The 72089-nt window shown below is 37.7% G+C and overlaps 1 protein-coding gene and 4 pseudogenes across 1 annotated transcript; 3 read left to right on the forward strand and 2 right to left on the reverse strand.

Moving 5' to 3' along the window:
• Positions 1-10366: 10366 nt before the first annotated feature.
• Positions 10367-12220, forward strand: Gm34779 (annotated as a pseudogene).
• A 13484-nt stretch (positions 12221-25704) lies between these two features.
• Vmn1r75 (vomeronasal 1 receptor 75) lies at positions 25705-26622 on the forward strand. Its single transcript, NM_134207.1, has one exon. The coding sequence runs from the start codon at positions 25705-25707 to the stop codon at positions 26620-26622; it is 918 nt and encodes a 305-aa protein (NP_598968.1).
• Gm18851 (predicted gene, 18851) lies at positions 36085-45861 on the reverse strand (annotated as a pseudogene).
• Positions 56486-57503, reverse strand: Vmn1r-ps56 (vomeronasal 1 receptor, pseudogene 56; annotated as a pseudogene).
• Positions 61191-62054, forward strand: Tpt1-ps4 (tumor protein, translationally-controlled, pseudogene 4; annotated as a pseudogene).

The raw sequence follows: 72089 nt of genomic DNA on the forward strand, positions 1-72089 counted from the left end.
GTGGAGATGGATTTGTGTAGAGAACAACACAAGATAATGTGGCAATATTAAGTTCAATGTCAGGAAGTAGAGATGTTTATTCTTGTGCTCAGTTCTTTGTTCTTTGGCCTTTTTTAATTAAGACTCTACATCAGTGTATGGGATGATATCATGCAGAAATAAAGGGTCTTCTGTACTCATTGAACCTCTCTGAAAGACTCACAGTCATATCCACAATGAAATAAGAGGACCAGAAGTCATAATTCTCATGTTGACACATACACATATTTTTAGTTAAAGAAATATTAGAGGGTATTTTTGTGCCCTGTCTATTGAAATGCTGATGTTTGTGTCCAGAGATTTGCTTGCAAACCAAGTGTTGGAATTGTCATAATCATTGGAGTATCTCCTCTATAAGTGATGTGTGCAGATTGCTTTCCATCACTGATGATTGGTTAATAAAGTTCTGATCAGCCAATAGCTGGGCGGGAGAAGAGAATAAAGTAGGACTTCCAATCTCATTCTGGAAGGGTCCCCAGGAAAAGAAGAGACAGAGGCACAGGAAGAGAATGGACAGAGAGGATTCACCATGAGATACTAATGAAAGAGTAGCCATGAACATACACGTGGACTCGAGTTGGCCGTAGAAGACCAGATGGCATGCATCAGGGCATTTGGCTGAGAATAAGCACCGTAGTTGGATTAAATTAGATCAGAACCTTCTGAGCTTAGTGCCTGCAGCTTTTTAACAAAAATTCCAGGTCTCTGTGTCTTTTTCAGGAGCTAAAACATGGTAGAGGGGGTATAGAAATGCTATGCAATTATTTGGGAACAAAAGATATAATCTCCCACCTCTGCCAAGTATTTTAAATATAAATCAATCCTTTAATTAAAGTTTATATTTAAAAGTTAAATGGCACAGGTTTTTCTAACTATAAAATTCATAATTGACCATGAGGACACAAAGTGATTCTGACCAAATTGACATAAAAATCCTAACACAGAATCAACAAGGATACATATGTTTGTTTACACATACATACACACAAACACATACATACCTACATGTACTGATGCATATATGTTTACATATATGCATGTGTAAACCTGAAACTTATGGTATAAATTTAATCTTTTCAGAAAAATCACTTAACATTACATAAATTAAGGAAATAGATGAGGATGAAAAGAGTAGATAACTAACAGTAAGGAGACTTGAAAAAGACATATGGAAGGTCAGTGTATGTCTATCTGTGTGAATGAACATTGGGGCTTATTCTATACAGACTGTTATGTACATCTTAGAAGCTATAGGATGCCAACTAAAAAGCAATTCTCCTATCCTTGAGTTTTTGGTCTGAGTGTCTGGAGGCTCCCAAATAATATTAACAATTACAATTGTTCTTAGTTACCAACTGCAACACTCTTGCAAGACCAACTTGCTGAAGATACCACACACTTTGGAGATAGGACATGAGAAAAAAAGTTCATATTGACCAATATGATTCCGTGATGTTGGTACATTCTTGATTACTTGAGATACACTCAGAATGTTGAAGGAAAGAAAAGATTAATAATCTTACTCAGTGGTGATCACTGTAAAATACAATGACCATCCTAGTAAGATTCTTAGATGGCTATATTTGCAGCACAACTATTATTGGAGTAAGCAGCCATTTTCTGCTTGGCTTTGGGACTTGGTCTATAGTGGGGATTCCCAACATGTGGTTTATGACCATTAGAAAGCACACATGTTCTATGGTCTTAGGAACTGAGACACTGCTCAATATCAAAATTACCATTGCAAACTGCTCAATATCAAAATTACCATTGCAAAAGCAGGAATAAATTACTGTTGTGGATTTATTTATTTATACTTATTCACTTTACATTCCATTCACTGCCCCTCTTCCTATCATCCACTCCCACAATTCTACCCGATCCCCTCTCCCTTGTCCTCTGAGTAGGTGGGGAGGCCCGGGGTATGCTCCCAATCCTAGATCATCAAGTTTCTGTGAGGTTACATGCTTCCTTTCCCATTGATGCCAGACAACGCAACCCAGCTAGTAAAATAAATCCTATGGACAGGCAATAGCTTTATATATATATCCCTGTTGCAGTTGTTCAGGACCCATATAAAGCTGCATATCTGCTACATATGAGCAGGGAAACCTAAGTCCAACCTATATTTGTTCTTTGTTCAGTGATTCAGAATCTGAGAAACCCAAAGATCCATGTTAGTTGACTCTGCTGGTGGATGGGTTCCTAACTCTGTCACTCCACTGCGGTTCCTGTCTGGCTACAAGAGATGGCCTCTTCAAGTTGTATATGCCCAATGTATTCAAAACCAAGGTCATCCCCACTGGCTCATTTGTGTCTCCCTTATCCCAGGTCTCTGCTTGTCCTGCAGATGCCCCCAACCTCTTCACCACCATCAGTTAAACGATTCTATACATTTTCATGGCCATTTAGCCATCTTTCTTTTCATTCCCCATACCTGATTCTGAATTCCCTACTCCCCTCCCCATATGACTCCATCCCAGTTCCCTCCATCCATCTGCCTCAAGTGACAATTTTATTCCTTTTTCTAAGTGAGATGCAAATTTCTTGCTTGGGCCTTCCTTCTTGTTTAGCTTCTTTGGGTCTGTGGACTGCAACATAGTACTTGTATTTTACAACTAATATCTACTTATAAGTGAGTAAGCTATGCATGTACTTTTGGGACTGGGTTACCTCACTCAGGATGATATTCTCATTTCCTTCATTTGCATACAGAATTCATGATGTAGTGGTTTTTAATAGCTGAATAGCATTCCGTTACCTAGTTGCACCACATTTTTTAAATGCATTCCTCAGTTAAGTGACATCTAGATTGTTTACTGTTCTTGGCTATTATGAATAAAGCTGCTATAAACATAGTGGAGGAAGCATCTTTGTGAGATCTTGGAGCATCTTTTGGGTATTCAGTTGTATAGCTGGATATTGAGGTAGAACTAATCCTAGTTTTCTGAGAAAACACCAAATTGATTTCCAAAGTGTTTGTAAGAGTTTGCACTCCCCCAAGCAATAGACAAGTGTTTCCTTGATCTAAATCCTGGCTAGCATGTGCTATCTTTTGAGTTTTTGGTCTTCTTAACCATTCCAATGGTTGTAAGGAAGAACCTCATAGTTGTTTTGATTTGTATTTCTGTGATAACTAAGGACTTTTAACATTTCTTTAAGTGCTTCTCAACCATTCAGGATTCCTCAGTTGAGAACTATGTTTAGTTTTGTACCCCATTTTAAATTATTTGGGGGGGTTGTCAGTGTCTAATTTCTTGAATTCTTTGTAAATTTTGAATATTTGCCCTCTATCAGATATAGTGTTGTTGAAGATCCCTTCTCAATCTGTGGACTGATGATTTTTCCCATTGACAGTGTCATTTGCCTTATAAAAGTTTTTGCAGTTTCATGAGGTCTCATTTATCAATTGTTGATCTTAGAGCCTGAGCCATTAGTATTCTGTTCAGGAACTTGTCACCTATACCAATCCATTCAAGGGTATTTCGACTTTCTCTTCTATGAGATTTGTATGTCTCATGTTCTGCTAAGAACCTTGATCCACATGGACTTCAGTTTTATGCAGGGTGATAAGTTTAAGTCTATTATCATTTTTTACATGTAGACCTCCACTTACTCCAGTACCATTTGTTGAAGATGCTTTCATTTTTCCATTATATGGTTTTGGATTTTTTTTCTACCAAAAATCAGGTATTCTTACAGATGTGATTTCATTTCTGGGTCCTTGATTCAGTTGCATTGATCAATGTATCTGTTTTTGTACAAATACTATGCAGTTTTTGTCACTTTTGTGTTGTGTGATATATAGAAAAACATCCCATGCTTATGCCAGCTAGGTACCTACTGGCAGTCTGGGTCTGTCTCCAGCCTGGCAGACAGGTCGAGACTGCATTCTTTCATTTTAGTCAGGGCTTGTCTCGCCCATACTGGCTCTGCCCCTCCTGAACTAAGTTGCTCTCTCCACCCAGCTCACAGAGTTCCCATGGCTAGCTATAGCCACACATGCCCTGTGCTTCTAAATTCCTGTACCTGGCTGTGGTGTACTCTTGCACACCCATGTTCTACCACCATACCTTTCTCTGGAACCCAGTTGAGTAGCCACATGAAGGAAAACACGACAGAATCTTAATTTAGAATCAATAGGTGACACAATTGCTGGGCACAGAACCAAGCATCCTAATTTTGTAAACTAATCTATGTTAAATCCTCAAGTGTCCACTCAAACAGACAGCCTCTGGCTTCCTACATTCTGTCTGACTCCCTTGCTCCTGCTGTCCAAAAGGGCCATTCCTTTCTTCTGCCTTCCTTCTTCCTCTTCCTGATCCAGAAGTCCTGCCTACTTGCCCAGTGATTGGCCCCTTATAATCTTTATTCATTAGGGGAAGGTTCTGCCACATTTTTATTCTGTATTACAGTGTGTTTGTTCTCTTAGGGTGTGTATGACATCTGCCCAGGATCTTCTAGCTTTCATAGTCTCTGGTGAGAAATCTGGTGTAATTCTGAAAGGTCTGTCTTTATATGTTACTTGACCTTTTTACCTTACTGTTTTTAGTATTCTTTCTTTGTTTTGTGCATTTGGTGTTTTGATTATTATGTGATAGGAGGAATTTCTTTTCTTGTCCAATCTATTTGGAGTTCTGTAGGCCTTTTGTATGTTTATATGCATCTCTTTTTTTAGGTTAGGGAAGTTTTCTTCTACAATTTTGTTGAAGATATTTACTGGCCCTTTAAGGTGGGAATCTTCTCTCTGTTCTATACCTATTATCATTAGGATTGGTCTTCTCTTTGTGTTATGATTTCCTGAATGTTTCGAATTAGAAGCCTTTGTATTTTGCATTTTTTGACTGTTGTGTCAATGTTTTCTGTGGTATCTTCTGCACCTGAGATTCTCTCTTCTATCTCTTGTATTCTGTTGATGATGTTTGCATCTATGTCTCCTGATCTCTTTCATAGCTTTTCTATCTCCAGGGTTATCTCCCTTTGTAATTTCTTTATTGTTTATATTTCCATTTTTGATCCTGAATGGTTTTGTTTAATTCTTTCACTTGTTATTTGTGTTTTCCAGTAATTCTTTAAGGGATTTTTGTGTTTCTTCTCTAAGGGCTTCTAGCTATTTACCAGTGTTCTCCCGTATTTCCTTAAGGGAGTTATTTATGTCCTTCTTAAAATCCTCTATCATCATCATGAGGTGTGATTTTAATTCGAAGGCTTGCTTTTTCTGGTGTTTTGGGGTATCCAGGGCTCACTATGGTGGGAAATCTGGATTCTGATGGTGCCAGAGAGCCTTGGTTTCTATTGCTTATGTTTTTGCCTTTGATTCTCATCATCTGGTTATCTCTGATGTTAGTTGGTCTTGGTGTATCTGACTGTGGCTTGTAGCACCTGCAAGCCAGTGTGTCAGTACTTCTGGGAGAACAGTTCTCTTTGAGAGGAATTTGGGTATGGAGAGTTGTGGCACAGGGTCAGCTCCAGGGTACAAATGTAAACCAGAAGGATCCTGTCCCTGGCTATCCCTTGTTCCCTGTGTCCTGATGGCTCTTTGTGGGTACCTCTTGGGCAGAATTAGTGATCTTACCTGTGCTCACAGGTGTGTTGGAACTCCTGGGAGACCAGCTTTCTTCCAGGGGTATTTGGGTATGGAGCACTGTGGCACAGGATCTGCTCAGGTTGCTATGGCACAGGATAAGCTCCCAGCACAGATGGAAATTGGAAGGATTATTTCTCAGGCTGCTTCTTGGTTCCTGTGTCCTGAGGGTTCTTGGCAGGTCCTTCTGAGCAGAAATGTTGGTCTTACCTGTGCTCACAGGTGTATCCCCACTCCTGAGAGACAAGCTTTCTCCTGGCAGTATTTGGGTATGGAGTGCTGTGGCATAGGATGATCTTGGGGTACAGATGGGGCAGAATTACAATTATGAAATGGAAACAAAAGTAATTTTATGGTTGGGGGTCATCACAAATAAGGACTACTTTTAAAGTATTGAAGCATTAGAAACATTGATATGCATTGTTCAAGACTTTGAGACAGAAGGATCCAAATGAATCCAATGCTAGTGAGAAATTGTAAGGCCCCCTTTTGGGGACCCCCACTCTAGTCTCGGGAGAGAGGGCGCACCCAAAGAAACACAAGAATCCTTCTTGCTGCAAACACACAAGGCATTTTATTGCGGAGCTCCAGATCGAAATGTATCTCACGCAGGAGACAGTGGATTCGACCCCGAGGCTCGAAAGCTAGGGGTTTTTTATGAGGTAAAGGGCTTAAGGGTGGGGAATTCAGTGTAGTGACACACTATTGGCTTATTCAAACATCAGCAGAAAGATTACATGTCAGCAAAATTATACGTGCAGGTCAGGATGTCAGGGTTCTGTGAGTTGGATCAATGCTAGCAGAGTATCCGGTTAATTTATGACTTTAAACTGCGTCAAAGGGCAATGGGTAGAGGGAGGTGCCAGGCCAGATGGTTGTTGACTCAGTTCAGATAGCCCTGTTATGTCCTCACATTCCTCTTTATCTTTATGGTCAAGCTGTTCCCAGGAATGCTTTAATGACAGGTCATGCCCAGGTTTGTTCTTCTTTGTTTTCAGCCCCAGGCAACCTCTAGGCTCACAAACAACCAGCAATTTCTACGTACTTTATATGACTTACCGGTCTTGAAATTTCATCTTTCTTTCAGAATCATGTCACAATCCTGTCAAAATCAGTAATTAAGTCTGTCAAGATTTACAGGTAGGGACAAGGTGCCAAGCTCAGAAAGGGCTTTTCAAGAGTGTCAAATCAAACTCATATTAACCTGGCCATATTTTTTTTCCAAAATGCCTCTAATTATAAGAACATTTAGAGACCTACATATGTAAAATTTCATGAGGGCAAATCACACTTGAAGTTCTTTGCAACCTATAGGTATCTCAACATATCCACTGAGATTCCACAAACTGAGGCTCAGTAGAAATGTTTACACTTATATTTTGTAAGAAAATGTTAATTCTCAGAGACATGAAATATCAAATATATGCTAAAATTCCACTGAATTTAGGTGTTGTTTATAACTCCAAACTGTTGTTTATTGCTTCTCATATGAGGACAACACAGTTCTTCCAGTGTCATTACTGGCCTGAAAAGTTTGTATAAATATGAACTACTGAGTATAAGAAAAGAACAAGAGAGTAGGAAAGGGGGAGATAGATTTGATAATGGATACATATAATATATGTTCACTACACACAGATATGTAAACTTCACAGTGCAATCTCCTTCTATATACAATTAATATGCTCTTTAAATAAAACTTATTCAAAACCTTTCACTACAGCTCCGTGTCACATTTGGCTCATTTTACTCACTTGACGATCTCCCTGACTCCAGCTACTCCATGCCATGTTCTATAACACCCACTTTCAAGAAGTTCATCAAAATACTTTAGTTGTGTACAATTATGTTTTTTTGCATATATTTATTTCTTCAAAGATACATGTCTGTCTTCCCAGTTTCCTGAGAAGTTATATTACTAACATATTTAATTTATAATAACTTCTCCTAGGAGAATATTCTCTTTTATGCAAAGAAGACATCGGTCTAGGTTGGGCTCCATTGGTCTCTCAGAATATCCACCTAATTGTTCCAGTATAGAGGCTAATAGCTGCAACATCTCAAAGCAGAGAGGAAATAAATGAAACCATGGGAGAAAATGTTCAAATTCTAAATTTAGACCCATACTTTCTGACCTTTTCAAAAAATTCTTTTCTCATATTTTATATTCTGACTTCAGATTCCCCTCCTTCATCTCCCACCCACTCAACATATCTCATGGATCATCCTGTTACCCATATCCACCAGCAAACCTCCCACCTTTCCTTATAAAAATCTGCCCCCTCAGGGACATAAAACACAAAGTGCATAACAAGCTACAATAAGAACAGGCATATTCCATCACATCAAGCCTGAACAAGGCAACCTAGTAGGAGGGGAAGTGTTCAACAAGTAAGCTACACGGTCATGAATAGTCTTTTGAATGGAATAAGACCAAAATTATTCTGAGTAAAGTAACATAGAGCATGAAAAAACAAACTTTATATGCACTCATTTTTAAGTAGAAATATCCTATGGTGCTGCATTCTGTTCAGGAAGTTGTCTCCTCTGCTAAAATGTTCAAGATTGTTTCCCAGGTTCTTTTCTATCAGCCTCACTGTATCTGTTTTATATTGAGGACTTTGACCTACTTGGACCTGATTTTTGTCCAGGGTGGTAAATATAGGTCTATTTACATTCTTCTACATGCTCATATCTATTTAGACCAGTACCATTTGTTAAAGATTCTTTTTACCCCATTGTATATTTTCTAAAATCTCAGCTATCCTTAGGTTTGTAGATTTAAGTCAGGGACTTAAGTTCAACTACATTGCTAGTCATTCCTATTTTTATTTCAAAGACATGCAATTTTTATTATTACAGTTCTGTGGTACACTTCACCATTCTTTTTCTTTCTTTTATGTTTATTTGTGACTTTTCATGATAGAGTCTGTGTGTGTATCTGGACTATCCTTGAAGTCATTCTGTAAGTAGACTGGTGTTTAACTTCCTGCCTCAGTCTCCAAAGTACTAGGATTAAAGAAGGCACATTCCAACATCACTCCAACTTGCCATTCTTAAGAAGAATTGACATTTTATTTGCTAAATATGTGTGAAACCACTAAGCCATGAGCAGCAGCCTCAACTCTGTTTCTTAGGTCTGTATCCACACTTTTAAGATTGTTTTGTTCAGATACCTCATTTTCAGTTTTACTTTCATTTGCCCATTTCATGAAAGAAGGAAAATTTATATATGTTTATTTTTATGAAGCTTAACACTATTTTAAATATTCTCTGATTTAATTTTAACCTGTTATCCAATACAGTATCTGTGATCTTTCTCTACATATTACAAGTTACAAAGAAAGAAGCTTGAAAATTGCTACATTTATACTGGCTTATATTTTTCTTGAAAATGCTATGTGTCTTTTGTCATAAAAGCTACCATTGTGACTATTGGAGAAAATGTGATAGGTGCTAAGAAATGAGATAATATTGCTATATGGAGATAAATAATCTAGGTGTCCCCACACAACTGGTGTATATAGACAGCAGAAAATGGATGTTGTTGGTTAAGAAAAAATAGAAGACATGAAACTGTAAGTGATTGAGAATGTAAGGTGGATCTATCAGACTTGAAAGGACAAGTAATGGGGTGAAAATTATCAAAGTACATTTATGCATATATGACATCCTCAATGAATTAATAATAATACTAATTTTCAAAACTCCACCAATAATCATAAGGCTGTCTTCAGTCTGCACGGGTAAACATGTCATGTGTGCACCATACTTAGTTGAAAAATTTCAGAGGAAATGCTCTTAAATAAGAGGTCAAAAATTAACTATCCATATAAATTACTTTATGTTTGCAATGGAGTAAAGTGTAATTCAAAAAGAATGAATGACAATTGCAGAGTAAAATTAATCTATCTTTTAGGAAATATGGCCTGAACAAAGGAAGACAAAGGCCATTCACTGTAATTAGTTCCTTCAGGCTTATTAATTTTATTTCTATTCAGAGTCTAAACATTTTTTCTGAAAATGTCTAGACATTGGGAATAGGTCTCAACTTGCTCTGTATTCATGAACTTCACGTTGGCTCTTTGTGCTTTCTGCATCCCTCCTTGTAACACTGTGGGATCACACAGCTCTTTACTTCCTAATTATTCCTAATTGCTCCATTGCATTTTTTCCTGTGATGTGGACACCTTTGCACTGACATATAATTGTTAGAAAGACATTTAAAAGTTCTCACGGCCCTTTATGTAGATGGTGTTGTGGATCTCGAGTTGAGTTGAAAATCACTTCTATAGTAGAAAAGAGGACCTGTGAATAAAAAAACCTACACATCAAGAGCCAGAGTCTCATGTCAACACAGAACAGACTCAGCCTTTCAGCTCATCACTTGTTCTTGTGGCAATACACAATATGCAGGTGAGAACTGCCTTCATGTCAAGAGATAGATAATTATAAACTTGAAACTCATTTAGGTGCAGGGATATTGACCATGATGCTGTGACTGGAATTGAGAATTGAAATGATTTTAACAGAAATTGGAAGATTCTTATTGCTAGGTGCCAAAATGTTTTGATATGCCAAAGGCTATCCTTGGTACCTTCCTCCTTTAAGTGGAATTCTTCTCTTAATTTCTCAACCTTACTTCTTTCCATGCATTCCTTCCTCCCCACCTCCTTGAACTTACATTTTAATTTTGATGTGAATTTATGAAATTTCCAGCCCTATGTAAGAACTAACTTGTAAATGATAGCTAAAAAGACAGGTAAAATCAATTTTATTCACTAGAGTGACACCAGGAATATCAATGGTATTGAGGTCAGGCCTCATAGTCATGAAGAGTTAGACAACACTTTTCGGACTCATTTTTAGTGTTTTTTTTTTCTCTCTTTTTTTTTTTTTTCATGTCTTTGGAGTTTCCTTTTTTGAGGAATATGGATGGGGTAGGATAGGGGTTTTGCAGAGGGGAAACTGGGAAGAGGGCTAACATTTGAAATGTAAATAAATTAAATAACCAATTTTTAAAAAGGAGAATAAATATAAAGTCCAGTATGTGTGGAGTAAGGCAAGATCTGAGAGGAATTGACCAATGTAAAAGAACCTACTATGATATATTATGTAAAATTGTCAAAGAATACATATATTTTAAAAATTTAAAAATAATATGAAGAAGCATAGATATTATATGCCCTGTCTTAAAATGTCTTCAATAATCCAAAATATTATATAAAACAGATTTTTATTCTTCATCAAAGGCTTCTACAAAGTCAAATTTAAAACACATATGTGATAAATGGAGAATAAATAACAAGTGTATGTCTCTTATTTCTCTTGGACAGCTGCGTGAGATTTTATGTGAGAAAACAAGTTTATGTTGAAGATCTTCCTCAAGTTAGATGAAAACCATTCTGCTGTGTTTGGCCAGCAGATCACAGCCTGGGTTCTAGCCTGGAAAGGCATTTTGGAAACCTGGAAGAGAAGAAGGGCTAGGCGGGCAAGAAAAGGATGTAGCTAAGACAGGCATTCTGATCAAAGCTCAATTTAACTATTCCACACGCAGTTATGAAGCAGGGGAAGGGGGCCGATTCCCGCCAAATAATCTCGCCAGTAGCAGGGTGACCACGTGATGGCTTCGGAACAGGAAACCGCAGGCTCCAGCAGTGGGCGTGGCAGAACGATTGAGCTGCAAGCTCCATCCAGGTGTAAATAGTGGAACCATTAAGGCTGGGGAAGTGGAGGCTACACCATTCTGGCATATTAAGCATTATATTGATTTTGCAGATGAAGACCAATAGAAGAAGTGATTATTATTGTTCTGCACTAGACAATTAGTCACAGCCATAAGGTTTTTATGAATTGTAATTCAAGGTTTAAGACTGAACATTCATTGATTAATATGCTTCAGCTGTGCTGCGAATCCGTGAACCACACGAAACCAGGCTTCTAAAACAAGAGAGGATTGTAGTAGCATTCAGACTATTAATTATTATCCCTCTTGTAAGAACCAGAAGGAAGAATATCCCTTTAAGCGATGTGCCTTGAGTTGCTTCCTTAGATCACATTTAGTCCAAGTAACTCCATGTAGATGATCCTTAAGCACAGATATACCAAGTATATGGGTCCTTCTAATTTGTAGAATCAGGGAAAGCAGATTAGAGAAAAGGAATTTTGTGCAGATGGGTTTAGGCTGGTCGGTGGATTCATTTTCAATTCACTTCTACTGATAAATTATTACTAAAACAGGCAAGGGAGTTCGTGTGGTGGTGGCTAAGCAGTGCAGCTCCTCAGTGACAGATCCTGCGACCCACGAATCTCCCACCCAGCGCTGCCATGAAGCCCAGAGGAAGGTTAGCAGGGATGGAGCTGCAAAGACGGAACCCAAGTGCCTCTGCGAGGCTGTTGACTAAGCCCGCCCTTCGACCGACCTTGGGAAAGGATAAAGCATCAGACAAAAAAGTGCAAATAAAAGGGAAGAGGGGAGTGAAGGGCAAACAGGCTGACGTGGCTGACCAGTAAACCATAGATCTGCCTGCAGAAAATGGAGAGACAGAAAACCAGAGTCTAGCCTCTGAAGAATAGAAAGAAGCCAAGTCCAACTAAGCATCCATCACATCTGTCAGTGGTCCCGCCTCCCTTCTTGTACAATCCAGAGGAATATTTTTATCAACTATTTTGTAAATGAGAGTTTTTTAGTAGCTCTAGAAACATTTTTAAAAGGTGAGGGAATCCCACCTCATCCCATTTTTTTTTTAATGTATTTTTTTTTTTAAAGAGGTTAAATCATTTGCTGGCTGTTTATTTTTTGGTACAACCAGAAAATAGCAGGATACAGAATCAGGAGAGGCTGTGACCATCTCGGGGGGTCACCATAACATTCCGTAGATGGGGCTAGTTTTATATCCTATGATACAAAGCATACTAAATGGCAATTTGGCATCTCATTCATGTATTTGTGTCTGGAATATTTTCAGTTATATCTGGTTCCGTGTTTCTAGTAGAACCATTTTGTAAGAAAGCCAGTCCTTGGCCCTTGCCCTGTCAGAACTGTGATGTCTGTGGTCATGGCAGTCCATTTTCCTAACAGTTGTGATAATGTGCTGTGAAAGATGGAAATCCTGAGTCTGTTCTGTGTGTGGCGTAACATTGTGAATTGGTGGGACTGAGGATTACAGGCATTGGTTGTTATGAGAGGTCTTAGGGGAACTTAGCGAGTCACTGGAACAAGTTCAAAGAAAAACAATACGTAGCTTTTCATTTGTGTACATGAACACAATGTGACTTCAGAGTTTGGTTACGTGAACACAGTATATGGCTCTTTTGGGGTATGTGTGATAAGAATTGGAAGGTCTGTACTCTGCTCCCTGACCAATAAAATCTGTTGTGAAAGAGTAAAAAACAAACTCACACACACACACACACACACACACACACACACACACACACACAAAAAACAGGCAAGGAGGAGGTGTGCGTGAATACCAATCAGAATGGTTAACATTAAAAACTCAAATGATAGCACATACTGACTAGGATGTGGAAAAGGGGAACACTTCTCCATAGCTGGTGGGATTGCAAACGGCTACACCCACTCTGGAAATCAACCTGGCTGATCCTCAGAAAATTGGAAATAGTTCTACCTAAAGACCCAATTATACTGCTCTTAGACATATACCCAAAAAGACCCAATTATACTGCTCTTAGACATATACCCAAAAGATGCTCCACAATATCACAAGGACAAGTGCTCCACTACATTTATAGCAGCCTTCTTAATAATAGCTAGAAACTGGAAGCAACTCAAGTGTCCCTCAACCAAAGAATGGATACAGAATATGTGGTTCATTTCCACAATCGAATGGTATTCAGCTATTAAAAACAAAGACAGCATGGATTTTGCAGGCAAATGGATGGAAATAGAAAATATCCTGAGTGAGGGAGCCCAGACCGAAAGGACATGCATGGTATGTACTCATTGATAAGTGGATAGTAGCCAAAAATTACTCCATAGAATGACCAACTGTGTCAACTAACCTGGGCACCTGGGTGTGGCCAGAGACTAAACCCTCAAGTAAAGAGTATACACGGGCTGGTCCAAGGCCCTTGACCCATGTGTAGCAGAGATTGTCTTGTCTAGCCTCAGAGGCAGAGGATGAGCTTAATCTGTAGACATGATGACCCATGAAGTGGTATTCCTGGGAGGGGTGTACCCTCCTAGAGGTGAAGGGGAGGGGGTATGGAGAAAGAGCTCTGTACATCTACAACCATAAAACTATAAAATATGCTCCTGTGCAGTGGGTAGTCCGTGCAGCCAGGAAAAGCTTGCCTACTTCACACTATATAAAAGCTTCTTGGCAAACAGGAATATTCTTTTCTGGTGGAAACATTTTACAATGTATTGAAATTTGCTTGTTTGTTTGTTTGTTTGTTTGTTTTTGCAGGATATGTTTTGCAGGCATGTAAGCATGCTGTTGTTAATGTGTTGGTTGTTGGGATTTACACATTAAACCACACTTGACAACAAAGTCTTCAATGTCCATGTCATCTCTGTAACATGCTAGGGCATGGCTTAGCATTGAACCTTTCTCTCATCTATGCTTCTTCAAGGAACACATGGAGCACTCTAAGCACTCATGGGAAAGGTTTGCAATACATCATAATTGCTTCTTTGAATTTATTGGTGCTTTATTTATTCTTACTTTTATTTCAAGATAATATTAAGTGAAAGTGACTTAAAAGTAATTTTCAATCCTTCAGGTAGGTGGGATGGTTCTGAAAAGTAACAATTGCTCTGTTTGGAAAGAGTGTAGGAAATCATAAATTTACTTCCAGTGGATGTGAGAAGAAAGAGGAAAGCTGTAACACTACCTGAAATTCAAGGCAGATAGAGCTCAGCAAATCTTGTAGAAGAGTTGAGGGAAGGACTGAAGAACCTGACTTTGTTGCCTGTAGCAGAAGTTTTCCATAATTGATTGATTGGGTAATAAAGATGACAAGAAGCTAATTACTGGGTGAGGAGGAGACAGGCCTTCCGGGTCCAACTGAGGGAGAGGGTACAAGGAGAACGGAATGGGCCCCTTTTGTATGGAGAGGCAGGAGAAAAGCAAACAAGATATAGGCCAGGGACTGTTAGAAATAGTAGAGAAGTATTGCTGGATCCTCCGGTAGTACTATGTCCAGTTTTCTGAGGAACCGCCAGACTGATTTCCAGAGTGGTTGTACAAGCCTGCACTCCCACCAACAATGGAGGAGTGTTCCTCTTTCTCCACATCCTCGCCAGCATCTGCTGTCACCTGAATTTTTGATCTTAGCCATTCTGACTGGTGTGAGGTGGAATCTCAGGGTTGTTTTGATTTGCATTTCCCTGATGATTAAGGATGTTGAACATTTTTTCAAGTGCTTCTCTGCCATTCGGTATTCCTCAGGTGAGAATTCTTTGTTCAGTTCTGAGCCCCATTTTTTAATGGGGTTATTTGATTTTCTGAAGTCCACCTTCTTGAGTTCTTTATATATGTTGGATATTAGTCCCCTATCTGATTTAGGATAGGTAAAGATCCTTTCCCAATCTGTTGGTGGTCTTTTTGTCTTATTGACGGTGTCTTTTGCCTTGCAGAAACTTTGGAGTTTCATTAGGTCCCATTTGTCGATTCTCGATCTTACAGCACAAGCCATTGCTGTTCTGTTCAGGAATTTTTCCCCTGTGCCCATATCTTCAAGGCTTTTCCCCACTTTCTCCTCTATAAGTTTCAGTGTCTCTGGTTTTATGTGAAGTTCCTTGATCCACTTAGATTTGACCTTAGTACAAGGAGATAAGTATGGATCGATTCGCATTCTTCTACACGATAACAACCAGTTGTGCCAGCACCAATTGTTGAAAATGCTGTCTTTCTTCCACTGGATGGTTTTAGCTCCCTTGTCGAAGATCAAGTGACCAAAGGTGTGTGGGTTCATTTCTGGATCTTCAATTCTATTCCATTGGTCTACTTGTCTGTCTCTATACCAGTACCATGCAGTTTTTATCACAATTGCTCTGTAGTAAAGCTTTAGGTCTGGCATGGTGATTCCGCCAGAAGTTCTTTTATCCTTGAGAAGACTTTTTGCTATCCTAGGTTTTTTGTTATTCCAGACAAATTTGCAAATTGCTCCTTCCAATTCGTTGAAGAATTGAGTTGGAATTTTGATGGGGATTGCATTGAATCTGTAGATTGCTTTTGGCAAGATAGCCATTTTTACAATGTTGATCCTGCCAATCCATGAGCATGAGAGATCTTTCCATCTTCTGAGATCTTCTTTAATTTCTTTCTTCAGAGATTTGAAGTTTTTATCATACAGATCTTTCACCTCCTTAGTTAGAGTCACGCCAAGATATTTTATATTATTTGTGACTATTGAGAAGGGTGTTGTTTCCCTAATTTCTTTCTCAGCCTGTTTATTCTTTGTATAGAGAAAGGCCATTGACTTGTTTGAGTTTATTTTATATCCAGCTACTTCACCGAAGCTGTTTATCAGGTTTAGGAGTTCTCTGGTAGAATTTTTAGGGTCACTTATATATACTATCATATCATCTGCAAAAAGTGATATTTTGACTTCCTCTTTTCCAATTTGTATCCCCTTGATCTCCTTTTGTTGTCGAATTGCTCTGGCTAATACTTCAAGTACTATGTTGAAAAGGTAGGGAGAAAGTGGGCAGCCTTGTCTAGTCCCTGATTTTAGTGGGATTGCTTCCAGCTTCTCTCCATTTACTTTGATGTTGGCTACTGGTTTGCTGTAGATTGCTTTTATCATGTTTAGGTATGGGCCTTGAATTCCTGATCTTTCCAAAACTTTTATCATGAATGGGTGTTGGATCTTGTCAAATGCTTTTTCTGCATCTAACGAGATGATCATGTGGTTTTTGTCTTTGATTTTGTTTATATAATGGATTACATTGATGGATTTTCGTATATTAAACCATCCCTGCATCCCTGGAATAAAACCTACTTGGTCAGGATGGATGATTGCTTTAATGTGTTCTTGGATTCGGTTAGCGAGAATTTTATTGAGGATTTTTGCATCGATATTCATAAGAGAAATTGGTCTGAAGTTCTCTATCTTTGTTGGATCTTTCTGTGGTTTAGGTATCAGAGTAATAGTGGCTTCATAAAATGAGTTGGGTAGAGTACCTTCTACTTCTATTTTGTGAAATAGTTTGTGCAGAATTGGAATTAGATCTTCTTTGAAGGTCTGATAGAACTCTGCACTAAACCCATCTGGTCCTGGGCTTTTTTTGGTTGGGAGACTATTAATAACTGCTTCTATTTCTTTAGGTGATATGGGACTGTTTAGATGGTCAACTTGATCCTGATTCAACTTTGGTACCTGGTATCTGTCCAGAAATTTGTCCATTTCGTCCAGGTTTTCCAGTTTTGTTGAGTATAGCCTTTTGTAGAAGGATCTGATGGTGTTTTGGATTTCTTCAGGATCTGTTGTTATGTCTCCCTTTTCATTTCTGATTTTGTTAATTAGGATTTTGTCCCTGTGCCCTTTAGTGAGTCTAGCTAAGGGTTTATCTATCTTGTTGATTTTCTCAAAGAACCAACTCCTCGTTTGGTTAATTCTTTGAATAGTTCTTCTTGTTTCCACTTGGTTGATTTCACCCCTGAGTTTGATTATTTCCTGCCGTCTACTCCTCTTGGGTGAATTTGCTTCCTTTTTTTCTAGGGCTTTTAGATGTGTTGTCAAGCTGCTAGTATGTGCTGTCTCCCGTTTCTTCTTGGAGGCACTCAGCGCTATGAGTTTCCCTCTTAGAAATGCTTTCATTGTGTCCCATAGGTTTGGGTACGTTGTGGCTTCATTTTCATTAAACTCTAAAAAGTCTTTAATTTCTTTCTTTATTCCTTCCTTGACCAAGGTATCATTGAGAAGAGTGTTATTCAGTTTCCACGTGAATGTTGGCTTTCCATTATTTATGTTGTTATTGAAGATCAGTCTTAGGCCATGGTGGTCTGATAGGATACATGGGACAATTTCAATATTTTTGTATCTATTGAAGCCTGTTTTGTGACCAATTATATGGTCAATTTTGGAGAAGGTCCCGTGAGGTGCTGAGAAGAAGGTATATCCTTTTGTTTTAGGATATAATGTTCTGTAGATATCTGTCAGGTCCATTTGTTTCATAACTTCTGTTAGTTTCACTGTGTCCCTGTTTAGTTTCTGTTTCCAATCCAGAAGATGCCCCAACAGGTAAGAAGGACACATGCTCCACTATGTTCATAGCAGCCTTATTTATAATAGCCAGAAGCTGGAAAGAACCTAGATGCCCCTCAACAGAGGAATGGATACAGAAAATGTGGTACATCTACACAATGGAGTACTACTCAGCTATTAAAAAGAATGAATTTATGAAATTCCTAGCCAAATGGATGGACCTGGAGGGCATCATCCTGAGTGAGGTAACACATTCACAAAGAAACTCACACAATATGTATTCACTGATAAGTGGATATTAGCCCCAAACCTAGGATACCCAAGATATAAGATATAATTTGCTAAACACATGAAACTCAAGGAGAATGAAGACTGAAGTGTGGACACTATGCCCCTCCTTAGATTTGGGAACAAAACACCCATGGAAGGAGTTACAGAGACGGAGTTTGGAGCTGAGATGAAAGGATGGACCATGTAGAGACTGCCATAGCCAGGGATCCACCCCATAATCAGCATCCAAACGCTGACACCATTGCATACACTAGCAAGATTTTATTGAAAGGACGCAGATGTAGCTGTCTCTTGTGAGACTATGCCGGGGCCCAGCAAACACAGAAGTGGATGCTCACAGTCAGCTAATGGATGGATCATAGGGCTCCCAATGGAGGAGCTAGAGAAAGTAGCCAAGGAGCTAAAGGGATCTGCAACCCTATAGGTGGAACAACATTATGAGCTAACCAGTACCCCGGAGCTCTTGACTCTAGCTGCATATATATCAAAAGATGGCCTAGTCGGCCATCACTGGAAAGAGAGGCCCATTGGACTTGCAAACTTTATATGCCCCAGTACAGGGGAATACCAGGGCCAAAAAGGGGGAGTGGGTGGGCAGGGGAGTGGGGGTGGGTGGATATGGGGGACTTTTGGTATAGCATTGGAAATGTAAATGAGTTAAATACCTAATAAAAAATGGAAAAAAAAAAAAAAAAGAAAAGGAATAGTAGAGAAATCCACCAGGATCCACCACCAGAGGATTTCTAACATAAAATAGTTGATGGATTTAGGGTGATAGATTCCATGCCCCAAAATTGTGTTATCTGTTGATAATAAACTAAGATTGTATGGTGCCTTCTATTCCACAGTGACTCAGGTGGGACAAAGGGAAACAACTTAGCCAAGGTGGAATTCATGAAGCTTTGAGATGGGAAGATTGGGCAAGGACTGAGCTCTGAAAGATAGTGAGCAAAGGCTGGCAAGAGCACACCCCCAGCTGCCCATGGGGTCTAAGAGACCTATCTGAGTTCTGGAGAGCAGAGTCAGCATTCTTGGGAGAGGCTTTGGCTAGGGGAAACATAGGGTGTTGGGCTATGTGCCGAGCTGAGAACAGGCCGAGACCACCGACCAGTGCCCAGCCTGTGATAGCATGGATTGTTTTTTAATTGTTACATGCAACAGTTGCCTTCATGTGGATCCTATTCTCCTAACTAAGCTATCTTGTCTAGTTGAAGTAGGAGAGTATATACCCAGTCCTGTAGTGACTTGAGTTGTCAGGGTCGGTTGGTATTCAGTGTGTACCGCCCCATTCTCAGAGGTGAATGAGAGTGGGAATGGAGGTAGGGACCATGTGAGTGGAAATTGGTGGAAAGAGCAGGCAGGCTTTGATTGGGATGTAAAGTGGATAAAATAAGTTCATTAATGGGGGGGGGGGGGTAGAAGAACCAAGCAACCAAGAGAAAGATGACCAGGAGAAGAACCAAGAGCCCAAGAGCACATGGTGAAAATGTCTGTATCTGTAGAAAAGAGAAGCAAGGGGAAATGTATCCCAGAGGCTACAGAGGTTTAGGATAGGAAGCAGGGGTGAGAAGTATGGAGAAGAATCAGGACTCTGTAACAGGTCCTTGCAATGCTGAGAGAGTCTGGCAGCTAGCATATGCTCTGATATGTTAATAGACATCTCAGGAAGCCATTGATCCTCAGGGTCTTTGGGACCAAAGAAGGTTGAGTCATTTAAACTCTCTAGGATACTGAGTGATAAGGAATGGCCCTCCAGGGGCAAAGCCATGAAACTTGCTTATACTTCATAGCATTGATGTTCCTTCTGCATGCCTTTCTCTACCATACTCTTTGTACTCTAAAGACTGACAGAAAAGTTCCTATTCAGAGTCCCAATTGCCTTCTTGTAGTAGCTCATGTAATTTCCACTTTTTGTTTTGGAAAGTTCTGTCAGTAAGGTGATTAAAAGTTACTGCAGATCCTTGTGGAGAGGTTGTCATCATGGATACAGAGTTGACTTGAAAATCACCAATCTTCTGGGAAAGAATACTCAGAGATCATGAACCTTTAAGTGAAGAAGAGTGTCTCACCACAGTTTCATCAGAGTCTCATTTCTCATCGTGTCAGGCATAACCATGGTGTCATCAAGTACTGAGGTGAGTGACCAGAGCATCGGACTAGTAAAAACAAGATGTTAGAAAGCAATGCTTAGAGAAGCCATTCGTGTGCTCTCCAAAGCATCTTATTTTTTCCTGTATCTCTTAATTGTAGCTGTATTTAAAGTCTGTATGTATTAAGAACTTATTTCAAAATCACTGTTGCAGAAAAGAATGATAGAAGAGAGAAAGGAAGGAAGGGAGGGAGGAAGGGAGGGAGGGAGGGAGGAGGGAAGAAAAGGAGTGGATGAAAGAGGGAGGAATGGAGGGAAGAAGGGAGAGAGGAAGCAAGAGAGAGGGAGGTGGGAGGAAGGGAGGGAAGGAAGAAAAACTCAAGATATTGATAGGATAAGGAAAAGGAACTCGGGTTCTGTTTAAGAAGTGGGAACTTGAATGTAATTTTGGGGAAAATTGCAGCGATTTTCAACACAGGGCAGAGAAGACTTGCCTCCAATCCTCTGTCTCTTAACACTGACATTATCTCATTTTGTTCTTTCTTTTGTTCACTTAGTCTCTCTCTCTCTCTCTCTCTCTCTCTCTCTCTCTCTCTCTCTCTCTCTCTCTCTCTCTCTCTCCATGTCATCCTAGTTTTACTTTTTAAATGAAGATTTCTTTGGTTTCTTCATCCTTGTTTAATGATGGCACTGATTTTCAGATCCAGGGACTTTCAAGGTTAGACAGGCCATGATCTACATCCCCACCTTATGCTAAATAACTGGAAGTATTTTATTCTTTTCAATTGTCCTGTTCAACTATTTATATACTTCAGAACAATACTACATTCTGGTTTTGTGTTTATATTCTTTTAGTATAGGAATGGATTGTATCGAATATAGTTTCCAGTAATTAAAATTGTATCAACAATCCCAGAAGAGAAGTACTGTGCGATTTTCTATGAGGAAAAATGAATTTTATGGGAGATTGAGAATAAGAATTAAAAATTCAGTGAATTTTACAAGAAAGGAGTGAATGCATACTAGGAGTTTGCTTAAAGTTTTTGGTAAAAAACTATTCTAAAATATGTCTGATGTTTTCCTGATTTTACTTTTATGTTTCACTAAATAAACCCTTAGTTTGCCTGGTAGAGGGTCCTGCAGATATTGTGTTCTTTTGATGTAAAGAGTTAGGCAGGTACACTTTTGGAAAATACACACTGGTGTTTGGCTTTCTCTATCCCTATTGACATAGTCACTTTTGATGTTTCAGATGTTATTATATATCTTCCTGATGCCAAGGATTGCTGTTAGTAAGTGAAGCCCAAAACAACAACAAAACCCCCTTATATTATACTCTTATCCAATTATAAATCATCCTTAGAGACTAAAAAATTCAAACTCATCATTGGGACACTAAGTTTTATATCACAAACCTATACTAAGTGTCCTATTCGGTTGACTGTCATCAGTGTAGATCCATATCATACAACATAACAAGAACTTCTCATTTATTAAACACAATGCCTTTATTGTTAAAGGTAAAACCAAAGTCAAAATACAAATATTTATTATGCTACCCACTGTGACTACATAGTTCACTCATGGGAAACAGGATCCTATTGTTCCGCAGCTGATCTCCAGAAAGTTTCATCACAAATCTGAAGCCCTTTGCCCATGAATCAAACATCTATCATCTTCTCCTTGCATCCTGTCAGTCATTATTCTACTCTCCTTTCAATTTTCATTAAATGATCCCTTTATTTTGGGAGAGGGCATGTGCACCTAAAACAGCATACTTGTGTTGAAGTTAGAAGATATGTTTTGGGAGCTGATTCTCTCCTTTTACCATGTGTGACCCTTGGTGGACTCTGGTCACTGCTCTTTGTTGAAAGGACCTTTACCTGATGAGCATGCTTGCTGCCTTTCATAATTTCAGTTTGTGTTTTTGGTAGTTGTTCACTGTAGTTACAAGAGCTAGACAAAAACAAATAGCAGTATAACTAGACATAGCACTTAACACTATTGTACTTACCTATGTTGCAGCATTTATCAACTGTGTTTTCAAAGGACAAATGTCATTAATGTCATTGTATGTATACACTTTGTTGTCTTCATTCAGTTCTTTGTTGATGGATGGGTGGAATGATTGCTTTTCAGCTATTTTGAGTGATTCTGCTCTGGAAGTAACTAAGGAGATATGTTTTCAAGACCCTGATTTTGAATCTTTTTAAATCATTTTAAAAATGGAGTTAATGGTTGAAATAGAAATTCCTCTTCCATATGAAAATGTACTTTATATGCTCAGGGCATAGACACTATAAGAACTTCTTTCAGAAAGGTATTTATAATAGTAACAAAATTAATAGAGCATAAGAAATACAGCATAAGTCTTGGAAAATGCATTTCTTTTAGGAATAAAACTTTTAAAATTCAGAATATATTTTATAAAGCAAAGATGAATGTATATTTATGCCATGTTCTTCAAGCAAAATTTCAGGAACACAAGCAAGACTATTTTCTGCAAATTAATCTTAGAACAATATAAAAACATAGCTGCTGTACCACCAAGAAATAAGAATTGCAAATTTAATTCTTCTACAACATAACATACTGATTTAAAATTCCTATTGAAAGAGTAGGACAAGACTGCTGGTCTTTTATGCATGAGACTCTGGGTTCAATCCCTAGTACTTCCAATAAAATAAAATTCATAGAAGACAAATAATGCAGAAATGACATGACAATTTCATTTAATTTTAAGTATTGAGTGTAAGTATGTAAGATCGCATTGATTGAATTATCATTATCCAATAACAAAATTTACTTCATAACCATAATTCTCTTTTGGTTTTGTTTTTAAATTTTTAATTACCATGCAGATTATTAGGTTTCGTTATATTTTCAAACAAATTTATTTTTGATTATATTCTTCAACATTGTTTTTCCAGTCTCTTGACACTACCCAGTATCTCTCTGTATCCTTTATAATACTTTTCACTTTAATGTCATCTTTTCTGTATTAACATCCCCTTGATTCTATTTCCATGTCTTTTGTTTGCATGTTTTGATCTCCTTTCAGTTTTTATAATCATCACTTTCTCTCCCCTTACGTTCATAAGGACATGTCTCTGATGAACATATGATTTTTGCTTTCTTGAGACTGTTACCTTTTTGAATTCTTTGCAAGTCTGTATAGTTCCTGAATATTTTTCATGATCTCATTTTCCTTTACAGATAAACAAAATTCCACTGTGTAGTGATACCATACTTCCATTATCTGCTGATGACCATCTAGGATGAACATCAATTCTTTGCTATTGTGAATAGAGCAACAGCTTATGTGGATGTGCCACCATCTCTGTAGTAGGACATAGAGTCTTTCAGGTGTAGCCCAGAAATTATATGGCTGTATTACATGGTAATCCTGTTTTTAATTTCTCAAATAATCTTAGTATTTAATTCTATAATGAATGTAGCACTATGCCCTCCCACCAGTATAGAATGATGATTCCTTTTCCCCACACCATTTCCAGCATTTGTTAGTGTCTATTTTCTTGATAATAATCATTCTAAGGCACATAATGTAGTCTCAAAGTGTTTATAATTTGAATTTCCTGAAAGGCTAAATATGTTGACCATTTTAAAGATGAATTCACTGCACATTATTTTAAAAGGAATTTCTGCCCATTCCATTACTCCGTTGACAGGAATGTTCCCCAAAAGGGTGTTTAATCTTTATTTTCTTTAATACATTCTAGGTTTTAAGCTCCTAACAAAAGTACAGAAGTCAAATTTTTTCTCCCCCTCTGTAGGTTATATCTTCACTCAGCAGTTGATTTCTCTTAAAGCACAGATGACTTTCATTTTATGTAGTTCCACTCATTAATTCTTGGTGCAATTTCTGTGCTATTGAGACCTGTTGCCCCTTACTCTGTCTTGTAGTACTAACAATTTTCATGAAGAGTTTTAGCATTTCAGTTTTTTGAATAATTTAACATTAATTTTTGTGCAAGGTCAGGGATGATAAACATAAGCCTGTTTTTCTGCAGGTGAATATCTATTTTACCCATTTTACACATGATCAGAAGTTCTGACCACCAAGACCTACTAAACATTCAATTACAAAATTTTGATTGTTTCTTTTTTTTTATTGGGTATTTATTTCATTTACATTTCCAATGCTATCCCAAAAGTCCCCCACATGCTCCTCCACCCACTCCCCCACCCTCCCACTCCCACTTCTTGGCCCTGGTGTTCCCCGAATTCTTCCTGAGAAATGCTGGAGCTCAGCTGGGTAACGTCGGGGAAAGCCAGACCTCTCAGGTATCCTTCTCATTCAAAACTGCTCATTCCCTTTGTGGCTTTGGATCTTTTTACGTCCCCAGATCTTTATAACAGTATAATTGGAACTTGCCAATAATTTATCAATTGTTTGAAGAAAACCATTACTAATTTGAATGGTAGCTACAACATATAAGTCTACACAGTACTCTTATTTCACCCTATGCTCTGCCACTTTCACTCCTGCTTTTATTTATCTTAATTTGTTTTGACTAATATCTGTTATCCCTGGATGTGATGATCTCTTATCACAACTTTGATTCGTATATCTGCAATGCCTTTCCTTAATTATTTGTGACATTGACCCCCATTTTACACACATGTTGACCATCCAAATTGTTAATAGTAGATTTAGCTTAAATATGACACATTGCTCACTTGTTTTATATTTTAGGTTTTTTTTCCAAATTTAATTTTGAATATTCTTTGGAGGATAAAGAGATGAGTACATGTTTAAGAATGCATCCTGCTATTACTTTGGATCTCAGTTCAGTTCCTAGTCCCTTTCAGTGAGTCACAACCAACTAAAAATCCAGCTCTAGTAGATCTCAAACTCTGGGTCCTGTTGGCATTCACACTCACATGCAAACACCCTCAGCACACGAATAATTGAACACAAATATAAAAATTAATTTAAAGTATTATTTATATATTTTGAACATTTTACTACTATGTCTAAGTATAATTTGAAAATGCTTTCTGTTATTTCTTTTGATAAATTTTAAATTATGATTCAAGTTAATTTCTAAAATAATTACATGTTATAAAATTCTTTCTTTGCAAATTTACCACAAATTATTGTGTTTAGACAAAAAACAATAAAAACATGAATCATTTTGTAGGGCTTTTGAAGATGGGATTTTCCTTTATGAAGCACTGGCTATCCTGGGACTAACTCTGTAGGCCAGCTTAGCCTCAAATTCATATTTCTTACTTTCTATATCTCTTGATTGCTATGTTAAAGGACATGTGGCATCTTGCCCAGTGGAAACCTTCTTTAGTAAACATATACACTACTTTCCATTTAAATATTAGATAATAAAAGAACATTTTAGACATTCTTCTTCAATGAAAAAGCCATATAAATGCACATAAATGATTAATATATCATTTTAGCTAACCCCATGAAACAATGTACACTGACAAAGTATTTACCTGATCTCTTGACCATAATAAGTTTGTTTAGTTTTAAAAAGAAATGAGAATGGCTACCAGGCATTTTGCAATGGGAATTTTTCTCTTCTCCCAGATTACATTGGGAATACTTGGCAATTCCTCAATACTATTTCATTACATCTTTTTGATACTCACTGGAAAACACTTAATGCCCAAAGATCTGATTTTAAAGCACTTGACTTTTGCCAATTGCCTGTCTATCATCTCAAGAGGCATTCCACGGGCAATGTCAGATTGTGGACTTAAGGATTTTCTTGATGATATTGCATGTAAATTGATAGTGTATATATGCCGAATAACAAGGGGGATGTCCCTTTATGCAATGTGTCTACTCAGTTGTTTCCAAGCAATCACTATCAACCCTAGCAACTGCAGGTGTTTGACACTCAAGCACAGAGCCACCAAGTACATTGGTCATTGCTGCTCAGTCAGTTGGCTTCTGCACCTGTTTCTAAACATCTTGACTCCAGCAAGAGTGTCAGGCCCCAGTTACAAGAAAAATGTGACTAACATGAGTTATGGGTACTGCTCATGGGTTGCTTCAGGCAATGTGGCAACTGCACTATATATGTTATTACTGTGCTTCTCTGATGCTCTGTGTCTGACTCTCATGGCCTGCTCAAGTGTCTCTATGGTGAGTGTCCTCTACAGACATAAAAGACAAGTCAAACATATCCACAGTGCTCAGCATGCTCTAAAAGACTCTCCTGAAGACAGAGCCACACAAACTATCCTCATCCTGATGTGCATATTTGTCCTCTCTTACTCATTCTCCTCCATAGTGGTCATCTTGACAACCTACTCCAAATATCCAATGCTATGGGGGGTAAGTGTACTTACATTTATAGAAATATGCTTTCCCATATTTTGTCCCTTTGTTATCATTAGCAACATGAACTCTAGTTCCAGCCCATTTTTACCCTGCTTTGGTAAGCGGTAACTTCCTCCATGTATGACATAGATCTTGTGGTCAATTTTTCTTCTATATTGGCATATTGTTTGATCTGTTGTAAAATGTTAAGACTGTAATTTGAAAACATCAAGCTTCTTGGAAGTGACTCTCTCATTATGTGGAGTGATCAATAGACATTTTATCATAGCATTTATTTTTACAAAATTTGATATCGAATACTAAGCAATTTTCAAATCTATGTGATTATCATATTAAACAAAATGTTATGTGATATTAGTCAAAGTACAGGTGACCTTGAGAAAAATACATCTAGGAGACCAGACATTTTCTATGGCTCAGAAGAAAATATGATTCTCTGTCTCTCTGTCTCTCCGTCTCTCTGTCTCTGTCTCTCTGTCTGTCTGTCTGTCTGTCTCTCTCTCTCTCTGGGTGTGCATTTTTATTTTTTATGAATGGGTGTTTTTCTTGAATGCAAATTTGTGTACCACATGCATGAAATGTCTAAAAAGCTTTAAAAAGGGCATTGTACCACTTAGGATACTTTTAAGCCACCAGTGAGTGATGGAAATAAAACCTGGGGCCTTTGGTAGAGCAGTCAGTGCTCTGAAGTATGAAACCTTCTCTTCTTTTATTTTTTATTTTTTTATTACATATTTTCCTCAATTACATTTCCAATGCTATCCCAAAAGTCCCCCATATCCTCCCCCCCACTTCCCTACCCACTCATTCCCATTTCTTTTGGCCCTGGTGAAAAAAAAAAAAAGATTAAAACAGTGATCTCCAAAAAAAAAAAAAAAAAAAACCTTCTCTTCAGCCTCATTTTTTCCCATAAGAATAAAGTTTATTTTAAACCTTGCAGTAAAAGTATGTGTAGGTGTAAAATCATTATTATCAGTGCAACAAAAATGTATGCAAACCATTAAAATAAACAAGGCAACTTAGAACTTATTAGGGGGTAGTAAAACTGGCCTGTCATTCATAATATTTAAAGTACTACAATGTTTATTGAGATCTCTATTGAAAAGAAAAGGTAACCAGGTAACCGCCATAATATTTACTAAGAATGCTTTCTACCAACTATGGTTTCATTCTGGGGGTTCTCTTCTGGCCTAAATGCTAACAAGACTACAAAAATCCTAACTAAATCCATATAGTTAGTGAGAAGAGGAAATGTCTTAAACACAAACAAGCCAGTTGCCCAAGTAGCTGACACTGAGTTACTATATGCACTTAGTGGATGAAATGCCCCTGTTATTGTAGTAACTAAGACACAGTGGAAGTGAGGACACAAAACATCAAACTCCTGTTGCCTGACACAGGTCATCATAGCAAGGGAAAGCTATGAAATGTGGAGAATCCCGGCCATCATCTCAAATGTCACTATGGTTAGCATCTACATTTCCTCCCATATTAACCACATCAGCATGCATTATGAAATAAAAGACAAAAAAAATGTTGAATTGACTGGGTGCTTTTTATTCCCTTTATGGCTGGAGTGCTGCCAAACAAGAGGTAAAGAGAATGAAAGGGAAGTGGTGGATGTAAACTACCTGGGTAATCCACTCAAGGGAAAATGCCTATAGAAGGAAAAGCATCTCTCATTCAACAACTCTCTCAGCCCTTGAACTTGATCCCTTGCTTGTGCATCAGTTCTCATGTTCCTTCCAGCAAATCACCTTGAGTCTCAGGCTCCAACTATTCAAATGGGAGTACACATAGGATATCTAAGGCCTGTCATTAACAAAATTTTAAAACAATTTTTATATTGGTGAAATACTGCCTATTTTCTAAATACTAAAATTTTCTTAAATGCTAAATAGTCAGAGACTGTAATAGGAATAGAAGTAACTAATAAATCCACATTGCAGAAAAACAAGAAAGCAATTACTCCTAACCAAGAATTAAAAATTGAAAAATAAAGTAAGAACAATTTCTGACTTTATGAGAGAAGGCATTCCCTGAGTGATGGCAAGGATTTAAATCACATGTGAAAATCACACGATTCATAGAAAAGCAATGCTGCCAGCTATCTGATATGGACAGATCCAGCCAGTAAGATCCACTTACACCAGACCACACTCAGTTACCCAACTGAAGGCTTCTGATCATCTTTCCACACTTAAACCTATAGTTTGGACCCTTGTTATAATAGAATATTGTTTTGGAGAAGATAGCAGTTGATGAATATGCAGAAGAGTTGATATAGCACCCAAACTATGAAATGCTATAATCTGAGACTCTCAAAAATCAAGACTTAAAAGAAAGTTTTAGGGAAAAAATAGACATAGCAATGACACTTTGAATTCTCACTAGGTGTCATTGCTTTATCCTCATGTTATTACTAAAATGACCAAGAAGCCTTCACCATTGTCACATACTGAAAAAGGATGAGGTGAGGTCTGCAGGCCCTGAGTCCAGGTATCACAATGACACATAACAATGTCATAACTGACTTCTCCAAAACAATATCCAGTTTCTATGAACATATCACAAAGAGGAATCTCAAAAGAATGAGAAGCATTTAAAGAAATTTTCAGTACCCTTATATCCTCAGCCACAAGCATCAGGAAAATGCAAATTAAAGTGTCTTTGAACTTTCAGCTTACACCTGTTAGAAGGCTGTAATCTAAACCACAAATGATAGCTAATGCTGGCAAGGATAACCAGCAATGGAAACAATCCTCCAATATTGGTGGTAGTGCAGTCTTGTACAGGCACCTGGAAGTCAATACGGCTGCTTCTCAGAATATTTGGAATCAGTGTACCTGGTATACCCAGCTATACCACTCTTGGGCATATACCCAAAAGATACCCCATCTTACGACAAAGACACTTTCTCTATCAAACAGGTTCATAGCAGCTTTATTCCTTGTAGTCAGAAAATGGAAAAAAACCCTAGATGTCCCTCAACTGGAGAACAAATAAAGAAAAGTGGCCTATTTATACATACATGTGTATACAGTATTACTCAGCTACTAAAAAAAAAAAATGACATCATGAAATTTGCAGACAAATGGATGTAACTACAAAGAGCATCTTATTTATATTTATTTATTTATTAAATAAGTTTATTTAGCACATATTGAGATAAAAGGCAAAACATCTACTTATTTATATTAAAATTTATTTTTTCCTTTTTCTACATTATTTCCTCTGTGTTTTATTGTGGCTGTTTTTTTAATTAGATTTTTTCTTCATTTACATTTCAAATGCTATCCCTTTTCCTAGTTTCCTCTCCAAAAGTCCCCTATACCCTAGCCCTGCCCTGCTCTCCAACCCACCCTCTCCTGCTTCCTGGCTCTGGCATTCCCCTGTACTGGGGCATATAATCTTTGCAAGACCAAGGGCCTCTCCTCCCATTGATAGCTGACTAGGCTGTCCTCTGTTACATATGTAATTATAGACACAAGCTCTGGAGGATACCGGTTAGTTCATATTGTTGTTCCTCCTATATGGTTGCAGACCTATTCAGCTCCTTGGGTACTTTCTGTAGCTCCTTCATTGGGGGCCCTGTGTTCCATCCAATAGATGACTGTGAGCATCCACTTCTATATTTGCCAGGCACTGGCATAGCCTGTCAAGAGATAGCTATATCAGGGTCCTGTCAGCAAAATCTTGCTGGCATATGTAATAGTGTCTGGGTTTGGTGGCTGTTTATGGGATGCATCCCCGGGTGGGGAAGTCTCTGGATGGTTCTTCCTTCAGTCGCAGCTCTGAAATTTGTCTCTGGAACTACTTCCATGGGTATTTTGCTCCCCATTCGAAGGAGGGACAAAGTATCTACACTTTGGTCTTCCTTCTTCTTGAGTTTCATGTGTTTTGCAAATTGTATCTTGGGTATTCTAAGTTCCTGGGATAATATCCACTTATCAGTGAGTGCATATCATGTGTGTTCTTTTGTGATTGGGTTACCTCACTCAGGATGATATACTCCAGAAACATCTGTTTGCCTAACAACTTCATAAATTCATTCTTTTTAATAGCTGAGTAGTATTCCATTGTGTAAATGTACCACACATTTTCTGTATCCATCTTTCCACACTTAAACCTATAGTTTGGACCCTTGTTATAATAGAATATTGTTTTGGAGAAGATAGCAGTTGATGAATATGCAGAAGAGTTGATATAGCACCCAAACTATGAAATGCTATAATCTGAGACTCTCAAAAATCAAGACTTAAAAGAAAGTTTTAGGGAAAAAATAGACATAGCAATGACACTTTGAATTCTCACTAGGTGTCATTGCTTTATCCTCATGTTATTACTAAAATGACCAAGAAGCCTTCACCATTGTCACATACTGAAAAAGGATGAGGTGAGGTCTGCAGGCCCTGAGTCCAGGTATCACAATGACACATAACAATGTCATAACTGACTTCTCCAAAACAATATCCAGTTTCTATGAACATATCACAAAGAGGAATCTCAAAAGAATGAGAAGCATTTAAAGAAATTTTCAGTACCCTTATATCCTCAGCCACAAGCATCAGGAAAATGCAAATTAAAGTGTCTTTGAACTTTCAGCTTACACCTGTTAGAAGGCTGTAATCTAAACCACAAATGATAGCTAATGCTGGCAAGGATAACCAGCAATGGAAACAATCCTCCAATATTGGTGGTAGTGCAGTCTTGCACAGACATTTCCTCTGTGAGGGGCATCTGGGTTCTTTCCAGCTTCTGGCTTTTATAAATAAGGCTGCTATGAACATAGTAGAACATGTGTCCTTCTTACCGGTTGGGGCATCTTCTGGATATATGTCCAGGAGAGGTATTGCTGGATTCTCCGGTAGTACCATGTCCAATTTTCTGAGGAACCACCAGACTGATTTCCAGAGAGGTTATACCAGCTTGCAATCCCACCAACAATGGAGGAGTGTTCCTTTTTCTCCACATACTCGCCAGCATCTGCTGTCACCTGAATTTTTGATCTTAGCCATTCTGATTGGTGTGAGGTGAAATCTCAGGTTTGTTTTGATTTGCATTTCCCTGATGATTAAGGATGTTGAACATTTTTTCATGTGCTTCTCAACCATTCGGTCTTCCTCTGGTGAGAATTCACAGAAGAGCATCTTGAGTGATGTAACCAAATGCAAATAGACAAATACAGTATGTACTCACTTATGATTGGATATCAGTTGTAAAGCAAAAGACAATCATACTATTTTCCACAAACATAAAGAGGATAATTAACAAGGAATGCTGAAGGAGGAATGTTAGAATCTCTCTAGCAATGGGAATTAGAATAGATTTCGCAGATGGTGGACTGAGGGTGAAAGGGATTGGGAACAGAAGAAGTCATCAAGTTGAGGTGAGGGAGAAAATACTGGAATAAATGACTAAAATTGAGGGTGGCAGATCTTGGGGTGTTAGGTGGAAATCTAGTGCAGTAGAAATTTCATGGAACCTATGAGGGCAGCACAGGATCTATTACTAGAAGGTCCCTAGAAATGGAGAATAGGGATCCTGAACTGGCCCTCATCTGTAACCAGACAAAGCCACAAGTGGACGGATTGGGACACAAACTTAACCATAAAACCTTAGACATGCTGTTTTTCTTGCTTCCAAATTGTAGTGGAGAGATCAAAGAGATCAAAAAGACTTCTTCCAGAAACTGATAGGAACAGATGTAGAGTTACTGAATCAAACATACTCAGAGCTCAGAGAATTCTGCAGAGGAGGGGTGCAAAGAATCATGGGAACAAGGGGTTTCAGGGACACCATGAGAAGACAGGCTATGCAATCACCTACCTGACTGAGACGTCTCTGGGCTTTTAATGATTAAAGAGTCTATAGGAGTCTGACATATGTCCTCTACATATTTGTTATGGTTGAGTAGTTTGGTCTTCTTCTAGGAAGCCTTTTAGTGGGAGGAAATAGAATAGAAAAACTTCTCTATTGCCTTCTAAGGAGGGAGATGCTTACATTCTGCCGCTTAGCCTCTCTTGGTCTGTGGATTATAGCATGATTACTTTTTACATTACAGCTTAGATGTAGATATTTTGACTTATAAATGAGTATATAAAATGTTTTTCTTTCATTGTCTTGGTTACCTTACTCAAAATATTTTTTTTCTAATTCCATTCGAAAGTATATCCATGACTGTTTAGCCTGCTTGTGGGACACTTCTCCTCCTATTATGTTGCGTTGTTCAGGTTTAATAAGATGGGATGTGCCTGTTCTTATTGTAGCTTCTTGTGAACTTTTTGTTATGTCCCTGGAAGACCAGATCTTTCTGGCAGAAGGCAGGAGGTATGTTGATGGGTCAGAGTGACAGAGTGATCCTGGGGATAGATTGGAGAAGGGGAGATGAAGAAGGGGAAACCGTAGTCAGGAAGTAATATATAAGAGAAGAATTTTTTGAAAAAGGACAGAAAGAATGATACTAGCATTAGAATGTTTCCTCCTGTGCTTCCAGTTGTTTTTTCTTGCCAACATGAAGATGATACAGCTATTAGCTTCTATACTGAAGGTACTGGGTTACTAGTGTATATATACTCGCAGGAACTGCAGCCTAGACCAATGTCTTCTTTGCACAAAAAGAATTTTTTATTATAAATTAAATGTGATGGTAGTTTCTCAGGAAAATTAGGAATCCAGACGTATTTTCTTGAAGAGCTAAATGTATCTGAAGAATATAATTTTACATATTTAAAGTATTTTGATGAAGCTTCTAGAAAATGGGAGTTAAAAATATGGCATGGAGGAGCTGGAGTCATGGAGATTGTCAAGTGAGTAAAATGAGCCAAATGTGACATGGGCTGTGATGATAGGTTTTAAACATGTTTTATTTTAAAGTCCATATTAATTGTTCATAGGAAGATATTGCATAGTGAACTTGTGTCATATTCATTCTTCATTATTACATCTGTTTCTACCTTTCTGCTCTCTGGTTCTTTTCTTCATCTCAGGAGCTCATATTTTTACAACCTTTGATGACACTTGAAGAACTGTAGTGTTCCCATATGAGAAGCAATAGACAATAGGTTGGAGCTATAAATATCACCTTGATCTTTTAGATCCAATTGAATTTTATGTTTGTATGTATGTTTTCTTTCATTGTTTGAATGACTGAATGTTCTGTGTTTCATGTTGGAAAATAAAAATGGCTAAGACGTTATCTGCTGGTTCAGCAAAGCCTGAGAGTGGCCCACACTAAAGCCAAGAATCAAGCACAGCAGGAGAGCCACTGCTGGAAAAACTGCTTTTAAAGAAAAGGAGTCTGCAACCTCTTAGTTTAAAGGCAAATAAGCATATAGTTTTTTCCAAGAAAATTCTCTGCAATCGTGATTATTGTGTTTAGCAAATGATGAAGTGCCTTTTTATCTTATAAATATAGCTAGAAAAAGTAAAATTCTTTGATTGGTCTAAATTTATAGGATTCCTGTAGCCACTTAATTTGTTTTTTACAGATCTTAAAAGTATAATATGCTCTGCGAGTCTTCATCATAGAATATTAGCTTATAAGTTATTGGGTATGATTTAAAAGGTATAACATTGGTAGAAAGACAGCTTTAAATTGGTAACTCAGGTTTGGAGTATTTCAAACATGTGGCATAAAGCAGGCCAAAAATCTAGGCCTCTAAGGATACTTCTAGTTGAGATAATATTTAATGTGATTCTTATCCTAAAAGGTAGACTTAAAGATAAGATTTAAAACAATGTCTCTTTAATGAAACATTAAAATTTGCACTGTCATGCATTCATAGGTATAAATTGGCAGCTAAACGTCATAACATGATAGTGATGTTTCTAATATTGATTTTTAAGATGATAAATTGTTTTGAAATTGGGTTTTGCTTTCCCAAAGTTGTAGATATTATCCTTATGTTGCAAAAGAAATTTAAAAATTATGATTAAAATTGCCAATGTTCCATTGACTGCAGCTTGCAGTTTGATAGAAAATTTAAGATTTTCTACTCACCCATATATTGTTAATTAAGATAATTACAAAAGTAATCATCTTATGAGAGCACTAATACAGCTCTCTGTGGCCATACAGCCATACAAAGCTCAGAGCAGCCTCAGTGAGGCTCCTGTGACTTTCTTTTGTCTTGCAAACTGTGCCTAAGGAAGTTCTTAAAACTTGCCTCTCCTTGCCTCCAGGGGAATTTTCTTTTAGCAAAAAGAACACTGTTGCAGATCTATCCAGATGCTGTTCTAAATAAAGTTTAAATTCAAAGATTATAAAAGGTCAATCAGGCTGTAGAACTTATAAAGGCATTACAATCTGGCTTACCTACTTCATGTAAAGTTATTATAGATTTAAAAGTTTGTATTTCCTTTGCATCCTGATATTTGTAAAGGGTTTGCTTCTAGTGAACTGGTAATTACTGGAAAATTTTACCTCTAGGTATGGCTAATATAGATTTACATTATGTAAGAAAAATTTTTATTGTCTCTGCTTCAATACAAGAAGCTAAGAGTTTGAATCTTTCAGCATATATTGTTTTCTAAGTAGAAAGTATTTTATTAGCTAATGCTTCTCAAGAGAAGTTTACTTCAAATCTTTGCTCTTACACAATGAGCTTTAAAGTTCTGGGGAATAGCTGTTGCTCCAGAAAAGATTCAGAGGCAATATCTTTTTAATATTTATGGTTTTAGTTATACTATAAAATTGTGGTAAAGAAAAATCTAAGTATGAAAAATTGATTTGCTTCAAAATTTTATTTTCAAAAGCTTCCAGGAGATGTTAATTGGCTAAGGCCTCATCTTAAGGTCTTAAAGTGACTTAAACCTTTGTCGGATGTTATCTTAAGAGACACAAATTAACTGGGAAAGAACAAAAGGCTTTGCAGAAAATAAAGGAAGCTTTTATAATTGTTATCAATTATAATCAATGGTAATTAAACATTAGCTGTTTATTTTAGTTATGGTTATTAAATGTGCCCACAGCAATTCTTTGGCAAGAGAAAACATTAATGTAAAATCATCTTTCTTTGCCTCAAAGCAAAGTTTTAACATCCTATTAAGGCTGATATGGTGTTAATAAAGAATTGTAAGATAAATTCGTATATTTTAGAAAAACTATAACAAAAATTGTGTCTTAAGAACCTGACAAAGTGTCTGTTCCTTGTTCTAAACAGCAATTAATTTGGTTATTGCAGAATATTGATATTTGGCCTATTTCATACCACCATTTTAAATAAAATTGATAATCACTATCCTAAAGATAAGTTAAAAATTGTTTTTATGCATGCTTTTGAACCTCAGCTGGAATAAACACCAACACAAATTATGCATTTCTACAATGAAGTTCCTGTTGTTGTTCCATATCTTGTGCTGGACCTAGCACTCAGGATGACTCCCTTGCTCATGATTTATTCTCCAGGCACAAAAGCCTCCTCAATTAGATGATTTGGTTTCAATATTAAAAATTTTTATATAGTAATTTTGTGAATATTTTACCGTTTTTAATCTTTCAAGATTCTAAAATGTAGGTTATTACAGAATTTTGGATTAGGTTCAGCATTATAGGCAAATAAGTTCATATCCTAGTACCTCCACTGCAACATCTTCAGAAAAAGGTGCCCTCAGGGGCATGTCTGTGGACCTGGAAGTGCCTTGAGTTACTCTTAAAGAATAGTCAATGACTCCATATGAAACACCTCTCTCTCTAGACTCAGGATAATCCTCTCTCTGGATAAGGAAACGAGAGTCCAACTTATTTGAAGGACTTCTAACACCACGATCTACTTTACTAGCACCCCAGTAAGTGTTTCAACCATCTTGATTGACTTCAGCTGGGCCTGGCTTATAGAGAAATCCAGGTTGTACCTCCATAGGAATAGCTTCAGAAGAATGTGCCCTCTCAGACTGTACAAGGTGCTTTGACTTGCTTTTCCATCATCCTGGGGAATTTCACAGAAAACAGTACCCTCTTCAGGCTCAACATATTGATCTGTTTGGATGATAAGTGGATCCATCTCATTTCCAGGATTATTAACACCACTATTTATTTCACAACAACTCCAGAGAGAGTTGCAGCCATTTTTACTGTATATCCTGTGGAGAGAAGATATTCTATAAAATTGCCCCAGATGTGATCCCCATACAACACCTCTTTTCTGTGCAGCTTTCCAGACTTACCTGCTGCCAAAAACATGTCTTTGGGTATCAGCAAGGGTGCCCTTTCATTCTTCAGAGTTGGAGTTGTTGCTGATTGTCATTGTTTCAAAAGCTTAATGATATCTTTTAAGGACATGTTCTCAGAAAAGAGGGCTTCTTGCCCCTACTTGGAGACTCAAACCTGTAAACAAAGTGAAGATTGTAAATGAATCTGTGGCTGACAGAAAACCTGTCCTCAACCTGCTTGCCCAGGCTTATTGGACTATGGGTTAGCTCATAGGTCTAGCCCTTCTATCTAATGATATTGTCCTGGTACTCACAAATTCTGTTCTATGAAGTCACTAGTCATTCTGTGTTTGCAAGTGTTCAGTCACTCTCTAGAGGAGAACACAAGGTAAGTTTCCTGAGAACTTTGGTAAAACAATTTCTTTATCAGGTCAGTACAATAAAGACAGATCATATTAAGTTAGGCCATCCTGAAAAGTAAGGATATTTCCCTTCAAGAAATGTTGCTCATTGTTTCGGGAATTGTCTCCCATCTCACAGAATATATTGCAACTATTACAAAAGTTGCTGGCTTAGGGAAAGGAGACCAAGGTTAGGCAAGACAAAGCAAAAACAGGGGGAGTCTAGAAGAAAGGAAGGCCTGGGGGAGCCCATACGTTGTCTGACTCAGAATCCCCTGAGGTCTCCCATCTCTGGAGCCCCTCTTATCCATTGAAGTGAACTGTCCTAATAGAGCTTAATTTTTTAGTAACAAAAGATTAACACTACACTGACATATTTCAATTTTCATCCCTTTGCAGTTTCTTATATTCACCCCCTAAGCTGCCCACAGGACATAGAGCTGTTAGTGTGTGCCCAGAACTTTTGACTTCCCTATGTTCTTTCTCTGTGGTGGCTGCAAACCTAGAAGAATCTTCTACATTTTAGCATGTGATCCATAATTGTTATTTTCTGTCTGGAATCCTCAGGATCTCTATTTTATTTCTGCAGTAGCTGTCATACTGGAGTTCTGGCTTCAGACTGACAATTGTTACTTTCTGTCATGGAATCCAAGATATCAGAAATTTTCATTCTCCGGTAGCTGAGGCTTTCCCTCTGTCCACTTCCAGCCATTAGTCCTCAGTGGCCTCTTCCTATCTGTCTCTTCCCTTTGCTGTGTGAGTGGGCTTTATTTCTAAGACCTATAATTCTTTGTGAATGCCACTGAATACTAGTCCAGACAAACCCACTTGACTAAACATAACTTCAACCTCATAGCTCTAATTTGAGTGGAGTTTATCTATTACTGGGTGATTAATAGAAAATACACATGACTGAAATAAGTTCCACAAATATTATATATATATAATTTGTCTGTACAAGATGCATACTGACTCTGCTTTAGGAATGGCACTAGGCATTATGACAGCAGTATACTTAGAATTCAGTTTCAATCATAAAATTCTCAACTTAAAGCTAAAAGGAGTGAAATGTGAACCAAAACAAGTTATGAAATAACTTGTTATATTCTTTTTAAAAAACTCAAATAAACAGCCCGGTATGGTAGTCTACTCCTTGAATACATCACCTGGGAAACAGAGGACTATCACTTCCCTGAGTTCCTGACTAGCCAGGGCTACAATGTCTCAAATGACAAAACAAGCAGAACAAAAATAATAAAAGAAACAAACAACAAAAATAAAGAGTCAAAATAACCAACCCAACAAAGAAACCCACCAAAATCTGAAATAAAAAATCTAAAGCACAGATAAGTGGTTTATACAATGAACTTTGGAAATGTATGTATGGAGTATCTGAAAACATTTTACCACCTTGATCATTTTTTTTAATTAGGTATTTTCCTAATTTACATTTCCAATGCTATCCCAAAAGTCCCCCATACCCTCACACACACACACACCCACTTTTTGGCCCTGGCATTCCCCTGTACTGGAGCATATAAAGTTTTCAAGTCCAATGGGCCTCTCTTTCCAGTGATGGCCGACTAGGCCATCTTTTGATACATATGCGGCTAGAGTCAAGAGCTCCGGGGTACTGGTTAGTTCATAATGTTGTTCCACCTATAGGGTTGCAGATACCTTTAGCTCCTTGGGTACTTTCTCTAGCTCCTCCATTGGGGGCCCTGTGATCCATCCAATAGCTGACTGTGAGCATCCACTTCTGTGTTTGCTAGGCCCGGCATAGTCTCACAAGAGACAGCTATATCTGGGTCCTTTCAAGAAAATCTTGATAGTGTATGCAATGGTGTCAGCGTTTGGAAGCTGATTATGGGATGGATCCCTAAATATGGCAGTCTGTAGATGGTCCATCCTTTCATCACAGCTCCAAACTTTGTCTCTGTAGCTCCTTTGATGGGTGTTCTGTTCCCAATTCTAAGAAGGGGCACAGTGTCCACACGTTGGTCTTCGTTCTTCTTGAGTTTCATGCATTTAGCAAATTGTATCTTATATATTGGGTATCCTAAGTTTTGGGCTAATATCCACTTATCAGTGAGTATATATTGTGTGAGTTCATTTGTAATTGTGTTACCTCACTCAGGATGATGCCCTCCAGGTCCATCCATTTGCCTAGGAATTTCATAAATTCATTCTTTTTAATAACTGAGTAGTACTCCATTGTGTAAATGTACCACATTTTCTGTATCCATTTCTCTGTTGAGGGGCATCTGGGTTCTTTCCAGCTTCTGGCTATTATAAATAAGGCTGCTATGAACATTGTAGAGCATGTCCTTCTTACCGGTTGGGACACCTTCTGGATATATACCAAGGAGAGGTATTGCTGGAACCTCCGGTAGTACTATGTCTAATTTTCTGAGGAACCGCCAGAATGATTTCCAGAGTGGTTGTGCAAGCTTGCAATCCCACCAAAAATGGAGGAGTGTTCCTCTTTCTCCACATCCTCGCCAGCATCTCCTGTCACCTTAATTTTTGATCTTAGCCATTCTGACTGGTGTGAGGTGGAATCTCAGGTTTGTTTTGATTTGCATTTCCCTGATGATTAAGGATGTTGAAAAATTTTTTCAGGTGCTTCTCTGCCATTTGGTATTCCTCAAGTGAGAATTCTTTGTTCAGTTCTGAGCCTCATTTTTTAAGGGGTTATTTGGTTTTCTGGAGTCCACATTCTTGAGTATTTATATAAATTGGATATTAGTCCCCTACCTGATTTAGGATAGGTAAAGATCCTTTCCCAATCTGTTGGTGGTCTTTTTGTCTTATTGACGGTGTCTTTTGCCTTGCAGAAGTTTTGCAACTTTATGAGGTCGAATTTATTGATTCTCGATCTTACAGCACAAGCCATTGCTGTTCTATTCAGGAATTTTTCCCCTGTACCCATATCTTTGAGGCTTTTCCCTACTTTCTCCTCTATAAGTTTCAGTTTCTCTGGTTTTATGTGGAGTTCCTTAATCCACTTAGATTTGACCTTAGTACAAGGAGATAGGAATGGATCAATTCACATTCTTCTACATGATAACCACCAGTTGTGCCAGCACCATTTGTTGAAAATGCTGTCTTTTTTCCACTGGATGGTTTTAGCTCCCTTGTCAAAGATCAAGTGACAATAGGTGTATGACTTCATCTCAGGGTCTTCAATTCTGTTCCATTGGTCTACTTGTCTGTCTCTATACCAGTACCATGCAGTTTTTATCACAATTGCTCTGTAGTACAGCTTTATGTCAGGCATGGTGATTCCACCAGAGGTTCTTTTATCCTTGAGAAGAGTTTTTGCTATCCTAGGTTTTTTGTTATTCCAGATGAATTTGCAGATTGCCCTTTCTAATTTGTTGAAGAATTGAGTTGGAATTTTGATGGGGATTGCATTGAATCTGTAGATTGCTTTTGGCAAGATAGCCATTTTTACTATATTGAACCTGCCAATCCATGAGCATGGAAGATCTTTCCATCTTCTGAGAGCTTTTTAATTTCTTTTTTCAGAGATTTGAAGTTCTTATCATACAGATCTTTCACTTCCTTAGTTAGAGTCATGCCAAGGTATTTTATATTATTTGTGACTCTTGAGAAGTGTGTTGTTTCCCTAATTTCTTTCTCAGCCTGATTATCCTTTATGTACAGAAAGGCCATTGACTTGTTTGAGTTAATTTTATATCCAGCTACTTCATTGAAGCTGTTTATAATACTTAGGAGTTCTCCGGTGGAATTTTTAGGGTCACTTATATATACTACCATATCATCTGCAAAAAGTGATATTTTGACTTCTTCCTTTCCAATTTGTATCCCCTTGATCTCCTTTTGTTGTCGAATTGCTCTGGCTAGGACTTCAAGTACAATGTTGAATAGGTAGGGAGAGAGTGGACAGCCTTGTCTAGTCCCTGATTTTAGTGGGATTGCTTCCAGCTTCTCACCATTTACTTTGATGTTGGCTACTGGTTTGCTGTAGATTGCTTTTATCATGTTTAGGTATGGGCCTTGAATTCCTGATCTTTCCAAGACTTTTATCATGAATGGGTGTTGGATTTTGTCAAATGCTTTCTCCACATCTAACGAGATGATCATGTGGTTTTTGTCTTTAAGTTTGTTTATATACTGGATTACATTGATGGATTTCCATATATTGAACCATCCCTGCATCCCTGGGATGAAACTTACTTGGTCAGGATGGATGATTGTTTTGATGTGTTCTTGGATTCGGTTAGCGAGAACTTTATTGAGGATTTTGCATCGATATTCATAAGGGAAATTGGTCTGAAGTTCTCTATCTTTGTTGGGTCTTTTTGTGGTTTAGGTATCAGAGTAATTGTGGCTTCATAGAATGAGTTGGGTAGAGTACCTTCTGTTTCTATATTGTGGAATAGTTTGTGAAAAACCGGGATTAGATCTTCTTTAAAGGTCTGATAGAACTCTGCACTAAGCTAATCTGGTCCTGGGCTTTTTTTGGTTGGGAGAATATTAATGACTGCTTCTATTTCTTTAGGGGATATAGGACTGTTTAGATCATTTACCTGATCCTGATTTAACTTTGGTACCTGGTATCTGTCTAGAAACTTGTCCATTTCATCCCGGTTCTCCAGTTTGGTTGAGTATAGCCTTTTATAGAAGGATCTGATGGTGTTTTGGATTTCTTCATGATCTGTTGTTATATCTCCCTTTTCTGTTCTAATTTTGTTAATTAGGATGCTTTCCCTGTGCCCTGTAGTGAGTCTGGCTAAGGGTTTATCTATCTTGTTGATTTTCTCAAAGAACCAGCTCTTATTCTTTGAATAGTTCTTCTTGTTTCCACTTGGTTGATTTCACCACTGAGTTGGATTATTTCCTGCCTTCTACTCCTCTTGAGTGAATTTGCTTCCTTTTGTTCTAGAGCTTTTATGTGTGTTGTCAAGCAGCTAATGTGTGCTCTCTCTAGTTTCTTTTTGGAGGCACTCAGAGCTATGAGTTTTCCTCTTACGAATGCTTTCATTATGTCCCATAAGTTTGGGTATGTTGTGGCTTCATTTTCATTAAATTCCAAAAAGTCCTTAATTTCTTTCTTTATTCCTTCCTTGACCAAGTTATCATTGAGAAGAGTGTTGTTCAGTTTCCACGTGAAAGTTGACTTTCTATTATTTATTTTGTTATTGAAGAACCGCCTTAGTCCATGGTGATCTGATAGGATGCATGGGACAATTTCAATATTTTTGTATATATTGAGGCTTGTTTTGTGACCAATTATGTGGTCAATTTTGGAGAAGGTTTCATGAGGTGCTGAGAAGAAGGTATATCCTTTTGTTTTAGGATAAAATGTTCTGTAGACATCTGTTAAGTCCATTTGTTTCATAACTTCTGTTACTTTCTCTGTGTCCATGTTCAGTTTCTGTTTCCATGATTTGTCCATTGATGAAAGTGGTGTGTTGAAGTTCCCACTATTATTGTGTGAGGTGCAATGTGTGCTTTGAGATTTACTAAAGTTTCTTTAATGAATGTGGCTGCCCTTGTATTTGGAGCTTAGATATTCAGAATTGATAGTTCCTCTTGGAGGATTTTACCTTTGATGAGTATGAAGTGCCCTTCCTTTTCTTTTTTGATGACTTTGGATTGGAAGTCGATTTTATTAGATATTAGAATGGCTACTCCAGCTTGTTTCTTCAGACCATTTGCTTGGAAAATTGTTTTCCAGCCTTTCATTTTGAGGTAGTGTATATCTTTTTCTCTGTTATGAGTTTCCTGTAAGCAGCAAAATGTTGGGTCCTGTTTGTGTAGCCAGTCTGTTAGTCTATGTCTTTTTATTGGGGCGTTGAGTCCATTGATATTAAGAGATATTAAGGAAAATTAATTGTTGCTTCCTAATATTTTTGTTGTTAAAGTTGGCATTATGTTCTTGTGGCTGTCTTCTTTAAGGTTTGTTGAGGGATTACCTTCTTGCTTTTTCTAGGACGTGGTTTCCGTCCTTGTATTGTTTTTTTTTTTTTTTTTTTTTTTTTTCAGTTATCATCCTTTGAAGGGCTGGATTCGTGGAAAGATTATGTGTGAATTTGGTTTTGTTGTGGAATACTTTGGTTTCTCCATCTATGGTAACTGAGAGTTTGGCTGGGTATAGTAGCCTGGGCTGGCATTTGTGTTCTCTTGGTGTCTCTATAACATCTGTCCAGGATCTTCTGGCTCTCATAGTCTCTGGTGAAAAATCTGGTGTAATTCTGATAGGCTTGCCTTTATATGTTACTTGACCTTTTCCCTTACTGCTTTTAGTATTCTCCCTTTATTTAGTGCATTTGTTGTTCTGATTATTATGTGTCGGGAGGATATTCTTTTCTGGTCCAGTCTATTTGGAGTCCTGTAGGCTTCTTGTATGTTCATGGGCATCTCTTTCTTTAGGTTTGGGAAGTTCTCTTCTATAATTTTGTTGGAAATATTTGCCGGTTCTTTGATTTGAAAATCTTCATTCTCATCTATTCCTATTATCCTTAGGTTTGGTCTTCTCATTGTGTTCTGGATTTCCTGGATGTTTTGAGTTAGGATCTTTTTAAATTTTGTACTTTCTTTGATTGTTGTGCCGAAGCTCTCTATGGAATCTTCTGCACCTGAGATTCTCTCTTCCATCTCTTGTATTCTGTTGCTGATGCTGGCATCTATGGTTCCAGATTTCTTTCTTAGGGTTTCTATCTCCAGCATTGCCTCACTTTGGGTTTTCCTTATTGTGTCTACTTCCCTTTTTAGGTCTTGGATGGTTTTATTCAATTACATCACCTGTTTGGTTGTGTTTTCCTGCAATTCTTTAAGGAATTTTTGTGCTTCCTCTTTAATGTCTTCTACCTGTTTAGCAGTATTCTCCTGTATTTCTTTAAGTGAGTTATTTATGTCCTTCTTGATGTCCTCTACCATCATCATGAGATATGCTTTTAAATCCGGGTCCAGCTTTTCGGGTGTGTTGGGTGCCCTGGACTGGGCAAAGTGGGAGTGCTGGGTTCTGATGATGGTGAGTGGTCTTGATTTCTGTTAGTAAGATTCTTACGTTTACCTTTCACCATCTGGCAATCTCTGGAGTTAGTTGTTATATTTGTCTCTGTTTAGAGATTGTTCCTCTGGTGATTATGTTACCATCTATCAGCAGACCTGGGAGACTAGCTTTCTCCTCTTGAGTTTCAGTGGTTAGAGCCCTCTCTGCAGGCAAGCTTCCCTCTTACAGGGAAGGTGCACAGATATCTGGCGTTTGGACCTCCTCCTGGCTGAAGATGAAGGCCCAAGACAGTACCTTTCCCAGAAGCTGTGTTGCCTTGTCCTGTCAGCTTCTGTGGTGCACACTTTCACCTGTGCAGACTAAGTTCAGTGGAGTCCCAGAACCAAGATGTCTCCTGAAGATCCTGAGGCAAAAGCCTCCCAGGCCAGGTGGACACCTGTCCTCTGGCCTTTCCTCTGTCAGGGAGGGTGGCCAGATGTCTGGAGCCCGAAAAGGGCACTGCCTCAGAAGCTCTGTGGCACCCACCTGTCCCAGAAGCTGTCAGCTTCTGTGGTGCACACTCTCACCTGTGCAGATTATTTTGGGAGGAGTCCCGGAACCAAAATGGCTCCTGCCAATCCTGAGGCAAAAGCCTCCTGGGCCGGGCAGACACCTGTCCTCTGGCCGGGAGGGTGGCCGGATGTCTGGTCCCCGAAAAGGGCGCTGCCTCAGAAGCCCTGTGGCTCCCACCTGTCCCAGAAGCTGTCAGCTTCTGTGGTGCACACTCTCACCTCTGCAGACTAAGTTTGGCGGAGTCCCGGAACCAAGATGCTCCTGCCGATCCTCGGTCATTTCTGTCAATGACTAAAAAGTTACATAAATCTAAACATTGAATACAGATACAATGTAATTATATCTCTATTTAGTGTTTCTAATTTTGAAAATTTACACTGAAGCACCAGTATTGATCTAAGCATTTTATATAGTATGTGAGTGTTAAATATGCATATGAAAGTCATATTTCAACATCAGAAAACATACTCAATCATTCTGTCACCTCAGTTTTCTAGATAGGCTATATATTGCCATGTAGTAAACAATTTGGAAAGCCATGTAGCGATGTTGAACCCCAAATTATCCCTCTCAGGCCAAGGAATCACAGATAAGTGCTGTGAACCATATATTTAGGTGGGTACTGAGGTTCCAGGTCAGTCCTCATGATTATAATACAAGGAGCATGACTCAGCCATGTCTCAGACCCAAGGCACCTCCTCTAAACCCTTAAAGTCTTGCCTAATTGTCAACTCCTCAGTGTTTCTGCCATCACATAAATAAATTAAATTTAAGTATTTTCATAAAATAATTGATGGTCTTCTTTCTGCTTCATTTATGCTAAATCAGGTCAGTGGATATTCCATAAGGTTTTTGATGGAGTGAGAACATTCTCACTAAGATAAAAAACTACCAGACCTTCCCCCCCCCCAAATTCAAATGAGTCCCTTTCCTCCAACAAAGCCAACTCTTAAACCAGGTACTAACCATGACAGGAGGCTCCAAGCATGCATCAGTCAGACTCCCAATGAATCTCCCTATCATTCTGCCAATGGATTTTCACTTCTCTTTCAAGGCAAACTCATCCTTGCAGTGCCCAGTGATAAGAAATTGTTCTAAGATCACTTGAGAAATCATCTGATCCTTGCTCAGCTTTTCAGACTTCAAACATGAGGTGAACATCTCCCAGAATGTTTGTACCTCCTGCTTTGCCAAGAATCCATTGCCATTTCATGGAACGTTTTGCTGAGCACTTTGGGAGGTAGAATTTTCTTCTTCACAATACACAGCAGAATCCTGGTTTCAAATAAACCCTTGACTGTCTATTTGAAGGTCTATTGGTAGTGACTCAGGCTTAAAGGTTTCTCTGAGCTGTGAAGCCATTCTAGAAAGAATCCTCAGAAAGTTTCAAAAATAGCAATTCAGTATCTGTATGGTGACTTTAGGAGCTGTTTCAATAGTTGGCAATGTCCAAAACTATAACTTTAAAAAGGAAGAGACAGATCCTGTGCCAGAGCATTCCATAACAAATAACACCAGGACAGAGCAGGTCTCCCAAGAGTGCCGAAAAGTCTGTGAGCACAGGTAAGAACACCACTTCTGCTCCAAGGGACCTCCCTCCCAGGAGACCTCAGGACACAGGAACCAAGGAGCAGCCTGGGACAGGATCCTTTGGTTTTCTTCTGTGCCCATAGCTGCTCCTATACCAGAGCACCTGTGGCTGATCCTGTATTACAGCACTCCATACCCAAATACTGGTCTCCCATGAGTGCCATCACACCTGTGAGCAAAGATAAGACCTTTGCTTCTGCTCAAATTTCTGGCCCAAGAGGGACCTGTCCAGAGCCATCAGAACACAGGAACCAAGGAACAGCCTAATACAGAATTCTTCCTGTTTCCTTCTGCACCCCAGAGCTGACCCTATGCCACAGCTCTCTATACCCAATTCCTCCTAGAGAGAACTGGTCTCCAGGAGTACTGACATACCGGCTTGCAGGAGGGACAAGCCACAGTCAGAGACATCCAGACCAGCTAACACCAGAGATAACCAGACGTCAAGAGGCAAGAACATAAGCAAAACAAATCAAGTCTATTTGGCATCATCACAAACCAGTTCTCCCACCACAGCAAGTCCTGGATACTCCAAAACACCAGAAGAGCAAGAATCTGATATAAAATCATATCTCATGATGATGATGATAGGGGACTTTAAGAAAGACATAAATAACTCCCTTAAAGAATTACAAGAGAACACAGGTAAACTGCTAGAAGCCCTTAAAGAGGAAACACAAAAACCCCTTAAAGAACTATAGGAAAACACAAGCAAACAGCTAAAGGAATTAAACAAAACCTTCCAGGATCTAAAAATGGAAATAGAAACAAAAAAGAAATCACAAACAGGGACAAACCTGGATATACAAAACCTAGGAAAGCGATCAGGAGTCATAGATACAAGCATCACCAATGGAATACAAGAAACAGGAGAATCTCAGGTGCAGAAGATAATATAGAAAACATTGACACAACAGTAAAAGAAAATGCAAAATACAAAAAGATCCTAACCCCCAAAAATACAGAAGACAATGAGAAGACCAATCTTAAGGATGATAGGTAAGGAGAGACTGAACATTCCCAACTTAAAGGGCCAGTAGATATCTTCAAAAAATTGTAGAAGAAAATGTCCCTAACCTAAAGAAAGAGATGCCCATAACATACCAGAGGCCTACAGAATTCCAAAGAGATTGGACCAGAAAAGAAATTCCTCCTTTCACATTATAGTCAAAACACCAAATGCACTAAACAAAGAAACAATACTGAAAATAGTAAGTGAAAAGGGTCAAGAAATATATAAAGACAGACCTATCAGAATTACACCAGATTTCTCACCAGCGACTATGAAAGCTAGAAGATCCTGGGCCGATGTTAAACAGATGCTAATAGAACACAAATGCCAACCCAGGCTACTATATCCAGCAAAATTCTCAATTACCATACATGGAGAAAACAAGATATTCCATGACAAAACCAAATTTACATAATATATTTCCACAAACTCAGCCCTACAAAGGATAATAGATGGCAAACACAAACACAAGGAGAAAAACTACACCCTAGAAAAATCAAGAAAGTAATCTTCTTTCAACAAAACCAAAAGCAAATACCCACCCAAACATAAAACATCAAAAATAACAGGGAGAAACAATCACTATTCCTTAATATCTCTTAACATCAGTGAACTCAATTTCCCAATAAAAAGACATAGAAAAACAGAACAGATATGTAAACAGGACCCAGCATTTTGCAGCATACAGAAACCGCACATCAGTGTTAAACACAGACACTAAAAGGTTGGAAAACAATTTTCCAATCAAATGGTCCCAAGAAACAAGCTGGAGAAGCTATTCTAATATTTAAAAAGGCAACTTTCAACAAAAAGTTATCCAAAAAGATAAGGAAGGATAATTCATACTGATCAAAGGAAAAATCTACCAAGAAGAACTCTTAATTCTGAACATCTATGCTCCAAATGCAAGGGCATCCACTTTTATAAAAGAAACTTTAGTAAAGCTCAAAGCACACATTGCACCTCACACAATAATAGTGCACCTCACTCTCATCAATGGGCAAATCATGGGAACAGAAACTAAACAGAGACACATTGAAACTAACAAACGTTATGGGCCAAATGGATTTAACAGATATCTATAGAACATTTCATCCTAAAACTAAAGAATATACCTTGTTCTCAGCACCTCATGGTACCTTCTCCAAAGCCTGAACAGATACAAAAAGATTGAAATAATCCCATACATCCTCTCAGATCACCATGGACTAAGGCTGGTCTTCAGTAACAACAAAAACAACAGAAAGTCCACATACACATGGGAGTTGAACAACGCCCTACTCAATGATAACTTGGTCAAAGAAGAAATAAATAAAGAAAGACTTTTGAGAATTTAGTGAAAATGAAGGCAAAACATACCAAAACTGATAGGACACAATGAAAGCAGTGCTAAGAGGAAAACTCATAGGTCTGAGTGCCTCCAAAGAGAAACTAGAGAATACATACACTGGCAGCTTAACAGCACACCTGAAAACTCTAGAATAAAAAGAAGCAAATACACCCAAGAGGAGTAGATGGCAGGAAATAATAAAACTCAAGGCTGAAATCAATCAAGTAGAAACAAAAAGAACTATGCAAAGAATCAACAAATACAGGAGCTGGTTCTCTGAGAAAATGAACCCTTAGCCAGACTAACCAGAGGGCACAGGGACAGTATTCAAATTAAAACCAGAAATGAAAAGGGATATATAACAAGAGAAACTACGGGAATTCAAGTAATCATCAGATCTTACTACAAAAGCCTGTATTCAACAAAACTGGAAAATCTGGATGAAATGGACAATTTTCTAGACAGATATCAAATACCTAAGTTAAATCGAGATCAGATGAACTGTCTAAACAGTCCCATAACCCCTAAAGAAATGGATGCAGTCATTAAAAGTCTCCTAGCCAAAAAAAAAAAAAAGCCCAGAACCAAATGGGTTTAGTGCCAAATTCTATCAGACCTTCCACGAAGACCTAAGACCAATACTCTTCAAAGAAGTCCAAAGAATAGAAATGGAAGAAACATTACCCAATTCATTCTATGAAGCCACAGTTACACTCATATTCTCCCGTGTTGATGGAATGATTTCTGTCTAATCAGGAACCTGTCACAATTTCCTTTCACAGAAAACTTCATAAGAGATTTTTTTCTACTTCTATCATGTTTAATGATCCAAATAGATTTTAAAAACTGGCTGAGTCCATATTACTTTTAGTTTCAGAAGATATTGTGTGTATTGAAGAGGCATTTAACTATAATAAATTATTTTTATCATTTACAAAAGTCAATTCTGAGTTGTATGTTTTAAAATAAATTTTATTAGTTTAATAAATAAAAGAGAAAATAGACATAATGAAAATCAATAATCAATCAAAACTTCTGTCACAGATGGTTTCATGGTTACAGGACAAGAAATAATTCATACCAGTGTTACAAAAATAATTCCAATAAACAGAACATACAGAAGATGTGAAGTATACCAATGCTTGACTTAATATCGGGGAAATTCCAGTGTCAAGAATGGAAAGATCTGCTGTAAGAACACAGCAAAGTATGCAATAGCTCTGGGCTATCTTGGAAAAGGTGAAGTTGTTTCAGACCCTCATATTTTAAGGCAAAAGATGCATATCCTGAGATGCCCCAGCTCCCCAGTGCTCCCCTTGATCAATGTCTGCCTAACGCCTTAGAGATGCCTGAAAACTCTACCACATAAGGAAACAAATTATAAATTCTCCTGGTCTGTTACCTCTGAAGTTAAATCTAGTTAAGGCATCTACTGTTTGGACACATAGGAGATCTCTGATATGGGTGCTGATTCAGTGTCTGGATTCCATTGATATGTCACTGGATCCCTTTGTATGTTTAGGTATGTGAATATTTGGTGGTGTCTAAGTTAGGGTTTCCATAGCTAAGAACAGACACCATGACCAAGGCAGCTTTTATAAAAGCAAACATTTAATTGGGGTTGGTTTACCATTTCAGAGGTTTAGTCCATTATCATCATAGCAGAAAACTTGGCAGCATACAGGTAGACATGGTGCTGAAGAAGGAGCTGAACGTTCTATGTCTTGATCAAAGGAAACCAGGAAAGACTGGCTTCTAGGCAGCTGAAAAGAGGGTCTCAAAGTCCATCCCCTCGGTGATACACTTCCTCCAACAAGAACACATCTACTTCAACAAGAATATACCTCCTTACAGTACCACTCCTTATGAGCCAACATATTCAGACCACAAGAAGTAGCTACCTCTGTTCATTTTTTTACCCTCTCCCTCTCCTTCCCACCTCTGTGTGTGTGTGCGTGTGTGTGTGTGTAGTGTGTGTGTGTTCGTGTGTGTAAGCACACTCAAGTGCTCACTGCACACATGTGTCTCTTTGTGCCTTTTAATGTGCTTCTGTCAGTTTTTTTTTCCCTGAATGAACCAATGGCTGTCTCTATATTGAGCTCCTCCCCCACCTGGTTTAAGACCTGTGCCCCCTCCTATTGGGAACTTAAATACTTTTGGCTCTGTAAGGTCCCCCAGACAAACAAACAAATTATATCTCTTCTGCTCTAGGAATAGGAGCCTTTGTTTCATTGCTTGATTGCTACTCTTGGTCATGCACAGGGACCCCTGATGTCTAAGAGGAATGCTCACTGAGAAGGAAAACAGATTCCCAAGGTAAGCATTGAATTTTTTCCATGGCTGTTCTAAGCAGTTTTGGGAAAGAAGAAAAGTTCCCATTTTGCTGAGCCCAAAGAAAAAGAAAGTTCTACTCCTTTCTCTTTCATTATTAATATTGACTTTTTAGCCAGTTATCCATATAATTTGAAAAAAAGGAAAAAGAAGAAAAATAAAAAAATGCAAGCAAACAAATACCTCAAATCCAAAATCTAAATGAACAAAGACCATCAGGCTGGGTAGGGAAATTGCTGCCAAATAATGCAGCCTGAACAGAATGGATTTTCCCCTCTGTGCAACACTGACCAAGGAGACTCTGAACTATTTTCACTGGGTCCTTTTGAAAAGGATTAAAGACAGCTGCTAAAAATATTTACTTTCTTACTCAGTGAGGAGACCCAGATATAATCATAATCATAATCATAATACAATAATTCAAAGCTATCAATAGGCCCCAATTGCTGCAGATCGCTCAAAGAGTGTTTAGCAATAGAGAACTCATTGGGACAAGAACTTTTGCATTAACTGAAAGACACTGTCACCACCTCTGATGATGAGATGCAATTAAACTTACAGATACCCAGCAGAATTTTGATGTCTTACAAAAGACAAAAGACAAAAGAAGGCCTAGTAGCTAAAATTTCTGCCTCCAATCAAAAGATATAGTTAGACTATCTTTCAGATTGACAAGAAAGATTCCAGGGGGTATGTTCAGTATTCAAACCAGAGGACAGGTCCAACACCAAGTTCCTATAATTGTGAAAATAAGTAGTTCAGCTACCCTAATCCTAGTTAAACAATACCCAAGGTACTTGAAAACAAAATAGGAAATTGCATTCCTTCGTATTGCCTGGATTGGACATATAATTATTCTGTTTCCCTGCCAGTCACTCTGGAAAACACCTTTCCTGCATATGAAGACACCTAGGACCTCTGACTTGCGTGTGTCAGAAACAGGGACACATGTGTGTCTTGAATCTGAAAAATGTGTTCTTCAGCCTCACATTGACAGAGGAAACTCAACCTATCTTTTCTTTGAGAAGGACAGACACAATGTGTGATGGTTTGTATATTCTTGGACCAGAGAGTGGCACCATTTGGAGGTGTGGCCTTGTTGGAACAGGTGTGACCTGGTTGGAGTAGGTGTGTCACTGTGGGTGTGGGTATACGATCCTCAACCTAGTTGCCTGGGAGTCATTCTTCCACTAGCGGCCTTTGGATGAAGATGTAGAACTCTTAGTTCCTCCTGCACCATGCCTGCCTGGATGCTGCCATGCTCCCACCTTGATGGTAATGGACTGAACCTCTGAATCTGAAAGCCAGCCCCAATTAAATGTTGTTTTTTATAAGACTTGCCTTGGTCATGGTGTCTGCTCACAGCAGTAAAACCCTAATAAAGACATGGTGTGAAGTTACAACAAACAACATACATAGTCCAGATTGACCCAGTATTTAAAGACACTAAGTGCAGATTTTGTGCCCTACTATCAGCAGTTTTCCAGGGTTAACATTTGTAATAGGGCCAATAAGGCACTGCTGCAAGAATTACAAGGCTACAGAATGTTGGATAGGAAAACCCAACTTTGTAGAAGAATACCTTTAATGGTTACCAGCTGAAGATAAGTTAAAGAAACCTGTCTCAGAGTAGGATTGTAAACATTTATATTGTAACAGTGTGGCTTCCCGAAATTTTCCTTAAAAAGATTCTGGCCTTTGAGAAACAGAAAAAAGAAAGGAAAGAGAAAGAAAGAGAAAGAGAAAGAGAAAGAGAAAGAGAAAGAGAAAGAGAAAGAGAAAGAGAAAGAGAAAGAGAAAGAGAAAGAGAAAGAGAAGAGAAAAAGAAAGGAAAAGGAAAAAGAAAGAAGGAAGGAAAGAAAGAAAGAAAGAAAGAAAGAAAGAAAGAAAGAAAGAAAGAAAGAAAGAAAGAGAGAGAGAAAGGAAAAGGAAAGGGAAAAGAAAAAGAAAAGGAAAAGGAAAAAGGAAAAGAAAAAGAAAAAGAAAAGAAAAGAAAAGAAAAGAAAGGAAAAGAAAAGAAAAGGAAAAGGAAAGAAAAGGGAAAAGGAAAAGAGAAAAAGTGTGCTAGGAGCCTCCCAGCCTGGAGGGGGTAATGGGGAGGGCACAGAGTAGGACTCTGGTGATGGCTTTAAAATCTGAGGGTCTCCTGGCTTTCTAGCTCTTTAACTGTACTGAAATGCTGATGATAACTTCTACAAAAATCCTAAAAAAAAAAAAACAAAAAACAAAAAACAAAAAACAAAAACATTCTTGCTCTGTCCAAGAGTAAAAAGCTGCTGGCTTAAGTGATTGACACCTGTAGCCTTAGCAACAGGGAATTAAGTAAGGTGGCCTTTGTTCTATCTCAGCAGGAGCTGCTCTGCTTTCAGCCTGAGAGTGTGAAGTCAAAAGAAGAAAAAGGGACACTTAGAAAAGATATTATCTATGGGATGGATCCCCAGGTGGGTCAGTCTCTGGATGGTCATTTCTTCAGTCTCTACTCCACACTTTGTCTGTGTAACTCCTTCCATGGGTGTTTTGTTCCCTCTTCTAAGAAGGATAGAAGTATCCACACTTTGGTCTTCCTCCTTCTTTTCATGTGGTTTGTGAATGGTATCTTGGATATTCCAAGCTTCTGGGCTAATATCCATTTATCAGTGAATGCTTATCATGTGTGTTCTTTGGTGATTGAGTTACCTCACTCAGGATGATACCTTCTAGATCCATCCATTTGCTTAGGAATCTCTCTCCTGAGAGATGTTGCCAGTGCCTGACAAATACAGAAGTGGATGTTCACAGCCATCCATTGGACTGAGCATAGGGTCCCCAATAAAGGAACAAGAGAACCTAAGGAGCTGAAGGGGTTTTGCAGCTCCATAAGCGGAACAACAATATGAACTAACCAGTACCCCCAGAGCCCCCAGGAACTAAACCACCAACCAAAGAGTACACATGGTGGGACTCATGGCTCCAGCAGTATATGTAGCAGAGGATGGCCTAGTCAGAAATCATTGGAAGGAGAGGCCCTTGGAACTGTGAAGGATCTATGCCCCAGTATCAGGGAATGCCAGGGCCAGAAAGTGAGAGTGGGTGGGTTGGTGAGCAGGGGAAGGGGGAAGGGGATAGGAGAGGATGTTTTTCAGAGAGGGAACCAGAAACAAGGATAACATTTGAAATGTAAATAAAGAAAATATCCAATAAAATATATCATAGTATTTATTAATAAGTTGTAAAAATTTTTCTATAAAAGCTATTTCAAGGGAAAAGTGGAAAGATCCTAAGTAGGGAAAGGGAAAAATTCTTCTAAGTGGGGAAAGGCAAAAAAATACTTCTCTTTCCTGTTGTCCTCAGTACTTATACATCTTTCAGAATACATGATTACATGTTACAAAGTTCATCACAAGTTCACACAAAGTATCAAATCATAAATTGAAATAGAAGCTTATAACAGAGAATGTTTACATGCATATCCAGTAGGAGTAGTTATCTAGCTAAACATCCATCACCTGTCTCAGCTCCACAGGTTCACTGAAGGTTTACAACTATAACCTTCAGTTAAACCTGAAGGTTTAACCATAACTAAGTTATTAGTGAAGTTTTGTATAGATAAACCCACTCAATATTTTATCTCCTATTCCTCGCACCTACAATAAATTGTTAGTTCCCTATTTATGACCTTTGGTTACTTGTTTTACAACCTCTTGGAATGTGCTCTGAGTAGGAGAAAGTCTGGCTACTAAGAGCAATTAACTGGTGACACTTGGGAGACTGGCAGAGTTCTCATTGCAGTTTTGAATATCAGAAAAGTACCTAATAGCAATCCTACTATAAAAGAACTTAATAATCTCTGATATAATTTTGGGTCTTTTAGGATCATCATTAAGACTCAAGTCATCTATTTATATAGCATCACTACAAGACAGTACATCTTCGTAGATCTGCTCTAAAGGAATGTGCTATTACTTAGTGATTGTTGTATATGCTTAATAATAACAGGAAACACATATTAATAGCAGGAATCTTTCCTAAAATGAATCCCTTACAGTTTTGCTTCATAAGGGCAAACCTGTCACAGATTATATTATAATCCAAAGCAGGCCATCTCAGGATGATCACCTGCTAGTTATTAGCTTGTCCCATTATTACTTCTGACAAGAAAGAAAGAAAGAAAGAAAGAAAGAAAGAAAGAAAGAAAGAAAGAAAGAAAGAAAGAAAGAAAGGAAGGAAGGAAGGAAGGAAGGAAGGAAGGAAGGAAGGAAGAAAGAAAGAAAGAAAGAAAGAAAGAAAGAAAGAAAGAAAGAAAGAAAGAAAGAAAGAAAGAAAGAAAGAGAAAGAAAAGAAAATCCTTGCAACAGGAAGAAATCTTGGATATAGAGTTAATCTTTGGAGCCAAAAATCAGCCAGGGTTTCTGTTTATTACAACTTTAATAACTTCTACTTCTTCCCATGCAGGCCATTCTTCCTTACAGATTAATTCACCTAAATAACAGTGATAGTACTGAGCCCCTGAGATTACTTGGTTGGTGTATAGCAATGTTTTTACTAAATATGTTTCTATGCTAATTGGTCAGGAGTAAATAGAAAATATTTTTCCATGGACAGAAAAATAATAGATAAATATAATAAATAAGATAAAAAACAAAAAGAGAAAAAGTCATTAAGTCAAACACTTGATACCACCCTGTATTCTCTTGGTCCCCTGACTAATTACTCTGCTATCAACACTAACTGGGTCATTAATTCTTGTGATGATTGAATTGATTGTGAGCCCCCTGCATTTTAAATTATATGGCCTATTAGGAATCAGTTCAGTAAAACTAATGGTCTTTATGACCAACTACACCTCTTTAGAGAAGGATGAACCCACCAGACTCATTCAATAAGATAAGTGGGGAATGTAACAAATTCCTCTATCTTAGTAAGCCTCAATACCTTAGCATAACTGACTTCATGATGGAAGTACCAATCACACTGTAAAATTCAGCACATAGACAGCATGGTGTACTTGCCAAAGCTAAAATGAAGACCTAATCCTCAAAATCCATAGTTCTGGCAAAGTCTCTAAATGTACTAATCTTGTTATCTGAAGTATGTCAAGCCAAGACATGGTTTCTATGGTTAAAAGCCATCCTGAGAAAGACTCATGTCTACACTTAGGTTCTGAACACTCAGTGTAGTCCCAGAGTGGATAAGAATTACTTTATATTGCTTTAAACCCTTTTCCAAGGAGTTTTCTCTGGTGATTACCCCACCACACAACCATTGAGATTTCCCCAAATTTATGATTGCAGCATCTCTCATGCCCACAAATAATAGCAAACAAATAAATGTACCCATACTCAATGGCACAGAGAAGGAAAATCTATCATTCTTGAAACTTAGTTGTTTCCAGTGAGTTTCAAGGCTGTCTCCAAAAAGCACTGGGAGGTGGCAGGTATCTGGGTCTCTGTTCTGTTCCATCTGAGATTCTGATCTTTTCTAACCCAACTACATTACTAATACCCAGTCAAATGCCCTGTTACATGCCAGCTGGTCTTCAACAGGATAACTCTAGTCAATGTGTGTTCTCATGACTTTTCTTTCATCCTGACCACATAGCAAATACCTCTAGTCCATTCTCATGGTCTCTCTTAACATTTTCAAATTGCAGTTATTGCATTGTAAATTAAGATAAATGTATATGATAAAATGTATATAAAAAAGAGAGATGACCAGGGCTCATATGTGGAGAAAGCTATATCTTTAAAAAAGCATAGTAAAAACAGGCTAAAGCTAGACTTCATATTGGTGATGAGAACAAAGGGGCAAAATATGGGAAAACATAGTTCCTTAAATATAAATACATTTACTCTCCATATCACTAGATATTTGGAGCAGGCCCTTTAAAGACAGCCAGAATGGAAGAGAATGAGTAAGAGATGGAAAATACACACAGCAGGATGAGGATAGTCTTCGTGGCTCTGTCTTCAGGTGAGACTTTGAGAAAGTGCTGAGCACTGTGGATATGCTTGACTTGTCTCTTATGTATGCAGAGGATACTAACAATGGATACACTGGAGCAGGCCATGAGACACAGACACAGTCCATCAGAGACACACAGTAAGAACATATACAGTGCAATGGTCACATTGCTTGGAGCAAACAGTGAGCAGTATGCATAATTCAACCTGTTTGTTGCATTTTTCTTGTAATTGGGTTCTGGCACTCTTGTTGGAATCAAGATGCTTAAAAGAAGGTGTACAAGCCAAGTGACAGAAGAGAAAGGAACAATGTACTTGGCGGCTCTATTTAAGTTTCATCTGCCTGGAGTTTCTGGGACTGATTGTGATTGATTCAAAGAAACTCAATAGGCATATTCCAAAAAGGGACATCGCCTTTGTTATTCAATAAATATATACAATCAATTTATACCCAATGTCATTCAGTAAATCCTTAAATCACAAAGATAACATTATCCATAGGATGCCTCTTAAGATGATAGACAAGCAGTTGGCAAAATATCAAGAGCTCTTTAATTATGTCTCTGGGCATTAAATGCTTTTCAGTGAATATCAAAATGACATAATAAAATAGTAATGAAGAATTAACAACCATTCCCACTATAATGTGGCAGAAGAAAAAGATTCCCATTGCAAAGTTTTCAGAAGGCATTTTCATTCCTATTTTTTAAATGTAAATAAATTTACTATGGCCTAGAGATCCTGGAAATGTATTATGTGTTTGCATTATTTCATGAAGTTAGGCTCAATAAAACATTTATTACTATATAATATTTATAAAATTCCCTCACCGGAAAAAATGTTTCAAAAGGTCTTCATAATAGATTAGATATTCTCTCTTATTTCAATGGAAAGTACAAAATTGGATATGGACTTCCTGGTGAGCATCTTTAATTTTAGAATACAACAGAGAGAGATAGACAGGTCTATGTATTTGTGGCTAATCTGGTCTACAAAGGCAGTTCTAAAACTACATACATGAAAAAACAAAACCAAAAATAGAGAATAAGATAAATGTGTATTTTTTTCTTTTATGTAAACCAATGGTTTCAGGTCAATTTTCAAAGAAAAAAATCTAAAACATGCCATTATTTGTAAAATTCACATGGAACAGATTTCAAATTTATAAAGAAAAACAATAAAAAATTGAAAATTGTATTTACAATAAGCACAGAAACAAAGAATACATTGTTTTAAGATTTATCTTGTTTCTGTTAAGTGTATGTTTGGGATGTTGAATGTGAGTTTGAGTGCCAGTAGAGGCCAGAGGCTTGGCATCTCCTACAGTTAACTTATAGACAGTTCTGAGCCACCTATAGGAGCTAGGAACTGAACACAGATACAAAGGAACAGCAGAATGTATGCCCTCTTAAACCCTTACTTATCTCTTTACCCTAAAAAGAGCATTTAAATCTAAATTGGAAATACCTAAAATATAAAAAAAGTTGAAATGACTACAGGCATTGCATAAACTTCATACAGACAACACAAAAATGTCAAAATTTGGGCAGAAAGAGGCTCAATATCACCAATAATTAAAGAACTACAACTAGGGGATGCAAATCAAAATTCCAAGGATAGATCATCACATACTGAAGAGAATGATGTTAATCAAAACAAATTAGCATAAATAAAAGCAGAATTTGAAGCCGCTGAGCATGTGAAGTAAAAAGCACCCTAGTGCAGACTCATTATAAAAGTAAAGTAGTTGAATCTATACAAATTAATATTGTTTTTCTTCAACAAAATTGAAAAACAGTTACCAAGTTCTAATTGTAGTGTTACTAATTTCCCACATATTGAGTCATCAACTCTTTTTAATCATAATAGAAAATACTATACAAGGATATGGAGACATGATAGAATACAGAGCCACACAAGGAATGACCGTTGTTGATTAAGAAGGTGGAAGAGCAGTGGGGCATTTCACACCAATGCGCTGCTGACTCTCAGCAGTTCTCAGGAGAAATCTCAGGAAGACTCAATCACTTCTTTCTCAAATGGTTGGTGTGACTCAGTGTTAGACATTCTCTAGCCTGAATGCCTTTGTGTAGAATGAATATCCACCTACAGAACTGAATTATGTTCATATTCCCTCATTCTGTACAAAAAATAAGGTTAAATTATTCTAAAGCTGAAATGCTAAAACTCTCAAAGAAAAATTTTAGAAATACAAGATGTAGGTACAGACAACAATGCTAATAGCACAGGAAAGGAATCGAGAATATAGGAGTGGAACTGCAAGTCCTAAAAATCTTTCTGCACATTAAAGGAATTTAATGGCCTTTTTGCACAGCCCAGTGGAGATATAACCTACCAAGTAGGAGAAAATCATTAACTTCTATATTTTAATCAAGAGCTTAAAATAAAGACTGTAGAGGGGATTATAAATATTAAACAGTCTCTTTACAATTTTTACAGTAAGCAAACATATTTGTAAAATGGGCAAAGATTTCTTTAAAGACAAGGCAAAAAATGGATAATCAATAGTGTTTCAAAGTATTCTACATATTGACCTATCAAGGAAATGAAAATCAGAAATTCTTGAAGACTGATTAACACTAACTTAGAATAATTAACACTAAGAGAATTCACAACAACATATAGTGACTACGGCATTGGAAAAAGATCCTCACTCAATAATGTAAGGAGATTAAAGTGCTATATTTATTATACAAAATTACAAAGATATCTCAAAAATTGAAAATAGGTTTATATTCTAATGGATGGAACCAGAAAATATCATGCTGAGTGAGGTAACTCAGACTCAAAAGAACATGCATGATATGTACTCACTGGTAAGTGGATGTTAGTCAAGAAACTACAGAATACCCAGGATACAATCTATAGAACTCAAGAAGGTTAACAAGCTGAAGAGCCCATGTGAGAATGCTTCAATCCCACTTGGGAGGGAGAAGAAAACAATCACAGGGTGCAGAGGAAGGGAGGGACCTGGGTGGGAGAGAAGATAGGGGGACGAAAGGGTTAACATTATTTGATATTGGGCTGGAGAATCAGGAGCAATTCTCTGAGGGACAGCAGAAAGAATGGAAACAGGCAACATTGAGAGGAGAAGGTGAGGGGACCCTCTAGAGTTTACCAGAGACCTGGGAGATGAGAGATGCTCAGGACTCAGAGGGAGGGACCTTAGATGAAATGCCCATGGAGAGAGGGAACTTGTAGAGTCCACCTCCAATAGATAGACAGGGCATCAAATGGATGGATGGGGTTGTCATCATTCAGTCAAAAAATCTGACCCAGAATTGTTCCATTCTAAAAGAACTTCAGGGACAAAAATGGAGAGAAGAGTCGGGGAAAGAAGGTCCAGTAACTGACCCAAATTGGGATCCATTTCAAGGGGAGCTCCACAGCCTGACAATATTACTAATGCTGTGGTGTGCTTACAGAAAGGAGCCTACCATGGCTGTCCTCTGAGAGGCCAAACAGGCAGCTGAAAGAGTCAAAAATTCTTGTGATTGAATTAGGGAAAGGCTGGAAGAAGCTGAGGAGGAGTACAACCCCATAGGAAAACTAGCAGTCTCAATTAACCTGGACCCCTGATATCTCTCAGACACAGTGCCACCAATCAGGCATCATACACTAGTTGATATAAGGGCCCCCCAAGAAGAAGCACCTAACCCTAGAGAGACTTAAAGCCCCAGGAAGGGGGGGGGGTAATAGAGAAGAGTGGGATGGGGACATCCTCTTGGAGACAGGTTAGAACGATTGGGATAAGGAACTGTCTGGTGGAGGGTGAACTGTATAAAAAAGAGATTAAATAACAATAATATATTTTTTAAAAGACAGCTATATATATATTTTAGCATATATCCCAAGACTGTATATCCTACCTTAGAGATACTGCATGCCCATGTTAATTGCTGCATAATACACAATAAAAATGAAATGATATACATCTGTGGAAAATGAAAGTGAGGTATTGACACACAGCAGAGTTTTGTTAATGTGTAGAGGGAAGGAAGTGACATCTTGAAATTTTCAGAAACCACATGGAATTACAAAGATATTTAGCAAGGTAGCATAGACTTTGGGGAAACAAAATCACACATTTGTCCTCAAATGGGAACATGGATCACAAAGTCCATATTTATGTAACTGTCGAGAGAAAGACATTATGGACTATTATAGCAGAAAGAAGATCAAACTATGAGGGGGGGAAAAGCAAACTTGAGGAATCAAGGGAAGGGGAATAGGACAAATGTGTCTTTAAAGTGAAAAGGAATATAAAGTATATATTGGAGGGATAAGAATGTATCAGGAGGCTTTTTTTTTTTCCATCCACTCCCTCCTCTCCCAGAACACAACTCCAGACACACTGCCCTTGTTCTGCGCTGTCAAGCTAACACTGCTGTCCCCAGCCTCCAAGATGATCATCTACTGGGACCTCATCAGCCATGATGAACTATTCTCCCACATCTACAAAATCATTGATGGGCTGTGCCTGGAGTTAGAGGGCAAGATGGTCGGTAGAACAGAGATTGCCATTCCATGACTCACTCATTGGTGGAAATGCTTCTGCTGAAGATCCAGAGGGCCAAAGTACCAAAAGCAAAGTAGTCACCAGTCTTGACATTGTCATGAACCATCACTTACATGAAACCTGCTTCACAAAAGAGGCCAACAAAAAGTACATCAAAGACTACATGAAATCACTCAAAGGCAAACTTGAAGAACAGAAACGATTTGCTATAATCAAAGACCCAAAGACAAGATGCCAAATAACAAGGAGAACACAAGTGAAGATGATTGAATCTTTCTCAGAAGGGGAAATAAAGTAGGTATCTGCGTTCAACGGTCTTTTATGACTGGAGCTGCAGAGCAAATTAAGCACATCCTTGCTAATTTCAATAGCTACCAGTTTTTTGTCTTTTGTTTTTTAAATTGGTGAATTCATGAAGCCAGATGGTACGGTTATTCTCCTGGACTACTGTGAAGATGGCATAAATCTATTCATGATTTTTTTTAAGGATGGCTTAGAGATGGAAAACGTTAACAAATTGGATCTATCACCTATCACCATAATTGGCTGCTGCTTACCATCCATACAACACCAGGACTTAGGACAAATGGGACTGACGTCATCTTGAACTTTTATTTTGACTATGATTTATTTGGAGTGGAGGCATTGGTGTTTTTGTTTTTAAGGAAAAACAAATGTGGGTTGTCTAAAATAAAAGTGCATTTAAATTCAAAATTTTTCAAATGTATCAGGAGTGTAGAAAACTGTAACAGAAGAATGAAAATTAAATGTATTTGAAAATGTCTTAATGAAATCTAATATGTGTATGTTAATTAAAGATTTAAAAAATTCAAGCCAATTAAAAAAAAACACACATGGTTTTATGGTACATTTTGTTATAATCAAAGACCCAAATATAAGATGCCAAATCACAAGGAGAACACAAGTGAAGATGATTGAATTTTTCTCAGAAGGGTCTAGTAAGGATGCAGGGGAGAGAGAAGAGAGATAAACAGGAGGGCGGGGCAATCTCTAGGCCGGCAGATTACTAGCAGTGGGAGATTTGGATCCTTAAGTGACCACTTCCTAGACCCAGGACCCATATGGAAGAATGAGGGGAAGGATTGAAGGGACTGAAGGGCATGGCAACCACAAAAGAAGACCAACACTATCAACTAACCTATACCCATGAGAGCTCCTAGAGACAAGCCACCAACCAAAGAGCATACACTGTGCCTAATCATGTAGAAAACTGATACCCCAAGGAGGGAGAATATTGGAGGTAGGCACGCTCTCAAAGGCAAACAGGAGGGAGTGGAGGGAAGAACTCTGTGAGGGTAACCAAGAGCGGGGCAACATTATATATTTATGTAAGTAAATAAAATAACTAATAATTAAAAAGTCATAATAAAATCTAATACATGTACATTAACTAAAAAATTAAAACATGAGCCAATTTCTTACAAAGATTATTGTTTCATAGTAAATTTTGCTATTTAATAATGGCATTTCTTATAATCAATATAATGTTAAGAACTTAAATTTGCCATGTTTATTCTAGTCAGATTTGTCTACTAATGGAATTTTTTCAACCTAGATTCTCATGCATGAAAGAGGAGCACTGTGCCCCTGAGCTACAGTCTGCCTCTTGCTATATTAATTTTATATCAACATGAAAAGCTATTCAAAAGTGATATTTGTAACCCATTTTTCTTGGTGACACAGTGGCCGTGTTGTTATTTTGTGCATAGAAAAGTCTTGTTTGTGTCCCTGGAGTTTTCCTTGAAGAACATGGCATAAATGTACATTCATGATTGCTTTCTAGAATATATTTTAAATCATAATAATCTTCTAACCTCCACACATGTACACTGTATTAGCTGCACATGCCCTCCCTAATAATAAATGAAGTATGTAATACAAATTTAAAAAACATTAGATTAATGTTTGACAGGGCTATGGATTCAAGGATATAGAGTTTCTGGGTTTGTGATGAAAATGTTCTGGAGCTCAGCTGCAGGACATTAGGATCAATTTTAAATATGAATAAACTGAAAATTCACAATGGTTAACATGATAATTGCTTGCAGTTGGACATTAGTTCTAATCTTAAAGGTTAGGGGATTGTGGTTAATATAGTTCAGGTTACATTGCATGGTACAGAGCTACAGTACAGACAGTCAATTAAATTCAAAACTGCCATAGGTTCATAGGTTAGAAATACCAAATTTAGGATGACAATCTAGAAAGAGACAGACAAAATAATATAGAAATATGGAAAGAAAGGTGAAGAGGAGAGACGGAAGCTAAGTGAAGAAAAGTAAGAAGAAATTGAGGTGATATCAGACCTAAGAAAAACTCAGTAGCAGCTTATGGGAAGAACAGGATTCATACAACTTAGGGAGGATTGGAGACAGTCTACTCTGTCCTGAATAACAATGGCCCCATTTTCATTCAAAAGCCAATTCAAGTTTCGACCTCCTAAACTAACACAAGGGTCCCTTTTCTTTACTTAATCTATATCTTGAGTTCTTTTCTCTTCCTTCCTTCCTCCCTTCCTTCTTCCCTTCCTCCCCTTTACTTCCTTCCTTCCTTCTTCTTCCCATCTTACTTTCCATCCTTTCTTTCCTTCAGTAGATCTGTGGAAAAAATCATAACACATATTTTAAGAACAAATAAAATTAAGAGAGACTATTGTGAAGAAAGTAAGATGCTTCCAGGAAGGAGCACAAGCGTGGCTTCTACAAACCCTGCTTTGTAATGCCTTTAGGTTTTATGACCTATGATCTGGTCACTGACCTCAGTAATAGATGACACCTTGTGGTGGCAGTCCACATGATAAGTGTTTCTCTGCTGAAATTGTGGTGAGACCTTCTTCCTCACTTAAAGATTCGTGATCTCCTAATATTCCGTCCCAGAAGATTGTTGATTTTAAAGTCAATTCTAGACTCATAATGACAGCATCTGCAAAAGGGTCTGAAGGCATGCAGATTACATGAGCAACTCCAAGGAAGCAATTAGGAATCAAAATGGAGGTGTTCTGTCAGTCTTTGAAGTGTACTGCAGAGACACATTCAGAAGAAACAGGGCTTCATTGCCAGTAAGGTTCAAGCAAGTTGCCTGGCTTTGCCCCTGAAAGCCAAACATCCTAGACAGTTTCGAAATCTCAAAATTGTTTGTTCCTGAAGACAAGCAGGACAAAGAGCTACCTGAGTGAGGTTCTTATTAACATATGAGAGTAGATGCCAGCTGCCTAACTTTCACAGCATTGCAAGTAACAGAGTCCTGGTTCCTTTCAGCCCTACCCCTGCCTTCTAAGTTAAACTTCTCTTCCCCAAGTTTTACTTTCGTTCCACCAACTTCGATTTCCGATGAAATTTTGTCATATTATTTTATAAAACAATTTGAAATATTAAAATTATTTGTCATAAACTGTGTCCATCTGCTGTTGCCCTCTTGCTTCTTCTCAGGGTCTTCTTTCTCTTAGTTCTTCTCATGCCACTGTGTCGACTTGATTTCCCTTGGCCCTCTCTCTGCTGTCTTGAGTTCTTCTCTTGCTCTTCCCTTATTTTTTCATGGCCCTGCTGAGTATACTGGCCATGGGTAATTAACTACTGCTTCTCTCTCTGCTCTGGACTCTTCTAGATCACTTTGGATGTTCTCTCCATTATATCTACAATAAAACCTTCTCTCCATCCATTCCTTAGTGTGCCATGTCTACAATTCACTCAAACACTTCTAAGTATTAAGGTGTATGGGAGTATGGAATCATAATAGTTCTGTGTTCCTTGCATTCTCCAGGAAAAGGTTTTGAAATGATTCATCCATGTTGTATGTGTCATTCTTTGTTGGTTTCATGCTGTAGAGAACTGTACATGCATTAAAGAACATATATTGACAGTTGTTTGAATAAATCCTTCTAGTATGGGCTATTAAAAATGATTTTTGTCTATGAATAAAATATAATTTTCTATAAAGAACTATCCTGTGAGTGTTGAGTTAGATCAGGAGAAATGAACTATTGTTGCTTTTGCAGAGAAAGCTATTAAGCTACCAGAAGGCACTTGGAGCATAGCAGACAACCCATTTGATCCTAAGCCTTCTTCTGCCCTCTATGGACATTAGTAATACATGTGGTACACATACAAGTATATGGGAAAATTCATTCACATAAAAGTAAATATTCTTTAAAAATAGATAACTCATTACTAGACTACTTCCCCCTTTTGAGTTCTATCAGCATTTATATTCAGGATCATGACAAGTTTGAGGTGCTTAAATTACAGAAATGTTTTCTTCCTGTGCTATTCATTCTGGAGCTGTAAGATGAGTGTGCCTAATACTCTATTGTGCTCATCACTAAACATATCCTCCTTTAAGAGTGCTTCACGTGGATTCTTCTGCAGAACTATAAAAATAAATTTTATGTTTATTTCATTTATCTGACATAAAAACATTTTATATAAACTGTAAATTTTCTTTTTCACAGACTTGTGATTATTTAATTAGTTAAACTATCTTAACAACTGTTTAGATTTCCAGTTCTGTACTTAGGATTTGTAACCTAGATGTTTAATGAAAAGTGGTAAAAGAAAAGCAACAGAAATAAAAGATATTAGTCTTAAAAATGAGAAGTACAAAGGGGAAGTTCTTACTATATAATGAATCATATTTGCACCTTTTCCAGAGAAAGGGCACATTCTACCTAGAAAGTTATAGCCACTCATGCATTGAGTTGCTGTCATATAGTAGCAAGCAAGCTCCATATAAAATGAAGTCGCCTTCAGTAGCAAGATGTTTCCACAGCTAAGGAAACAGTCTATTGTAGCAGTGAGAAGCCTCCATGTTTTAGGTGTTCCTACTACACATGACCATGTTTTAGAGTCTCACTTAAAATACAAGAAATAGAACCAAAGTGCCCTACTACATCTCTCTCTATAGTCTGTTGTTTTCATTCTCTTGATATGAAAGGAAAGATACTCTAATGTTGTACACCATGAAAACACATGGTGAACGGCTTACTTTTTCATGTGATTATGATCAGATCTGAGTACCCAACTTAAAATTTATTATATCCTGGCCTCTTTACAAACAGACCAATTGTTATTTTCATGACAAGTGTGTACCCATCTACCTGAAGTATTGAAAATTACTTTCCAATCACTATACCATAATATTATCTTGGCGTATAAATCTTGGAGTATAAAACATTACACAGATATATTGAAGAAAGCAAATATGAAGAGTTGGAAGGACCCTTTCCCCTGTGTTTTTGGAGTGCTCAGTGAAGAAACATATATGGCACAAAGGTTCAATGTTAAGCAATGCCCTAGCCAGAGATGCCATGGACATTCAAGACTTGCCAAATGTGGTTTCATGGCTAAATCCAAAGAAAACTCCACTAACAATATTTATCCCTCAGGCAAAACATTCATATCCTACAGAGAAAAACAAAACAATGCAAAGGGTTTCTAAAAGACAAACAAAACAAAACAAAACAAAACAACAAACCAGTCATGCTTTCCAAGCAGCACTTACAATAATGTGCAAAACAACAACACACATGGTAGTAGTTTAAAATTGGGAAGCTTCTGCTGGCATCAAGGACTGCCTACTGCATAGGTACAAGATAGTATATAATTAGTTTGGGGAAGAGTCATCAGGCAGACATAAAATTATTCCCGTCATTATTTAAGCCTTTCTACATGGACACCTCTTAATTTCCTGTATAGTGGAAATTTTACTAGTAGATAGGAACAAACATAAGCCTAACCCAATACCTCCATTTGCACAGAATTCCTTTCCTCTAATGGACTTCATATGATTCTACAAGGTAGCTTTCTTTCTTTCTTACTGTCATTGTGGAATCAATTATTAGAAAAAAATTGCCATTTTGGTGTCTCTCGGTGGATAATGATGCTTTGCACATCTTCTAACACCAGCCATTATCACCTATTTACTTAGTAGTACTTGGAGTACGTTTCAAATTCTGAATGGGGACAGTAAAATTGATCAGAGTATAAGAACCCTTGCCCCAATGTGTGAATAAGAATTGCATCTAAGAACCCAAAAGGTGGAAGGAGAAAAACAGTTCCCACAGAGTAGAGTAGATAAGGGAAGACAATTTGGAACATGGTGAACTTCTGGTCTTTGTTTCTTTCTAGTTGAAACTCACTATTCTCTTACATGAGCTACATTCTTGGATTTTAAGCACACAGGAGTTGGAAAGATATTTCAGTAGATAAAAGTGCTTGGCTTAGAATTCTGATGACTTTAGTTTAGATCTAAAGAACACAGCAAAACTCAGACCTGAGACCTACACAGATGGCTCTGAGGCCATCTGGTCAAGAGCCTTTGTTATTTGTTCAAATGACCCAGGTTTAGTTCTCAGAATCTTCATAGCAGCTCACAAGTGTCATCATTTCAGATCCAGGTATCTGATCACCTTTCTGGTGTACATATGTGAAGACACATATGGTGCTAAGATAATGTAAGTTGGTTGCATGGCCTTAAAAAATATGGATCAAGCTGGAAGCCTCTCCAATGCCCCAACATTCTTGGATATTTCTTTAAACTCAGAACTATGGCCTAATTGAGATTCATGAAGGAAAGTGGGGTAATGAATGATCTTTGTATTCTTTTCTTGAAGCCATATTTTATAATAGATTAATATTTGCTATGTAGTTGTCATTTATTCTATATGTACTGTTTTGTGGTCTACTCCATGTTTATAAATTAATTTATATAAATAATTAAATACATAAATTTAATTTATATAAATAAATTTATATAAATAATTAAATATATAAATTTAATTTATATAAATAAATTAAATTAAATCCCTCTTATTTGGGATTATTAGCCCTGAACTTCCTTTTAACAGGATTGTACCACTTTCTATATACACTTAAGAACAGGTTATAGTTATAGTAATTATCTATCTATCTATCTATCTATCTATCACCAGTGGTACACAATGACTCTTGATCAAAGATGTTCTTAATATCATATCCTTAATTGCAGTTAGGTTGTTCGTTCATTTATTACTGAGTCTTCAACAGAACTCATACCTGATGGAAACTAGTCCAACACCTATATATGTCTTCACAAAATCCACACTGCCTCTGCTCTTAGAAACATAACTTGACTTTATAGAAGCAGTTTAGAGGACTTTGTGTCCTCTAAATAATTTAATTATTAATTAAAACAGAAAAAAATAGAAAAGAAAGTAAAAGAAGAAGAACAAGAGTCTATTCAGTTTGGTCAAAACCTTTTAATTTCTAACCAGACCACAATCTTCGCATAATATCAACTGTCATGTTTTCCCAAAAGGAATCACATGCTCGTCCCTCCCTCTGAAGAGATATCAGCCTGGTTTACCCTCTGTCTTTTCTATATAGTGCTTCAGACTCCTCTTGGGTACCTCTTGTCCTGACTGATTCTGCTGCCAATTGCTAAACCATGTTCACTGAAGCGTTTGGGAACCAAAACTGTGGAAATGAGGGCATTTATATATATATATATATATATATATATATATATATATATATATAACTATAGAATGACCCACGTGTGAGAACACAGGATCAGAATTCATGGGAGATAAATGACAATTCCAAGACTGCTATGCTGTAATACTCCATTATGTCATACTTCCTTCTCACTACAAGACCTGTCTGCCTCTGAGTTTGCTTGTTTCTGTGCAATGCTATCTGCTAACAGGTGGCCCTTTTCAACTCAAATCTAGATCCAGAACACCATCTACATAAGAGATTGAGAAATGTTCAAATGACTTTCTACTAATTATGTGTCAATGAAAATCTGTCTGAATCACAGGAACAAATGGAATTAAACATTTAGGAATAATTAGGGAGAAACTGTCTCTTTGGGTGTACAGTGTCACAAGGAAAGATGTAGAAGGAACTGAGAAACAAAGCTAAGAACAAAAAGATGATTGCATGGCCTTGATAAATGTGGGAGAACTGAAAAACTTTCCCAACGCCCAGACATCATTGAGGATTTCTTTAAACTCTGAAGAATAAGTATTTTGATAGTCACAAAGGTTAAGATGCTTTGAATAGTCTCTCTCTTTATTTCTTCAAGCCACATTTTCCAAAAGATACATTAATTTTTACCATAGAGTTATCATATATTTTTATAAACTATGTTGTAGACCACTCCATGTTTCTGAACTAATTTATATGGAAAGTTAAATGTGTAGCTTCTTATTTGGGGTTATTTTGCTCTGAAATTCCTTCTAAATGGTTTATATCATACATGTGCTTTCCTGTATAGACTTAAGAACATATTATGGTTACAGAAATACTTTAAAATTCAGTATGTTCATGATATTTTTAATATCACATGTATACAATACACTAAGATTGTGTTCACCCCTTTGCCTGTCTTTCTAAATCCTGAACATAATTTATGTCCATATTCCTAAGTACTCCTGTGTTCATATATTCAACTTTTATAACCTACTATGTCATGTTCATATATATATATATATATATATATATATATATATATATATATATATATTCATAGCTATATAAGTTTATTCACTAGTGCTTGGTTGACATACCCCTATGAAACCCTGCCTCTCCCTGCTCAGAAGTCATGAACTTTCAATAGTTCCTCACCTCCCTCATGTTAGAACATTGACTGGCCTAATTTTGTGTGTATGTCTTATACAGGCAACCACAGATGTTTTGAGTTCATGAGTGCAGAGGTCCTATCATAGCCAGTAGATACTGGCTCTGTCTGATCCTCCCTCGCATTTTGCTCTTTGAAAATTTCCATCATATTTACCATGATGTGACCTGAGCCTTCAAGGAGGAGAATGGTCTAGGTACCCTATATGTGGCAGAGCATGGCAGAGTACACTTTCTTTGCAATTTGGTCTGTATGATAACCACCTGCACAATACTCAGAAACTTCTCTCATAAGTTCTGAGTGCTGAAATAATCTATGGCTGTAGGTAGAAGAACCTGAATGTTAGTTTGACATTCTGTCTATTTAAAAAAATAATGGCATCCATGGGGACTGGGAGGTCCCCTAGCATGAACTTCTGGCCCAATTTGCAACACTAGATTTGCCTGAGAGAAGTGGCTCTCAGACTGTGTAACAAAACCCATGTTTCATATGGTCTTAGTAAAGTGCAACCATGAATTTACTTTTTGTTGCCATAGCTCTAATTTTGCTACTGAGTGGTCACTCAAGTCCTAAATCCATTGGAAAGAAGAGTTTTCCTATGGTTAAAAACTCATTAGTTGAGAACTGTTACTATAGAACAAGCACTAAATACAAAAAGAAAATGGCTGCTTACCCCAATAATAGTTGTGTTACCAATGTAGCAATGGGAGTATCTTACTAGGACAGTCATTGTAGATCTTAATGTTCACAGCTGTGTAAGACTATTAGAGACCTCCTTCCTCCAATATAGTAAATGCATCTCAGGTGGTATAAAATATACGCAGCAAGGATGAAACAACTTGGTAAATATGAAGTTGATTTTTCAGGTCCAATATCCAAAGTGTGTGATGTCTTCAGTAAGAGAGTTTTGCCATAAATTTCTGGTTGGTAACCAAGAGCAGTGGCAAAAGTATGTATGTAGTGTTTGGGGGATCCCCAAACACTCAGACCAAAAACACATTGCTTTTTAGGTGGCAACCTATGTCTTCTAAGATAAGCACAATATAATCAATAGGATGACAAAAAGGAAACACTCATGCAAACAGACCTCAACTTATGGAATTTTCAAGGATTCAAATTGTTAGTTATCCTTCCCTACAACCCCACCTCTGGTCCATGCTCATCCATTTCTCTGATAATATGGTGGAAAACAGTTTTCACAAAAATGAGACTAAAATATATCTAAACAATCTCAATTCCCCTAAAGAAATAGAAAGAGTCATTAATAGTCTCTAATAGCAATGGGAATATCTTACTAGTACAGTCATTGTAAAAAAAAAAAAAAAAAGCCAGAACAAGATGGGTTTAGTGTAAAGTTCTATTAGACCTTCAAAGAAGACCTAATTCCACTTCTCCTCAAACTATTCCAAAAAATAGAAACAGAAAGTATTCTACCCAATACATTCTATGAAGTCACAATTACTCTGATATGTAAACCACATAAAGACCCAAAAAAGAAAGAGAACGTCAGACCAAGTTCCCTTATGAATATTGATGAAAAAAATACTCAATAAAATCTCCACAAACCGAATCCAAGAACACATCAAAACAATCATCCATCATAATCAAGTAGGCTTCATCCCAGGAATGCAGGTATGGTTTAATATTTGGAAATCAATCAAAGTAATCCATTATATAAAAAAACTCAATGACTAAAACCACATGATCATCTCATTAGATGCTGAGAAAGCATTTGACAAAATCCAACACACATTCATGATAAAAGTCTGGGGAAGATCAGAATCCAAGGCCCATACCTAAACATAATATGAGCAATATATAATAAACCAGTAGCCAACATCAAACTAAATGGAGAGAAATTTGAAGCAATCCCACTAAAATCAGGGACTAGACAATGCTGCCCACTTTCTCCCTACCTATTCAATATAGTACTTGAAGTCCTAGCCAGAGCAATTAGACAACAAAAGGAGGTCAAAGGGATACAAATTGGAAAGGAAGAAGTCAATATATCACTATTTGCAAGTGATATGACAGTATACTTAAGTGACCCCAAAATTCCAGCAGAGAACTCCTAAACCTGATAAACAGCTTCAGTGCAGTAGCTGG

This window comes from Mus musculus, chromosome 7 (assembly GCF_000001635.26).
Source record: "Mus musculus strain C57BL/6J chromosome 7, GRCm38.p6 C57BL/6J".
Taxonomy (NCBI): domain Eukaryota; kingdom Metazoa; phylum Chordata; class Mammalia; order Rodentia; family Muridae; genus Mus; species Mus musculus.

What these genes read in the sequence shown, in the direction of transcription:
- Vmn1r75 (NM_134207.1), top strand. Translation starts at nt 25,705, where the DNA reads ATGAGAATGGCTACCAGGCATTTTGCAATGGGAATTTTTCTCTTCTCC.